General features: G+C 32.7%; 6 protein-coding genes across 8 annotated transcripts; 1 reads left to right on the top strand and 5 right to left on the bottom strand.

Annotated features, from left to right (window-relative positions):
- The first annotated feature begins 8,743 nt into the window (after positions 1–8,743).
- Positions 8,744–10,214, top strand: LOC133295952 (GATA transcription factor 12-like). Its single transcript, XM_061494890.1, has 2 exons — positions 8,744–9,043; positions 9,477–10,214. Exons 1-2 carry the CDS (start codon positions 8,744–8,746, stop codon positions 10,212–10,214), a joined length of 1,038 nt encoding a protein of 345 aa, XP_061350874.1.
- Positions 10,215–29,916: 19,702 nt separating this feature from the next.
- On the bottom strand, positions 29,917–30,375 carry LOC133295974 (indole-3-acetic acid-induced protein ARG7-like). Its single transcript, XM_061494916.1, has one exon. The coding sequence runs from the start codon at positions 30,373–30,375 to the stop codon at positions 29,917–29,919; it is 459 nt and encodes a 152-aa protein (XP_061350900.1).
- Positions 30,376–40,593: 10,218 nt separating this feature from the next.
- LOC133295958 (probable methyltransferase At1g29790) lies at positions 40,594–41,914 on the bottom strand. 2 transcript variants are annotated; one of them, XM_061494899.1, is made up of 2 exons: positions 41,206–41,914; positions 40,594–41,085 (listed from the first exon to the last, which is right to left on the bottom strand). In XM_061494899.1, the coding sequence occupies exons 1-2, from the start codon at positions 41,871–41,873 to the stop codon at positions 40,605–40,607; spliced, it is 1,149 nt and encodes a 382-aa protein (XP_061350883.1). In that variant the 5' UTR covers positions 41,874–41,914; the 3' UTR covers positions 40,594–40,604. The 2 variants fall into 2 exon arrangements, with proteins under 2 accessions (XP_061350883.1, XP_061350881.1); XM_061494897.1 differs by having other exon boundaries at positions 40,594–41,914.
- Positions 41,915–48,730: 6,816 nt separating this feature from the next.
- LOC133295944 (uncharacterized) lies at positions 48,731–50,280 on the bottom strand. Its single transcript, XM_061494881.1, has 2 exons — positions 49,717–50,280; positions 48,731–48,947 (listed from the first exon to the last, which is right to left on the bottom strand). Exons 1-2 carry the CDS (start codon positions 50,071–50,073, stop codon positions 48,918–48,920), a joined length of 387 nt encoding a protein of 128 aa, XP_061350865.1. The 5' UTR covers positions 50,074–50,280; the 3' UTR covers positions 48,731–48,917.
- Positions 50,281–54,350: 4,070 nt separating this feature from the next.
- On the bottom strand, positions 54,351–59,791 carry LOC133295899 (zinc finger CCCH domain-containing protein 6). Its single transcript, XM_061494804.1, has 4 exons — positions 59,527–59,791; positions 55,959–56,168; positions 55,680–55,804; positions 54,351–55,598 (listed from the first exon to the last, which is right to left on the bottom strand). The coding sequence occupies exons 1-4, from the start codon at positions 59,584–59,586 to the stop codon at positions 54,704–54,706; spliced, it is 1,290 nt and encodes a 429-aa protein (XP_061350788.1). The 5' UTR covers positions 59,587–59,791; the 3' UTR covers positions 54,351–54,703.
- A 3,341-nt stretch (positions 59,792–63,132) lies between these two features.
- On the bottom strand, positions 63,133–68,967 carry LOC133295929 (protein IQ-DOMAIN 32-like). 2 transcript variants are annotated; one of them, XM_061494859.1, is made up of 7 exons: positions 68,887–68,967; positions 67,126–67,455; positions 66,813–67,025; positions 66,297–66,377; positions 65,911–66,192; positions 64,530–65,829; positions 63,133–63,510 (listed from the first exon to the last, which is right to left on the bottom strand). In XM_061494859.1, exons 1-7 carry the CDS (start codon positions 68,965–68,967, stop codon positions 63,491–63,493), a joined length of 2,307 nt encoding a protein of 768 aa, XP_061350843.1. In that variant the 3' UTR covers positions 63,133–63,490. The 2 variants fall into 2 exon arrangements, with proteins under 2 accessions (XP_061350843.1, XP_061350842.1); XM_061494858.1 differs by having other exon boundaries at positions 64,530–66,192.
- Between the last annotated feature and the right edge of the window lie 3,122 nt (positions 68,968–72,089).

The raw sequence follows: 72,089 nt of genomic DNA, 5'->3' as shown, positions 1-72,089 counted from the left end.
CTGAATCAATTAATATAAGAAAATAAATAAACAAAACGACGTAGTTTTGAGGTGGCCGGATATAAACTTATCTCAAGCAGCATGAGAAATATTTTTCCCTATATATATATATATATATATATATATATATATATATATATAGGGGAAGGATATTGTAACAATCAAGTTGTGTTACTACCAAGTTACAACCAATCAATCTCACCGTTAGATCGATTATGTTGATCCAACAATTATATTTATTTTCATCTTTGTATGGTCATGATTTCCCAAATTTAATACTTTATATTTATTTTCACCTTTGTATGGTTATGATTTTTCATATTTAATGCTTTCACTTTAAATATGGGGAATCATAACCATACAAAGATGAAAATAAATATAACCATTGGATCAACATAATCGATCTAATAACGATGAGATTGATTGGTAGTAACATACAACTTGGATCCTTTCCCATATATATAGGAAAAAACTACTCTTATGCTACACACCCTTCGATAATTGTGTCACATTTTTCTTTTGTTTTCTTTTTATTTTTCAGATGGTGGAGCCCACAAATTTATCTTTATAACATGAGACAACTTATCTTCTTTAACATGAGATTAATAAAACCCATATATATATATATATATATATATATATGAAAAAATATTTCTCCGACTACTTTTAATTAATTAATATCTTATTTTTTAATAAATAATATTTTATTTTATTTTTAATACAATAATATCTTATTATTTTTTAATAAATTAATATATTATTATTTTTCAATAAAATAATATCTTCCTCTTACTCTCCCCATCAAAGTCAAAATTGAAACTTTATCTTGAAGAAGACGTTTATATATGTGATGAAAAATCTCATTTTTCCTTCAATGTCCTTGAATAGTGGAAGAACAATAGCTCAAAGTATAAAATTTTATCAAAGATGACAAGAGACATATATTAGTTGTTCCAATCTTTACAGTAACATTAGATTCAATATTTAATGTTGGAGGAAGAGTTATTGATGTTTATCGTTCTAGCTTAACTGAATAGACTAGGGTGTTAAAAGAGTCATGGACCTTTGGCTGGCCTGTGTAAGCCTGACCTGACCCGTCTATTTTGGTTGTTGGATACAGACTTGGACTTGTGTAAAGCTCATTTAATAAAAAAGTCTCAGGCTCCAGTTCAGAAGTCTAGCCTTAGAGCCTATTAGGGTGGCCTACTATACTAACTTTTATTTTATATTTTTTATACTACTCATTTATTAAACACAACTTAAACAAAAAGCATTAATTTATTTAATTGAAATTGTTTTATAACTTGTGATATTATAATTGAATGTCAAAAATAATTTGACTTTTTTTTTTTATGTAAGAGGAAGAAACAATATCGCAATATATTAAATTGTTGATACTAGTACATTAAGTTGTTTACGCAAAATTTGTAGTCTTTTGTTCTTTTGGATATGCAGAATTTTATACTACTTTAGTTTATTAGTTAAGTAGACTTTTTGAATGACTTTGTTCAATATTAAGTTGTTTGGATATACATTGAAATTATGAATCTCTGTGAAATTATTAGTTTTGTTGATCGTATATTTTGTTTGGATAAATTTTTGTTATCTTATTTTTTTTAACAGTTTAACAAGCTAAGTCAAGTTTTTATTTTTTGTAAATAAGTCAGGTCACAGACTGATAATTATATTTATAACATGTTACAGGCTAGGTTAGTTTAACATATTTAAATACAAGCTTAGTCTTTTAAGACCAATGCTCAGCCCAACCGATTCTATTAACACCACTAGAAGAGACAAATTCAAGCATTAATTTGTGGAGGAGATTGGTTACGCAATACATATAATTTAAAGAAAAAATAAAAGGTATAATTTAAATTATTTTTTAATTTGATGATTTTTTAATTAGATATTAATATGAATATAATATTATTTATTTCCTAGTAAGATGAGTCAATATTATATGATATCAATTTGATCTTGTGAATGTGCTTTAATTGATCTAGTTATACAAATTACAATTCTAATCCTATTGGTGGTGTGTATGAAGCAAAAAGGTCAACAAAATCTGAATATTTTAATAAAGTTTTGATGATGTTGTTGAATAATTTATTGTCTTTAACTTTTGGCTTTTGTAATCATCACAATTATCATTTTTGCTGAGTAGAAAATTTTACTACATGACTGAGTGAATATATTCCTTTTTTTAAATATTCTACTTCCTTGTCATTTTTTTTTGTTTTTGATTTATAGCAACATAGGGTGTGCATGACAACCTTCCCGGAATCAATTCTTTTTTAATTTCTGTTCCCGGGAACAGAAATGGATAGGAAACTCGTTTGGTAAAACCGTTTTATTTTTTTGTTCCCGGGATGAACCGGTTTAATTTTTGTGCTGGGGAACAGAAAAAAGAATCAAAAAATTTCTACTTTTTTGTTCCTGGGCACAAAACGAGAAACACTTATCCTTCTCAATCACTCTCCACCATCGTACCACTAGTGTCGTCGTCACCACCACGATGCCATCACCACCTCCACCTATCACCACCATAACTACCACCATCACCATCACCACCATAACTACCACCATCACCATCACCACCATCACAACTACCGCCGCCACCGCCGCCGCCACCACCACCATCACCACTACCGCCATCAACCACCACCACCATCATCGCAACCACCGTCGTCACCACCCCATCGCCATCACTACCACCACCACGATGCCACCACTACCTTCTCCACCACGTCACCAACCACCACTAGTATTGCCGCAGCCACTACCGTCACCACCACTGTCGTCGTTATCGTCGCCACCAACCACCACCACCATCACCATCGTCACAGCCATTACTATCGCCACCACCACCATTACACCACTTCCGCCACTACCATCACCACGCCATTGCCACCACTACCACCTCCGCCACCGCCGCAACCACTGCCACCACCACCACCACCACCAACATGATGCCTTCACAACCACCACCACCATGCCACTACTACCATTGTTGCCGCCATCAACCACCATACCCACCACCATTGTCGCAACTACTGTCGTCACCTCCACCACCACCATCCCCACCACTACCACCGTTGCCGCCACCATTACCACCGCCATCGTAGCATCCACTACCGTCACAACCACCACCACTATCTTCACCACGTCTTTGCCACCACCACTACCGTACCGCCGCCGCCACCACCACAACCACACCATGTTGAAAGGAAAGTGAAACACAATTCTCATTCTCGGAATAAAAATAGAACATGTTATCAAACACATTTTTTTCTCAGGAACTGTTCCATAGCACAGAAATAGAAAATAATTGTTTCTTTTCTGAAACAGTGCTAAGGAATATAATGATTGTCATGCACACCCATAGTTAAATTGTTAATATTTTGGGTTGTTAACTTGTGTGCATAGAAAATAAACATATTCCATCATATTAAGCATACAAAAGAAATAAAATAATCATAACATATATTTTACGAAGTGCTATATGACATTTCTGAAGGCTTGGTAGGCTAGACAAGGGAGTCCAAGCCTTATATTTTTGAAAAACAAGCCAAGCTAAACTTGTAATTTGGTTTATATAAGGCTAACAAGTCAAATCAAGCTTGAAATAAATTACACAAACCTAACTCATTTAGGTCAAAGTCTGACTTGAACCAGCTCATTTATACTCACAAATATATGTATAGTTCAATTCTACTTTACAGCTTTTTGTGTAAATATTTCCACTATAGTTGGGACGTTACAACAAATATGTGTATAATTAGAATTATATATTAAATATTATACTAAAATTAGAATGTTATGTATGTTATAAATGTGTGTAGATCTGTCAAAATGGGTCAGCCCGTCCCATTTGGCCCTAGCCTATGTGGGTTAGAGCTAAAAAGCCCACAGGGCCAAATGAACATCAATAATCAAGGTCCGCACGGGCCAAAAGCCCTATTGGTTAGGGTCAACCCACGTGCCATCCAAAATTATAATTTCACAAATTTTTTATCATATTCAATACATTAAAAAATATTTTAACAAATAAATTTTTAACACTTTCTTAACATATTTTATACAAATTATAAATTTTTATAATTTAATTTTTTAATAAAATAAGATTTGTACATAAATATACAAGTGAAAATGTAAACAAAATTTTAATATAAGTGAAAATATAGTTACTACTTTTACTAAATTCATTATTAAATGATGCCATCAAATAAATTTTTTTTCACCGGGAGTCATAACAGAATACAACAATTATAGTGGAAAACTAAAAGTAATGATAGAAAAATTATTTTAATACTAGTATTGAATAATCGCTCTTAGTATGTTACATATTTGAAAGTAAAATAATTGATTTTCTTTAACTACTACCGTTACAAAAAAAAGTTAGTTATTATTATCCACAAAATTACTAAAGTGCATTGTATACGATATGTTTCAATATAAATTTGGATGTATAACATGCTTAGATGTCAATAGAAAATTTTATTTTTATTGATGCGTAGATGAAAATATTTGTTAAAACATATCACTGCTGAAAAATTCATTTTTGTTGTAAAATATTATTGATGAACTTTCATGTGGTTCATAACATGTGACTCTTAGGTTTTCATGACCTTTGATATATTCTATAATCATCACTCTAATGGTGTGTTGAATTGTAGAATACATCCAAACGGATATTATAAAATATTGTGGATGACCTTTCACAAGGATTATTGATGACCTTTTACATGGATTATTGATGACATTTCACATTGATTATGGATTACCTTTCATGGATTATGAATGACCTTTCACATAGTTCATAACATGTGACTCTTTGTTTTTCATGACTTTCAAGTTTAAAAAAACATCTAAGATAGGTTTTTATATAAGACTTTTTGCTCATACTTATTCTTATTTTATTCTTTCTTTTATTTTATTTTTACACTTTATTTTCCTTTCTTTCGTATTTCGCTTTCTCTTATATTCTCCATCAAATTCACAATAATTTTTACTTATTTTTGATTAAAGAAAAAGTTTGGCCCGCGAGTCAACCCTAACCCAGCCCTGCTAAATTACAGAGCTTTGAAGATTAGGGCTAAAGAAGGCCCTACCACAAAAAAACCCTAATGGATTAGGGCCAAATATAATACTTTGCGGGCTGACCTGCGGGCTTTAACCCATTTTGACAGCTCTAAATGTGTGAGACTAACAACCTATTTGGATGAGTTTTTTCTCTCTGCAAAAACTATTTTTTTTAAGAAAAAAAAATTCTCGAAAAAAGTCAAATATTTTTCAAAAACCTGCTTTTTTTAGAAGCTAAAAATTTTAGCTTATAAAAAAAGCAGAAGTCAAAAGTCAAATATTTTTTTTTAAAAAAGTAAATAATTTTTTTAAAATTTAAATAGCTTTAACTTTTATAAAAATCACTTATAAAATAAAATGATGTATAATATTTTTTTTGGAAGCCCATCCAAACAGCCCGAAGTTGAAGAATTACTACTTTATATATTTTTTTATTTAGTGATAACATATTCATAAACGAACTTGTTTGGTACATTCTATAGTTAAAATAATTGAAAATTTTAAATACATTTTTTTTCTTCAAACAATAGACATCTTGAAAATCTTTGACTTCTAATAAAAGAAAGAAAGTGAGAACAATGTATTAATGATTAAAATTGTTCCATGTATATAATTTCATTTCAAAGGAGTCAATCAAATTTCTTTTAAGATAACGGAGATTTATCAGATTAAATGATTAAAATATTGTTAATTAACTTATTCTTCTCCCTAAGTTGTATTATTAAATATTATTCAATTGATTCATATATTTCTTTGAATAATGTGTAAGGGGGCGTTTGGTTGAGGGAAATTTTTTATGAATAATAGAGAAATAAGATTAGTGGGGAAATAGTTGAAAAGTGGATTTGGTAGGAAAAAATTTTACCGGGTAAATTAAGTAACTTTGGTAAAGTCTATGTTTGGGTTTTGATAAAATATAGATAGGAAAAAAATATGTTATGACAAAAATACCCTTATTTTAAAAAAAAAGGTATTCAGCCTTACCCATATACCCTTAGTCTAGTCAGAGTTCATTCACTCACTAATACTATCTTTGAGAGTGACACAAAATCTGTACCAATCACTAGAGTACCATCAGAATCAACATTTAATACTGGAGGAAGAGTTATTGATGCCTATCGTTTTAGCTTGGCTGAAGATAGCATCCAAGAATATTCGGCGGAGATTGGCTACGTAACAGGTATGACTTGAAGAAAAAACAAAAGGTATAAATTTAATCAATTGAAACTGTTTTAATAGAAATTTGACTTTATTTTTTATGTATGAGGAACCAACATCTCAGAATGTGAGATTGCCTGTATGAATCTATTAAAAGATTTTTTTGTTTCTTAATCTTTTTTTTTTGTTCTTTATTCTTGTTTTTTATTTTCTACATTTATAAATTGTTTGCCAACTTATGTAATCTTGGAATTGTTTTTGTAGGGGAGAAGATGAAGAGAAGTTTTTTGCTATTACAAGCATCATGATGTGTTTGTTGGATTCATATAGTTATTTTAATTTACATAGTATAAATTTGTTTGTTGGATCTGATAAAATATATGTTATTTAGTTTGAACATTTTGATTTTGAAAGTGACTTACATGTAGATTGTGATGAATTTTGTTATGATTCATGATTCTGTTGGGACGTTGAAATTGTAATTTTTGTTTTAGCAACAAAATTTGAGTGTAGTTGATTTATGTTTCTGCTTAAAAGTTAAAAATTATTAGGCTAAGAGATCGAGGCAGACCATTTTTTTATAAACTGATCAAGACAAGCTAACAGTTAAACTCTACTAGACTCGGGCTAGGCCAAATTAAAATTTTTCTTGAACTTTTCGAGGTAAAATTCGGCCTAACAAAACTCACTTTCACCCCTAATCATGCTTATAGGTGTTTATCTTGTTTTTTCCCCTCTTTGACGCACGCGGCTTTGGCCTTCTACCATGTGTATTTGGTTTTACTTGCGAGTTGCGAGAGCTGTTTTTTTATTGGGTTTTATTATTCTCCTTCAACATAAGATAAGTATCTTATGTTGTAGAGATAAAATAGGTGGGTCCCACCATTACAAAAAAAAAGAAAAAAGTGAGGTGCGGAAATCGAAGTGAGAGAGTAGGAGAAAAGTAATCTTATGTAAAAGGAGAGTAATATTTCCCTTTTTTATTTAATCTGAGCCATTAAAATGAGCCTTTACAAGTCAAATTTATTTTAACACCTGACTCGCTCGTAAATGTTAGCTGTCAACGCAAGGTGAAAAGTGAGAACCGAATTGGAAGGCACTCTGAATTCCGCCACACGTGTACTACATCCTCACCCTTCATCACTCCAGCTTCGTGCTTTAGTACACCCAATCCCAATGTTAACATTAAACTAAGTAACTAACCACTTATTTCAAATCAACCTTAGTAAATATTAAATAATCCAGTACTAAAAAAATATTAATATTAGTATTATAAGATAAAAAAGAAAGCCCAGCTCCCGAGAAACCAAATGTGAAAAAATAAATAATAAATAAAGCAGAGGAGGAATCGGGCATTAAACTTCGACGATTGATGCCTAATGCACTTCTCTCAGCGACAAAACTGTTTGATCGCTTCCTTCGGGATTGAATTTAATACATAATCACCCTTTTTTCCCCTGTTTAATTAATGCCTATACTTTAAAAACCTACCTATGGAATTTGAAATGGAAAATGAGTTTACGTTTTTAACCCTTGAACCTTTTGTAGTGCCCAGGTTGATATTCAAAGCAAGCTTTGGTACTTGATGGGTAAATTGAGCCAATTAACGAGAAAATGATTACGTTGCGTGCGTACATCGCCTCATCATTTCATTTTTTCTAGTTCGTACAACTCGCCTGATCATCATCACGTTCCACGTGCAACTATTTCTTTTTTCCGCATCAAGTGTGTCCATATTTTGATGTCATAAGATGTGTCTACCTTAAGCTATAGATGTAGGTACCTTAAGCATATGCCCAAAATAATTGAAGTGCGTGTGTATACTATGCACTTCTGATTCAATATTTTTCATTCCACTAGCTCCAAAATTGGATAGTGGCTGAGTACATTGGAGGTGGTGAAATTACTCGAATTTGAAAGACATTGGATTAATAAACCAAGCTTCAAAATATTACCACGTATATATAGCCGACTATATAAGATTTTATTACAACGAGGAGAAAACTGGTAAACAAAGTGTAAAGTGGTAGGAAAAGGGAAAAGGGAAAAGGGCATCAAAGTAACTTCAATCCCAAATTCCTTCTGTTTCTTTTAACTCAATTAAAGCCTCTACATCTATATTTTAGGCTCTTATTTTTTTTGAGTCAGAAGACTTTTTTCCTCTTCGTTTTAAAAAAGGAAAACGATAAGAAAATTTAAAAAAAAAAAAATTAAAAAAAGTCCTCTAATTTAGGTGTCTACTTGTCCCTTTCAAGCGCAAATAAACCCACTTCTCCTTCTCTCTCTCTCCAGTCTCCACTCAAAACCACAACTTCTCACACTTTGTGCCTCAAATAAATACCCTACACTTTCTCACTCACTAATTTTCTTCACTACCCTCGTCATCATCATCACCATCATCTTCTTCTTCTTCATTGTACCTCCTCACCCAGAACCTTAAAAATTTAGCTTCAACATCCAAACACACAGAAGATCAATTATTCTTAATTACATATTCGTAGCCATGGAAGCACCCAAGTTTTTCCAGAGCAGCTTTTGCCCACAATTCCCCTCCGACAACAAGAGCAATAATAACGCCAGCGCTACCGACCACTTCATCGTCGAGGACCTCCTCGACTTCTCCAACGACGACGCTATCATTACCGACACCACCTTCGACTCCGTGCCCGGCATCTCCACCGATTCTTCCACCGTAACCGCCGTTGATAGCTGCAACTCCTCCTCCTTCTCCCCCAACCTCGTCGCCGATATTGGTTGCCGGAATATCTCCGACGGAAATCTCTCCGGTGACCTCTGCGTTCCGGTATATTACATATATTACATTATTTCCACACAAAAATATCAATATTCAATAAAAAAAAAAGACCCCATGGGTAACGTGCAGGCCCTCCAACAACGTGAATACCATTTTCATATTTATCTATTTTTTTTTTTTTCAAATTTCTTCAAAATTGCTAAGCCATGTAAAAACATATATCACAATCAGTTTTGTCCTTTTTATATTCCAAACCGTTGTTCTGTTGCCAAGAATTTCAGGAAGAAAAAAAAAAAAGTGGGTATAAGTACAACAAAATTTTGCATATTTCCCGGTTTAAAAACTAATTTCCTTGCAATAATTCCTTCATTTAATACGAAATTTTAAAATGAAATATTTAGCTGAAGATAACATTATCCTGCAAGAAAATTAATAATGTTATGTAGAACTAATTGCTTGTGTGGTTGAAATTTGAAAGCAGTATGATGACCTAGCGGAGCTAGAATGGCTTTCAAATTTTGTGGAGGAATCGTTTTCAAGCGAGGACCTGCAGAAGCTGCAGTTGATATCAGGAATGAAGGCGCGACACGACGACGCATCAAAGGCCCGTGAGTTTCACTCCGAGCCCAACCGAAACAACCCGATATTCAACAACGAAGTGTCGGTTCCAGCTAAGGCCCGAAGCAAGAGAACCCGTGGGCCCCCATGCAACTGGACCTCACGATTACTCGTTCTGTCCCCAACGACGTCGTCTTGTTCTGATCCTGACTTCATAATTCCCACCCCTACTTCGCCCTCCGTTGCGGCTTCGCTCCCCTCGAAAAAACCGGCAAAGGTTGCTCCGAGGAAGAAGGAAGGCGGCGACGGCAGCGGCGGGGACGGACGCAAGTGTCTGCATTGCGCCACGGACAAGACGCCGCAGTGGCGGACTGGGCCCATGGGCCCAAAGACGCTGTGCAATGCTTGTGGCGTGAGGTATAAGTCGGGCCGGTTGGTGCCCGAGTACAGGCCCGCGGCGAGCCCGACGTTTGTGCTGACGAAGCACTCGAACTCGCACCGGAAAGTGCTGGAGCTGCGAAGGCAGAAGGAGATGGTGCGGGCCCAGCAGCAACAGTTCCTACAACATCATCATCATCAGAATATGATGTTTGATGTATCCAACGGTGACGATTACTTGATCCACCAACATGTGGGACCCGATTTCACGCAGCTGATCTAGTAGATTGCTAGTGTAGGACAGCTACGGTGGAGCCTCGGGTAATTTTTTATTTGTAGCGGAGAGTAATATGAGTTCATTAGAGAGAATTTCGTTTATTATTTCTTTTTTCTTTTTTTCATTCGAATTTTTGTTAGGGAATATTTCTTTTACTAATTCAAACTTTTTGAGTTTATGCACACTGGTCTAACGATGACTCTAATGTTTCTTGAAGTCGTTATTATTTAGGCCATAATACTCAAAAAATTTCATTTTTCGCGGTATTAATCTTTAGTGGTTTTCTTATTCTTTGTTGGTTTCCTTTTTTATTTAAAAAGGTTGACTGTATCTCTGTGCAAATAAGCAACCAAAAATAAAAATAAAAAATGGAGCGCTCAACTCAGTAAATCATGGTTTGCATGGAATTACTTCAAGGTTTTGCCAAGTCTTATTCCTTTTCTGGCAAAGTAACTACACGTAATTTATCCAAAAAGAAGAAGAAGAACGGTTTACGTAATGTTGTTAGTATACCCAAACAATTAAGGACTTGAGTTGAGGTACCAACGGGCATATTTGACAGAGAAGAAATTTCTTTTACTGAAAAAAATAATTTTTGAAAATATGATGAGAACTTTGTTTTTCTCGATAAGTTATTAAAATGTGTTTGGTAAGTCAATTTTTTTTCAAAAATAGTAAGTTAATTTCACTGATGTTGTATGTTACATGAGAAAAAACAATTTCACCCTTTCAATGATAATCTTCACCAACTATTTTACATAAAAAACAAATGATGGGAAAAAAAATTTCAACCATATTTTTACTTCACCACCTATTAAATATAGACAAATAATTTTCCCCAACTTATTTTTCTTGAATTTTTTTTTTCTCCTCCTACCAAACGGCAGTGAAAGCAAAAGATGAAGATATAAAAAAATATCATGTACGTGCATTAATTTCATCTTACCTCAAAATTAGTACATGAATGAGTGGGGGTATAACAAATATTCAAATAATATCTTATAATAATTGCATACGTAGGCATTTATTCGTGTCAAACTCATCATTGACGAAATGTACATACTAGCTGTGTCCTGGTGAGCTAATGTTTTTGGATTTTAGGTAAATGATACTTTCTCTTAGTGTGCAGAGATAACCATAGTTCCTAACAGGACCGCCGAAATTTAATATGAGGGGATCAGATCAAATATAAATAATATAAAGAAATTCTCAAGTTTTTATTTCTTTCATTTTCTTCTAATTTTGTATACGTAAATTTTGTCTGACAATACAAATTATATCATTTATATAAGTTTTTTTCATAACTAAAAAGATTCTATAAACAATTAATTTATTTGGTAGGTGCGAAAGACTAAAGTAAAGATAACAAAGTTAGGAGACAATGGCATACACTATTCTCCCTCCTTCAACCATTAATTCCCAATAATATAAAAATTCTTTTAATTATACTTGTTATAATATTTTTTGCATATATAAAAGATTAAATTTGGTCATTTTACATAATTTTACATATGATGCCCGGCTTCATGCATAAGGGTTGAATTACTAAATAAGAATAAGAATAATTCAAAATCTCCGAAATTCATCCTTTTAATAATTTTTTTAATTACGAAATAAAGAAAGCATCAAATATTTTTTATATTCCTAAGATTTTCCCTTCTTTTTTACCTAAAATATTTTCAAGGAATAAAAGAATCATGAAGAGAACGTTTTAGGAGAATATCACGAAACTCCGAGAAGAGAAACTAGGAATATCATGTAATTGTTTTATTTCTCGCAACAAAAATAACTCATAATAATAAGAAAGATATATATATATATATATATATATATATATGGGTTTTATGTTTATCATTTAACATAATATAACTTCACTTTCCTACACACACATTAAAGAGGTGGGGTTCACGTGTTTTTCTTTCTCTTTCATTATTCCACTTTCTCTCTCCCTTTTGATGTAAAAATTAAAAACAACACTTACATTATGTTACATAACACTAATAAAACCCTATATATATATATATATATATAAACCAGCAGCCCCAAATTAAAATTCCTAGATAGTGCTGCAGCCAGAGTACGTTAGTCGTATCATTTAGAAAGAATATGCATTGATCCCGAAATTGAATTTGGCAGAGTCATAATATGAATATAGATTAAGTTACAGGAAAAAAAAATCTGCATGAATTTCAGTGAAAACAAATTGTGCTTACTCCGATAGGGTGACAGGGAAAAGAATGTTATTATTAGCAGATTCATTGAAACAGATTTTTAATATATATGTATAGAGAAATATTACTTTCCTTTTACATGAGGTAACTTATCTCATTTTCTCTCATTTCTATTTTTGTACTCCACTTTTTTTTTTCTTGTAATAGTGGGACCCATCTATTTTCTCTCTACCACATAAGATAACTATCTTATGTGGAAGGAGATTAATAAAACTCATATGTATAACATCGTTTTCCGTTAGGTACTTAGAATATCTATACACAATAAACTGGTATTTTTTTTTTTTTTATTACTACGTATTATTATTTTATTTATTTTTAGCTACCCCTTCCATGGCTTGTGGTTCACCGATCTTAAAAGCACAAAACTCAATGGGTGTATCAGTGTATACGTACAAGTTAAGTTTCTTGTTCTTTTTCTTTTCTTTGAGTGTTTGAAGTTTTGTAGCTTGGTTTTTTATGCACGTGAAAGAATTATTCATGCTTCGCCAACCACGTTAACATTGCATGTGATTGGGGATAAGTTCTATGGAACTTTATATGGGGGGTCACGAGATTAAAAAGGGAAAATTCAAAGCCACTATAAATTCTTTTACCAGCTCCATGTGATTGTTGTATTTTGAACTAACGGAGTTATTCAAATGAATAATGCAAAATATAGTATACTCTGGGTGTGTGTAGGATCCCAGGCAACACAAATATTATTTAACAATCCAAGGTTTTCTCTAGTTAATTAATTACATTATCATAATCAAATTATTCATTTAATTATAACACCAAGTTTTTCTCTTTGCTCTAAATTGTATCTTGTGTGTCTTATTCAATCATATTATAAAAGTCCCAAAATGATATGTACGTGCAGGGAATAAATTAAACTGAAAAGAGGAAAACAAACAATTGTGTTTTAGCCAAAGTTCTTATTTATAAACGCTCAAGCATATTTATTAAATAATGATGAATTATTAGAGGGAGTAGGAAGTTGAGTTTGCGGTGGTCACATGACACTCTCATATGGACCAACGCTCATGCAGTTAGGTCAGGAGGGTTTTTTATGAATAAATGGCACACTACCACCGCCCACTATTATAAAGTGATACATTGATGAATTTAATTTTTATGAAATATGCAATGATTTTATTTATTTTTTGGTTTGTTAACATTATAGGATTTTTTTTAAAAAAAAAAAATCACTGGGGTAACACACAATGCATTATATAATGTGAAATTTAAATTGAATCAAAATTAATTGTATGGGAAAATGAATTTTCTATTCAAAGAATTAAATTAACTAATCCAAAATATGACAAAATAGTGTCAATAATATAAGCCCATTTCATATCTTATATAAATATGTCAACTCATTTGAAGAAATATTACCGATACATTAATTAAGTGAAAAAACTCTGTTTATAAATTAAAATTAAGTCCAGTAATATGATGATAAACAGAAAAGCCAATATAAATAACTTTGTTTTACACATCACATGTCCCTTACCCTTAGCCCATTGTAAAAAATATTCAAGATTCAAATTATATATCGTTTGAAAAATGCTTGTTTCGGCATTTAATTAATTAAAAATACTGAGATCTAGCTATGGGATTTTTTTTATTGAATGTAATTGACCAGACGTTCTGATTTCATTTTATTCTTTCCTACATTGCACTTCTTTACAAAGTTCTTTCCTTCTTTATTCTTTTCATTTTTTCTTTCTAATTTTTATTGTTGCCCCTTCTGTTTGATCGGGATATTCTTTGACCCATTTCGATCTTGATATAAATTTTTTAAACGATTATGAAATATTTTAAATTAAACAAAACATAAATACAACAATATCAAGCTGCTTCGAATTCTTACTTTTGAGAAGAGAGAGAAGAAGAAAAACTTTAGTCGTCAGTCGTCACCATATAATTAATATACTAGATAATAGCAAGTTCAGATAACTATTATTTGACAATAAATTTTTCTGAACAACCAAGTTAGCAATCGAAAGGAAACCAAATAAAACCTATCAACCTCGGACATTAACCGATAAAGAATGAGGAAAGATAGCGTAAATAAAAGTACTATAGACATTTGTTGCTAAAGAAAGAGAATAAAAAAAATTATCAAAATAACATATGGTATAGGAATAATTTATACCGGTGTATAAATAAGATGTTTTGCATTTGGTTTTAACTGTTGATCCCTAGTGTATATAATGACTTTAATTTATCAATTACGTACATAAGCGAAATGTATCTAGATCAACGACTAAGATTAAGAATATAACTTAAAATTATCCTAATAACTCTATGTATACTCACCAAGAAGTTATAATTGCTTTGATATATATATATATATATATATATATATATATATATTGAAAAAGATAAAATTTCTACTTAAATATTGGTGTCTCCATAAGCACTAGGTCATATCTTTGACCAAACCACAGAATCAAAAAGGAAATAACTTGAATCAGGAAATAACTTGAATCAGGAAATAACTTGAATCCATTCCAATTTCTGCAAATGATATAACGCCTTCAACCACTGGGAATTATATATTATGTATATAATTAAATGATCATGGCAACGTGTAATGGTATTTAATACGAAGGGCTCCTCATCAAGGAATTTTGACGAAATTATAAAATTCGGCTCTGGATAGGGTATGCAAGTGTTTTCCATGTTCATGAAAAGTTTATGTTACTTTTCATAACCACTCCTAACTTTGGCAGCGCTTTCTATAACGGTGAAAGAAACTTGTCCAAGTTGCCATAACATGATGATCAATGACCTTCTAATGAAACAACCTCCTCATAATTTATAGTAATTAATAGACCGGAGGTCACCGTAATTAATTTAACAAGAGTTTTACACTGTTTGTGTGATGGGACGCGGGAGCTAACAACATATGATTCTTTATTTTACAGAAAGCTTACGGTAATTAAGAAGAGGAAACCAAAGTTGCAACACTCGAGACATACATTTGGATAAAAAAAATAAAAATGGGAATGAGTTTATTTCTCTTAATTAAAAGTCTTGAATTTAAAATTTAGAAATGAAAAAGTTGATATTGGGAGAATATGTCCCAAGTGCATGTCAAACTAGATTAAATCGAATTCGATAAAAAATAATAATAGAGGGAAAAAGGACTGAATGCCACATGCTAGTGCATCGTTATCACGGAGACATAGGCACTTTTGTCAAAGCTGTTTTCAGAGAACTTGGAAACATTGTTGTCACTGCTCGTTTACCTCCCCACTTTCTCACGGACACAACACGTTGCTCAAACATAATATTCAATATAATTTGAATAACTATACTGGAAGTGGATACTTCCCTAGGTGGCATGATTCCTTCCCTCTAATGAAATATTTTCTTATTTATTAACGTGCATGTCTTATGCCTCACTCATGGAAAGATGAACAAAGAGAGTAAATGACTGATTCTATCCTAATATATTCAGGAACAAGATTAGATATGATAGCGAAGTGTATCAGCAATTTTTTTAAAAATTCAGTATAAGTGATATCACCTAAGTACATCGTCTTTTTCAAACAATTAATAATTTAATCATTAAACTTTTTCAATTATGTACCCGTCACACTTTACCCTCACGGAGTTCTAAAACAATTATCTGAAAGGCATCCCAGCTAACAGAAACATTATATATAAGCACTAGCTTACACAAGAGAAGTTTCTTTTTATTTATTTATTTATTTGAGGGTGGTGATATGCGTCTAACATATGGAGATTTCTAAATAAAAGAAGTAAGGAATTAATCATAAATGTGTGAAAATAAGCTCATAAATGCAAGAAATATTGATTACTCCTTCTCAATCATTCTCTCACTCAATTTATTCATTTTGATAGCAGGAAACACCAAAAAGAAGTGAAAGAGAGAAGTTAAAATTGCATAGTCTCGCGCAAAAAATGGCGCGATCCGCGCGGATTTGGCACTGATCGCGCAGGCGTCATGAATGCAGTCCTTGATTTGTGGAGTCGCGAATTTGGCACTGATGCGCGGGCGTCATGAATGCATTCCTTGATTTGTGGAGTTTGATTAAAAGTGAAATTTAATCAAATTGATTATCAAAAAAAAAAAAAAAAAAAATTTAATCAAATTAATGAGAGGATTATGACCTGATTGATTGATGGAATTATGAGAAAAATGGAAATTTAATCAGAATTAATTCCAGGATTATGACCTGATTGAGTAGCTGGCTATATAAAGGAAGCAGAAACTCTAAAACAACATCATCTTGGGCTGGAGAGAATTCTTGGAGGCTCACGCTGAAGATCATTCATCTTCTTTTTCTTTTTGTTTTTATGAATTCTTTTTATTTTAAACTGTCAGACATGATTATGTCTGGCTAGTCTTTTTATATTGTGGTAAGGGTCACAACCCTTGATGTGAACCCCTTGTATTTTGGTTAAGTTTATGGTTAATTATTCAATTAAATTTATTTTACTCTGTTTTTTCATTCCATAATTCTTTTAGAATTCGCGACTCTATTAGGATTGCGAGGGTTAGGGTTCACAATAAGGATATTGGGATTCTAATTCCTGACAAAGGGTAAGATAACTGTTCATGTATGCACTAGGGATAGGCTACATGAACTGCAAATGTGGAAAATTCACTGGGCTTAAAGATTAACTTGAAAAGAGATTTCTAAGGGATTAGGATTCTAATAGGGTTAATAAGGTTAAGATCACTAAGGGATTAGGGCTTAACTCATTAATTATAGATGGTGAATTATTTGGTCAATTGGGTAATTAAATATAAATATTAATTATTATTACAAGGTGGGGATTGGAAAGGTGTTGCGTCCTTTACTGCAATAGTTTTTCTTTTAATATTTTTCTCAAATCTCAATCTTTGTTTTTTTTAATTTCCTCAAATTTCTCTCTGAATTATTCACGAAATATTGAATAGTTCACAATTATTACAAATACCATTATTTTCAAACCAACCCTTGTTCATCCAATAAGAAAGGAATAGTTAAATTTAAATTTGGTGCCTCAATCCTCGTGGGACGATATCTTACTCACTTTTATTACTTGGTACGATCGGTGCACTTGCCGATTTTACGCAACAGGTGGAAATTTTCGCAACATCAAAGTTCGCGTAGCAAGACCGAGGGAACATAATAATTTATCCTTTTTTTATTTTTATTTCTTTATTATTTTCACAACTTTTATTCTATTAATTCTATCATAAAATAAAATGATAAGAAGCGAAAATGAAACGAATGACGGTTCCTTGGCATGGGTTGGAATCTCATTTAGAACTAGTTTTGAATGTGTTCTAAGCTATTTTTTTAGATTAATTAAGAGGAGGCATCAATGCACAATATTTCCACATAATATGGATGCTACATGAGATGACATTATCCCATTGGGTTCACTTGGTATTACATTTTAATTATCTTTTTCCCAACAAGCTCTCGCTCGCAGTGTTGTAATGGCAGAAGAGAGAGGTGGTGATTCGATATTATATTATTATGGATTAGAGAATATAGAGTTCAAATGCATTAGGGCCACACTTTAATGAATGGTCAATGGTGTTATAAAACTAACTTGGGCTAACAGACTAACATGCACAGTTCTAACAGACCAACACCAATTGGATTACAAATTTACTGGACCCATTTTTAAGTATTTTTTCTTTTTAACGGGTCATAACCTATATGACCCAAATGAGTACCTGCTCTTTATTGATTAAAAAATCAATGACCTAACTGTTAAGAAATGTTTACCTAATGTAATGGGGGTCCAACCCATATTGAGAGTCCAAGAATTTAACTGATAAAAAATGTATACTTACAATATTTTCCCAACATTCTTTCAGGCCCTAGAATCCACACTATCATTGTGTGTTGGAACTTGGAAGTTCTAACTTCTAACCTCATTCTCTATAATTGTCTTGCTGAAAGCATAGAAGCAAGAAAGGTGTTTCAAACTTCTGTATTCCTTTCTTCCTGTGTCCTTTTTCTTCTTCTTGTCCACAACCTTGTATTTCAAACACATATTTTAATAAAGAGTAAATATTTTTTTACGTCCTTAACAAAAAATACGGAACTCATTTTAATTTTTTAGAAAAAAAATCGATTTGTGGTCCCTCTGAAATTTCAGTTCTTTGAAATTGTGGTCCTTCAGAAATTCAAAAAAGACCCACATTAGCCCATAAAAAGGACTAATCTAGATACTTTTTTTCTTCTAATGGATTAAAACGAGTTTCATATTTTTTTTTAGGAAAAAATGTTTGTCCTTTTAAAGAATATAACTTTGTGTCATTTTAGATCCGAACCGTTGATTTCCGTCATTCAACGGTTAAGATTTATTGGATTTTATTGAGAATTAATAAGTTTAACTTAATAAATCATAACCGTTGATTGACGAAAATCAACTGTTAGGATCTAAAATGACACAAAGTTATATCCCTTAAAATTCTCTTTTTGTTAAGGAATCAAAGAGTATTTACTATTTAATAAATAAAACTCGCTCAAAATATCACAAACTTAAAGAGTAGAAATTGATAATTGACCGTTTATTTAACTTAAAATTAGGAAGTTGGGACTCATACAAGTTTTGTTCATAAAAAAAAATTCCTTTTTTTAATAGAAAAAAATATTTATGCTTTTACTGTAAATTTTTTTTTTTTTTTGCCATACTCACGTAATAGTGAGTGAGTCCCATTATACAAAAATAAAGACAAAAATTAGTGGGACCCACTCACTTTTATATGAGTGTGACAAAGAAGTTTTTTCTGCAGCAAAAATAAAAATATTAAACTCTTTTTAATATATTCCAAAAGTAAAAATATTTGTGTTCAGAAGTAAATATAATTTGTTTGGAAATTTCAAACCGTGCCTTTTATTTTTAAATGTAATTTCATCTTTTTAAATAATTTTATCCTAAATGCACTCAAATATAATAAAAATACTAAGAAATAAGTAATAATTTCATCTGTTTGTCATGCGATGCGATATTGTTCTCCCATCAACCAGCTTTGGAGATGTTTGATCTAGCAAGAATGGCATAATACTTTCTTTGGTGCTAACCAGCAAACTTGGATTGAATTTATGATATGTTGGAATTTGTATATATATATATATAAATTGTGTAGACACTCTATTGGTTATGAATAAGAAGTTTGGTAATGAAATGGTGTGTCTTTTCGTCGACAAACAGATGTATCTTTTCATCCTAAAGGATGTGTTGTTTCATCTGAACGGATGTGTTGTTTCATTTGAACGGATGTGTTGTTTCATCCGAACAGATGTGTTGTTTCATCCTAACAGACATGTTGTTTCATCCTAACAAACATGTTGTTTCATCCTTGAATGGGTGCCTTTTCGTGTGGAACGAATGTGTCTTTTCGTGTCCAACGGATGTGTTGTTTCGTCGTCGAATAGGTGCCTTTTGAAACGTGACCGGTTAGTGTCTATAAATAGACACTGACACCTTCATAAAATGTATCCAATTTTCTGCACTGAAACTCTGCCGGAATTTTTCTCCTTCCGGTTTTGCATATTCCTTTTCATACTCCGGTGTGACTTCCTCTGGCATATTGTTGTGTTCGTTTGAGCTGTTGATTGGTAGTGCCACCATTCTTCAGACGAAATCCGTTCTATCCTGGGAGACAAGTGTCCATCAACCTTGGGCATCAGTGAGGGGGCAAATTGTCTTAAGGAGACACGTTCTGTGGGCTCGGATTTTATTTCTCTAATACTGCATTTTTCATTCCTTTCATTCTGTCTGTTTCATCATTCTGCCACTGACAAGTAAGTCTGTTCTTTAATCTAATATTTATAATTGCACAGTGATAATTCTGATCATCTTCCTCCTCTGCTTCTATACATGGGTTCAACGTTTTTAGTGATAAAATATCACCCACTGTCTTCTATAACAATCTTAAGACAATTTGGTGTTTTGAACCTGTGATCAGTATATTTTATATTTTATACTGTTTTCATTTATTGAATAATTAAAAGATTAATTTGTGTGATTGATTGGAGTTTCTGTTTGTGTAATAGAAATTCGATTTCTAATCTGTGTTGAAAAAAAAATTCTTAATTTTATATATTATTTCCTTCTCGATAATCGTGCATTGATATTGCCATTCAATGTATTCATGAGTTCCTGTATCGATAATTGTTTTTCGATTTTTGTGTTGGAAATAATAATTTTGTTTGGATAAAAATAAAAATTAATACTAATAATACGATGCACGTATGCTGATTAGTTTGTGTACTATGTCTATGTAAAGGCTGTTACTTAAAAGTAACATTGGTTTGAATTTATGGCTAATAGTAACCATTGCAACATACTATTTTGTTTGGTTTTGCAATTGGAAAACGTCAAAATCTCGGTAGTTGTGCATAGAAAGTTTATATGAACCTGTCTCATCAATTGCTTGATGTTTTTCATTTGAGGAAAATGGTTATGAGGCTTCTATGGTATTTTGAATTCACGGTTACTGAGGAGTGTAGAATTGTTTGTGATATATGATACAATATTCTTTTATATGAAAGCCGAACCTAGAATAAATTCAATGATGAAAGCCACCCCAAGCCATGCTTTCTTTTATATTCATTGCAAAAGTACCCATGCATTTATTATTGTGTGCCTAATACATAGTGGCATTTTTTTTAATGCGTGCAAACACAAACATCACTGTGACACATTAACAATTCATGTATTGTGTTTGATTTGTTTTTGAGAAAAGTACAATCCATGTAGTGTAGTTTGGTATCGTGAAATAGATTGCGTCTTTGCAAGTCTGATTTCAACAGTTGCAAACATCTATCTTAGAAACGGTTTCTTGTTTTTTTATATAACTCTTAGCGGTTATTTTATTGAATTTTTTCTATTAAAAAAAATACCCAGATTGGTTTGGGTTTTATTCCAATGAATGTCATTGGGCTTTGAATATATATATTTAAGTAATGCCATCGTTTGAATAGAATGAGATTTTATGCAATGTCATATGATGAGTTTTTTGTAATGTTATATGTGAATATGGTTACTTTACATCTCGGTTTTTGTGTGATGAACACAAACCAAATGTTACTTTGCATCTCGTGTGATACATATTGCTTTTGAATATCACTTTTGTGCTGGCCGATTGTGTGTTAATGAATTGTGGCTCTCTTATAATCTACATGCTTTGAAGTTTGAGCACGAATGCACATATCGGTTTTTGTTTTGGTCTTCGTGTTTCAATTTTTTATGTTCAAACACATATTTCTATTGAGTAACCATATCCATGATCTGATGCAATGGTACATGATCGACTTGGGGAATTATATGGCATTTTATATTGAATATGTGACTAATATAAATGTGCGTTTTTGAGAATATGTATTGTTTGTATATTGTATTCAATACATGATAGTTATGTTTTGCATGGAAGAAAAATAACTTTGAGAATGCAAAATGTTAAATCTTAAAATTTTGTGTGTTTGCAAAATATTTGCATTTTGGAATTAAAGTATGATAAATTTCTTGATGACCAAAGTGGTCAAATATTTGAGTTGATTTAATTCCAAATTATATGTTTTATTTCAAATATCATAAATGATGTGATGATTGTGTATCATTTTAAAGGTTAAATTGAAATTTATTATTCGATATATGTGTTATAGTCGAATAATGTTAATTCGAAAGTTTAAAGGTATTAAGGAGCAATCCAGGGGGAGATTATGATGACTCTTTTGAGGAATTTGTTTAGAGTTTGAAACTTTACACAAAACGATGGCTCCTTATGCTCCACAATCCAATGGGATTGTTGAGAGAAATGATGTCCTTTTTGAGGAATTTTGTTTAGAGTTTGGTACTATATATCAAACGATTGCTCCTTATGGTGCTGCAATTTAATGTGATTGCGTATAAAGAACCATATATTAAATAAAATGATGTTGATGATGTCTGGGTTATGGGGGAAAGTCATTTAATGACAAATTATATAATCAGTAAAGTACCCCACAAAAAAATTAAGAACATCCCCTATGTAATATGGAAAGGTAGGGAGCCTACCTTAAATTATCTTGAAATGTGGGGGTGTTTGACAAAGAGCATACCATACGATATATGGAAAAGAAAGAAGCCATCCCTGAAATACTTTAGAGTGTGGGGGTGCTTGGCTAAGGTTGCGGTTCCTAAACCTAAAAGGTTAAAAATCGGACCTAAAACCGTGGATTGTGTATTCAATGGTTATGCACTTAATAGTAGTGCTTATCAGTTTCTAGTTTATAAATATGATGTTTCAGATATACACGTTAATACGGTTATTGAGTCAAGGGAAGTTACTTTCTTTGAAGACGTATTTCCGTATAATAAAGTACATGAATCAAGTGGTAATAATGATGACCACATTATGATACCTTGGGATGCTACAACTAATATTGGTTCTGTAGAGGATGTAGAAGATGAACCTAGACGTAGCAAGAGGCAAAGGACAGCAACATCCTTTGGACCTGATTTTATGATATATTTACTAGAAAATGAGCCTCGGACGTATGAGGAAGTTATATCGTCCCCGGAAGGACCATTCTGGGAAGAGGCTATCAATAGTGAGATAGAGTCTATCATGTCCAACCACACCTGGAAATTGATAAACCTTCCTCCTGGTAATAAGCCTTTAAGGAAGTAATTGGGTGTTCAAAAGAAAAATGAAAGAAAATGGCATTGTTGATAAATATAAAGCTAGGCTTGTGGTAAAAGGCTACAGGCAACGTGAAGGTCTCGACTATTTCGATACATATTCACATGTTACAAGGATCACATTCATTAGGATGTTGATCACGATAGCTGCATTGAATGGATTAGAAATACATCAAATGGATGTTAAGACCGCCTTCTTAAACGGCGACTTAAAAGAAGAGATATATTTAGAACAACCTGAAGGTTTCGTTGTTCCAGGACAAGAACAGGAAGTTTGTCGCTTAATAAAATCCCTTTACGGGTAGCAACAAGCTCCAAAACAATGGCATGCGAAATTTGACAAAGTTATGTTATCAAATGGATTTCGAATTAATGAATGTGACAAATGTGTCTATGTTCGAAATACTGAAAAAGAATTTGCCATTGTCTGTCTTTTTGTAGACGACATGTTGATCATGGGTAGTAATAATCAAATGATTAAAGCTACAAAACAGTTACTTAAGAATAAGTTTGATGTGAAAGATATGGGGATAGCAGACATTATCCTAGGTATTAAAATCCATAGGACATCTGCAGGGTTGGCCTTATCACAGGCTCACTATATAGCTAAGGTTCTTGAGAAATTCAAGAGTTTGAATATAACTCCTGTGAGGAACCCTGTAGATTCTAATATTAGTTTATTAAAGAACACTGGTAAAACTACAACACAAAAGCTATATGCTCAAGTGTTGGGAAGCCTTATGTATGTTATGAACTGCACCAGACCAGATATTGCTTATGCAGTAAGTCTGTTAAGTCATTTTACCAGTAATCCAAATGAGAATCATTGGAAAGCTATGGTAAGAGTTTTGGGATACCTGAAGTATACTCAATATTTTGCTTTGCATTACGAGAAATACCCCTATGTTATAGAAAGGTATTGCGATGCAAATTGGATCACCGGCTCTAACGACACTAGATCCACAAGTGGATATGTGTTCACCCTTGGTGGAGGTGCTGTGTCTTGAAAATCGTCCAAGCAGACCTGCATTGCAAGGTCAACCATGGAAGCAGAATTTATTGCTTTAGATAAAGCCGGTGAAGAAGCTGAATGGCTTCGTAATTTTATTGAGGATGTTCCTAATTGGCCAAGACCGGTCCCAGCCGTATGCATACATTGTGATAGCCAAGCAGCTATTGGAAGGGCCAAGAACGTCATGTATAACGGTAAGTCTAGACACATACGTCGTAGACATGATACCGTAAGACAACTACTCTCGAATGGAATCATTTCAATTGACTATGTTAAGTCTAAGGAGGACATAGCGGATCCGTTAACCAAAGGGATTCCTAGAGAGTTGGTCGAAAATTTGTCGAAAGGAATGGGTTTAAGGCCTATCAATTGTTGAGCATTGCGGTAACTCTACCTAGAAGAGTGGAGATCCCATGAACTAGGTTCAAAGAGACAACTAAGTGATGGTCGACTGTTCAAACACTGTGGAGTTTTTAAACTCATACTCATTCCTAAGACAAGGCAGTGTATTTATGAGGGTAAGCACTTAGGCTTTTAATGATTTCTTAATCTGTTGTGTTCAGATGATGTATAGTGAGTTACATCACAAGAAATCACCTATGTGAGTGTGAAGTGAGGGTCGCTTCTATGAGAGTTTTACAAAGCCCGATTCTCTAAAACACTCGCAGAACCAGGCAGGTGTCCCACGGCCAAAATGGGCGCAACAAAGGACCATCAATGCTAGAGAAGCAATTGTGTGACTCCTATTGTCTAGGTATACACTAAAGGTTAACGGTTCAAGTCGACCTAGACTACCGATTGACCGAGTATATCCGATAGGTTTTCACTAGAGAAGGTTCAAAGGTAACTCCACCTGTCTCGATGCAGTTGTTTCTCGTTGAGGAAATTACACTTTGCATTTATACTCTTGTGCATTTTTTGTCATGATGATTTGACTTCTTATCCATGTGGGGGATTGTTGGAATTTATATATATATATATATATATATATATATATATATATATATATATATAAATATTGTATAGACAATCTATTGGTTATGAATAAGAAGTTTGGTAGTGAAAATGTGTGCCTTTTCGTCGACAAACAGATGTATCTTTTCATCCTAAAGGATGTGTTGTTTCATCCTAACGGACATGTTGTTTCATCCTAACGGACATGTTGTTTCATCCTTGAATGGGTGTCTTTTCGTGTTGAGCGAATGTGTCTTTTCGTGTCGAACGAATGTGTCTTTTCGTGTCCAACAGATGTGTTGTTTCGTCGTCGAATAGGTGCCTTTTGGAACGTGACTTTACGTTGTCTATAAATAGACACTGACACCTTCAGAAAATGGATCCAATTTTTCCTGCACTGAAACTCTGCCGGAGTTTTTCTCCTTCCGGTTTGCATATTCTTGTTCATACTCCGGTGTGATTTCCTCTGGCATTTTGTTGTGTTCGTTTGGGCTGTTAACTGGTAGTGCCGCCACTCTTCAGACGAAATCCGTTCTATCCTGGGAGACAAGTGTCCATCAACCTTTGGCATCAATGAGGGGGCAAATTGTCTTAAGGAGACACGTTCTGTGGGCTCGGATTTAATTCCTCTGATACTGCATTTTTCATTCTTCTGATTCTGTCTGCTTCATACATATCTAATAAGTCTGTTTTTAATATTTTTAATTGCACAGTGATAATTCTGATCATCTACTCCCTTCTGATTTATTCATGGGTTCAAGCCTCTTAGTGATTTAATATCACCCACTGTCTTCAATAACAACACCTCCTACAAGAAATGCATCTAAAGAAGAAAACGCCATTGCTCACTTTAGGCTTTCTTCGTATGTAACTAAACTCTGGGCCTCACCATTAGTGCTCCATAGTGTGGGCTTTTTTTTTTGGAAACATTTGTGTTGGGTTTTTTTTAAAATATAGAATAATATTATGTCGGACCTACCCAAACACTTGACGAGAACATTCTTGCATCAGAGTTATAATGTCCACGACCCAAAAGAAAACAATGTCAGTGTTTTTGGACAAAATAAATAATAATAAATAATTGAAAGAATGATAATCGGTATTTGACAAACCATAAAAAAAAATACTCTTAAGTTCAAAACTCCATCGACCACTTGAAAAGGGCAAGGATTTTTTTTTTTTAATTTTAACATTACACACAAAATTTAAAGACTTCAAGCTATCCTAAAAATTGCAAATTGTTAGAAACCAACATGTGTCTGAAGAATGTTGGTACTCCTTAAGTAAGGTTTCAAGTTGGTATCTTATAATTTTTTTATTTTTTTTAAAAAGTCTTTGAGAGAACTTTGCCTCCCCAAATAAGTCTACTCTTCTCAACTTGAATTAATTAGTGCTTGAAGTGATTATCAATGTATTAAAAAAAAGTGATTATCAAATTCCAAAGATCAATGGAAAAAATTTTGAGCAATTTTAAGTAGGCAAGTGAGAGTTGATAAAGTAGTTATTTAAAAAAAATGTTTTTAATTTTTGATATAAAAAAATAAAATAAATTGCAAAGACCTAATATAACTTAAAATTAGCCTAAGTACGTATACAATGTAAGCTATGTTTTCCTCCTAGAAATCATGAAATTTTGAGATGGTGCACATGACTTTGTCCGGACACTATCTTACAAGATACAATGCATTTTTTCTCTCCTGTTTGTGTCACGTGTGAGGTCTGGTAATCAAACTCTGCATTTGGTAAATGAAAGCTCCTATTCAAGTTAATGGCGAGAAGAAAGCACAACCAAGGTGAACTTTCGCCAAATTTAAAAGAAATGTGTTGATGAGTGGAGTGGTGACTCTTCAAGATATTCCCTCGTTAAAACTGCAGCAAAAAGCGCCTTTGTTCCATCATTTCCAGCTCGAAAATGGGTTGAAAACGATATTGTCCATATTATCTGTATAAAGAATCAATTCAATTCAAAAATATAAGTTGTTGGTTAGAGTTATATTAACGATTTTATATAACTTTAACATGCCTACTCACAAGAAAGTCTATCAAACTTAAATGGTGGATGAGGTTCAGCCTAGCTGTGTTAAAAAATTCTATAAGTCTACATTATGAATTTAAATAGTGGGCACATATTATATGCAGCTATTTTTGTACAAAAAAAGTTAAACATTTATGTGATATAATCACTTAATCTTTTACTCAGACTATTTTTTTTCATGGAGTTGTTGATTTCAAATTAATTAAACGGTAAGCAACCATGTAATAAGACAAAAGTGATGTAAATATAATCTCATCCTTAAAAAATATAATATAAAATTATTTATAAGCCTTCACTTAATAATTTAAGTTTTTGAGTTGAAATGAAATTTCTTAACATAAATAAATTTAATTTATTGTCCACTATTCAAATTCAACGAATCCTTGTGTAAAGGATATAATATAAAATTCTTGATGCATCTTCACTTAATAATTTAAGTTTTTACGTTTAAATTGTTCTTTATACATAAAGATATAAATCACTTTTTAAAAAGAATTTTTTTAAAAAGTGATTTGTCTTTAAATTAAACAAACATGTATTCATCCTTTGTTAAATTTATATAAAATATATTTTGATCTCAGGCTATTATCTAAAATTCGATATGTTTTTATTCGCTCACTTTTGAGACATTTTCACTCTACAGAAACATTGTCTAGTTTTTTAACCCACACCATCACACAAAACATTCTTGCATTGGGGGGAAGTTATCAAGTAAATTATGTTTACAGTCAAATTAGTTACGACATGTTATGGACGGGTCACACAAACTCGATCCGTTGGGTCGGCCACTAAAGTCCAAATAAGAAATTATATTCCTAAAATAAGATAAATGTTATGTTTTCCCATTGAATCTCATTACTCAAGGTTTTTGGTCAAAAAATTGCAAATTTCAAAAAAATTCACCTGTTTAGTTTATTGATTAAACATTTTACCGAACTAATGCAGGAAGATATGTTTCAGGTGATTACGCTTTTAGTCGCACACCTGACACATGTGCGTTTCTGACAAATCTGAACACTTCTATACCAGGTATATGTCTGAACACGTCTGTACCAGGTGCGCGTTTCTGACAGTGACGGGACATGCGTGCCTGAATATGACATCTTGGTATTGTGCTCGTCATACTTGTCAGAAACACGCACCTAGTACAGACGTGTTTAGACTCGTACGTACCTGATACAGACGTGTACAGATTTGTCAGAAACGCGCATGTGTCAGGAGGATTAGTCTGGTAAAACGCGTAACCACCTGAAACGCGTCTTTCTGCATTAGTCTAGTAAAACGTTTGGTAAACGAACTAAACAGGTGAATTTTTTTAAAATTTACATTTTTTTGTCAAAACCCCCCATTACTCAAGTACATATTTATTCTTTTAAAAGATAATTATTTTAGTTAAAATTAATATTTTTTATTTAAATATTTTTTTAAAAAATATCCTACTTTCTCTACTTATAATTTTTATTATACATATATTTTTATTTAAAATGACATAATTTAATATTTTTTTTTAAAAATAAACACCAATCCTTTTAATGGACGTGTCTAGTCTAGGCATCAAGGCTCTTAATTGTACAGAGTCATGTTCACTTTTTCTTTTCTTTTTTGTTTGGACATGACGTTAGCGTTTTTTTTTTTTAAAAAAAAATATATATATTCTGTCTTACAGCCTAATCAAGTGATTTGATTATTATTATTATATGAAGCAAGGTTATATTTGTTGTCAATTAAATTTATCATTTTTTATCATTAAATTTAAATCGTTGATTTCTGTTAATTTAATGTGATAATTATGATTATTAAAAATTAGTAATTAATTAATAAGTATTGTCTAATAAATTATAATTATTAAATTAACAAAATTTAATGATTAAAATTTGTTGGTAAGAAATGATAAATTTAATTTATGTTAAATATAACATTTTTCTATAAACTAATAACAAATAAATTTAAATCTTTCCATTTTCATGAATAAAAGAAGGGTATGATATTTTTAATCTTCTATTTATATGAAAATAAGAAAGAGAAACAACAATATAAAATTCTCATATTTTTATGTATGTATCTCCTACAATATAAACAATATTAAACTCATAAAAGAACATGTCCATCCTAAATAGAAATACAAATTCATAAAAAAATATTCCAGCTAAGGGTTGTGAAGTGGGACACAGAACAGAGGTAAGCAACCCTAATATCATGTTAAGTCATCAGTCATCAGTCAGGTTGGTCGATTATCATCTTCGATATTTAATTTTTTTTTTTAATCTTTCTATAAAATCTCAAACAAAAATTTATTTCAGACGAAAAATAATAATAATTAATTCGTGAGTTCAATTGCCTGAAAAACATCAAAATACATGATTGTTTAAGTTGCGACTTGGGACAAACTGGAATCAAGGGAAACACCGAATCAGAGCAAATGGGAGAAGAAACTTAGCTTTGGTTTCACTCATGTGGGTCGGTTGATGCCATAATAACTCCAACGGGGACCATGGTTGCATCGTCCCCGCAAACAAACGCACAGAGAATCCACAATAATTGACAAGTGTGGTGGAGTTTCAAATTTCTCTACAATTCCTTTTCAATTTATATTATTATTCAACAACTAGCATCATCAATAAAAAATAATACACGACAATTTACAAAAATAGTTGCCTAATACACATCTCGAAAACCATCATCATCACTAGACTAGACCGCCTCCACTCGGATTCGAACCCGGGACGACTCGGTGGAACACTCTCTCCCTCCTTTTTGCCGTCTCCGAAGCATTGCAGCAATTGTTATGTTCACTGCAAACCATGTTGTGGTCTGGTCCGACAGCTACCAAACGGCTTTGTCAGTTAAGCCATGAAGTAGCGGTCGAGATTCGGGCCAGAAGTCCATATTGTTCCTGATGCCAGCGTGGCAGTACCTGTGAAAGTCCTCAATGTTTATGAACCGGGTCGAGTGGAGAGACTCGGACCGTGAAATAAACCGGAGGACCTCTTCGAATAGGACTTCGTCGCAGGGAATGACCAGGGGACCATTGTTACAGAATCCGTACTCTTCCTCCGCCTGAACCAGTAGCTTCTTGAAGACGGGGTGGTTCAGGTGCGTCGCGCGCACCACAAATCTCCTGTAGTTGGTGCCCACGCAGATCGCCACGTGTCCCGCAGGTACATCTGACGGTGTTCGATGTGCTGACATGCGGGCCTTGTTCCGCCACCGCCGCAGCATTTGCCTTAGCCTCACGATGTGGCGGATTTTGCTGCATTTTCCCAGTCCCCCTGACACTGACATCTTCCCCCACACTCTGTTTCTGTTGTTGTTGTTGTGTTTTAGAAGGGAAAATGAGAACAATCGGGGGAATTGCAAATGTTGGAGGCCTAACGGTTTTATAATGGCAAGGTCCAGAACGTGCCCTTGGTCTTCCTCGTAATTACGACCTAGGCCTAACTGTTTTCGTCTTTTCGCACCATATTCAACGGCAGTGATTTGATGACTATATAGTATATACCCATCATTAAATGCATCCATAATAAAATAATTTTTTTATCATCAAATATTTGGATTAATTGATGTTATATTATTTCAGTTTAATAAATGATTAAAGAATTTTGTTGTCCATGTTTGATCACATTTGTTAAAGGGAAATACTATTCTCATTTTACATGAAATAGTTATCTCATGTTCTCTCATTTAAAAAATCATCTCTCTTTTTTAATGGAAGGTATCACTTGGATTCTCTCTATAGCATTAGCATGAGAGAAGTACTCTAATGTAACATAAGAGTAATATCCTATTTGTTAAATATATATAAAATTATTAATGTAGCCTTATCTAATATGTTAAGTTTTTGAGTTGAATTAGTTTTTTATAGGTTTGATTCTTGTCACCCCTATTTTTTTTTGTAAAATTTCTTAGCACAGGTAGGTTGTGCCTATGTATCATACACCTTTCAAGCCCAATGCATGTTAGAGATATATAAAATTATGTAATCTCACCCAATAATGTAAACTTTTGGGTTGAATTGATTCTTTACAACATTTGTTGAGATATATAGTCTCACATTTGTTATATGTGCAACTAATGTGGAGTTTATAAAGCCTTGGACACTCCCACCCTTTGAGTTAGCTTTTGAGATGGTTTATCCCAAGGTTCTTTACAAGATTAATAGATGAATCATTTGAAAAAATCTCTATTTTTTTTAAATCACCTATTAATATTGGGGGAAAAAATGACCCAACTAAATTATGGAAAAAATAAAAGTGATGATCATTTTCAAAGTTGAACAACTTGCATTTACAGGAAGAGGAAAAACTGGCAAAATGAACGGCTTAATGTGCATTTTAACAACATAGTAAAGTGATCACATTCTACTAAGATGATTGTGTTTTTCCTTTTTATATAGATAACTGCTTATTTTTTTATTTTTTTTGTTTCACCAAATGTGGTAATACGATTTTTTGTTTTATGCTGACAAATGAACAACGAAACGCGAGTTTGGGCACTCAAGACAATAATTTATAGCATTCGAAAACACTTCTTACGAATCGAAATGTGTATTTGTATATGGGTTTTATAATTCTCATTTAACATGAGAATTTAAATTTTTCTACACACCTTTCGATTTCCGTGCTGAAATAGGTTTTACATATAATTTTTTATAACACTTGGGTCTCACATGTTTTTTATCTCTACAACATCAGAATTGAATTCTCATTTAACATAAAAAAATCAAACCCCTTTCTATCCATGCATACTTGGTACGAGTTTGGAAGCCGGGCTTAATTTTGATGTTAGCTTACTTTTTGAGATAGCAGTTGCAATTGACAGGAAATTGGAAAAGCGAGTCATGAAGCAGAATGAAATAAAAGTACGACAAAAGTGGGGAAATAGAGAAAACAATATCATATATGTCGATCACATGCCTAACAAATAGATAGGCTCATGCCCCCCCTAAAAAAGATAGGCTAACCACGTAGGTTGGTAAATGTAACAGACACAAATTAACTCAAAGATCTGTTCTTAAAGCCTGAAACTGCTCGATCAAGTTGAAGTCAATAACATGAGTGGACGGACAGCTTGAACTGGTGTTGATATAAAATAAACTTTTCGATTTATCTCAAGTGATTGAAAAGTGTGTACCTTTCAATTTTTCCAGTGATTATGCAAAGACTCTTGACGTGATCACTAAGTTAATTCTGAAAGGGTTACATAACAAAAACAATCCCCTTAAACTGAAAAGGAACCCTTTCAAACATCAAATTGGAAGAATATCGAATTGAGGAAAATGATCAGAAAAAAGTCTTAAGATATAGGACACAGTAAAATTAAAAAAATACAAAAGGTTTCGAGGAGGTCAATAACATTAGACAGATACAAAATTTGATTTCGAATGTGAAAAAGTTTAAATTTGAAGATGATAATTTATTGGAAGTTGAGTATGCAAGAAAAGCATTACAGATGCCATTATCAGAAAAGGACAGCTATCCAACATAGATATTTGACAAATTCTTCTTGTTATTACCATTATTTTTCTTGCTAATAAAAATGGGATACAATATTCTATTTATTTATTTTTTTCTTACCTTACTTATTCATCTCCAATTTCACTGGATCATTATCTTGTTTTTTATCTCTTCTCTTGAGATTATAATCCAATAATATTAAAAATTAGTAGATAATATATGTAAAAAAAAAATATAGATAAAATAATTCATTCCATAAATAATTAAGGGGTGTAAGCCTAATGAGGTTGAAAAATAAAGACTTACGCATTTTCAGTTTCTTGGTACGTCTTTGTATATACCAGATTTCTTGAATTAGATAAGTAGATCTTCCTTTCCCTTACTTCATGTGATCTTTATATGAAATTTCTTGATTTAGTTAATTACGTCTTCCCTTTGCCTTATTTCATGTGCTTTGTTAAAAGACCATTAGTAAATTTCTTTTCTCGCGCAGTCATTAATTAACAGTAAAATACTACAAATAGCTAAAAAAAAAAAACTACAAATAGCAATTTGGTGAGACGCCTGTACAGCTGGTACAATAGGAAAAATACTTTTTTTTTTTTGGATACGATAGGAAAAATACTTTGATACTATGGGAGTACTCATGTGAATATTCTTTTTCTTTCACATTTGAAAAAAAAAAGTTATCACTTCTTAAAAAAAAAATCCCACCACATTTTTTTTTTATAAATGTGAAAAAGGGAATATCCACACCCACTTATGTACTTATGTGGTACCAAAGTTTTGTTGGTACATCAGGCATTCTTTTAGTTTTTTTTTTTCGCGTACGAAATTAAAGTTCGAAGGAGTGGAAGTTGCCGTCACGCTAAGAGTAGGAAAGGGAACCAAGTAGCATAGGGTCTTTGCTTTGCCACTTAGGCTAGGCTGGCCAACTAGTAAAAGATACTTTTAGTTAAGCGCTCTTGTTTCTTTTTCAAAAAAAAAAAAAAAAAAAATTACAATATTGGTAATAACAAGTTAACAACAACAAAAATCTTAAAAACGAAGCTCTGCAAGGAACCGTTTTACGCTCTCCAAACCTGACAATAGCTCATGTGAGTGGATGCCCCATCTCTACCTTTCTTTATAATTCCCAAAAGAAACTGCCAAAAGCACCCTCCTAATCCCTCTGGTGCCCATATTTTGAGCATCTTACCCAACCAGATTTTAGCATAATCAATTTTTATTTTATGATTATTACAAACATAGAACGACGACGTATGGCACTTAAGTGACCATTAAGATTAAATTTTTTCTTAATATCCTTATTCTTGATCTTCTATAAAAATCTTACAAAGATTGCAAAACTGGGTGCCTGCAGGAGAATAGAGTTTAAGTGCCAATATGTGCAGATTATGATTTATGGGTCCACTTTGCATGTTTTGCTAAGCAGGGTACATCCCCCCCTAAGTTTCCCATTTGCATAATTTGAGAATAGAACCCCACTTGTTAAGATTTAAGGGTCATGGCATTTATTTGCCAGGTTCAATGTTTTATAACAAAACGCATATCTTGGCAAATCTCCAAATTACGTTAAGAAAACATGAAAAGACAACAAAATTGAATAATGTCATTTGTAGCTCCCAAGTTATGTAATATCCTAGTACTTTGTTGTTTCCCATCTGGGCGTTCAGAAAAAATGATTTAATTGGTTGGTGCTCGGACAAAATAGGAAGATACGAAGAAATTTTTAGAGTAAATTTCATTTTTGGTTTCTAACAAAAAAAAATACGATCCTCACTTTAGTTCCTGACAAAAATAAATTAGTCAGTTAGTTCCTAACAAATTCAAAGTGGATCCATTTTAGTCCTTTTAAGGAATTAATATGGGTCTTTTTGAATTTGTGAGAATCACGATTTTAACTAAATGGGTTCACTTTGAATTTGTTAGGAACTAACTGACTAATTTATTTTTATAAGGGATTAAAGTAGAGACCGTATTTTTTATTAGGAACTAAAAAAAGCTATTTACTTAAATTCTTAAGTATTCCTTTTCTTTAAAACACAAAAGAAATTCGATGCGGGTGGAAAGAAATTTTTGAGCATTCCATTCTTTTATAAAAAAAACAAAAGGTACAGTAGACATTCGATGTGGCAATTTCGAACGACAACAGGTCATTGTCCGGGTATAGCATACTTTTTTTTTTGTAGTATTTGCAAAGTCAATTTCAACGGAGAAGATCCGTAATGGATTTTTTAATTAATAAATTTAATATGACCTCTATATATGTGTGTGTTTATTTCCATATATAGTTGTAAATATTGAGCGAGTTTCACCTATTTAATATTATGATATTTCAACTTCTAATGATAATTCCAAAACCTACATATTTGTCTAATTTTGTATATTTTTTAAAAAGTAATGCTGATATAATAAAAATGAAAAATGTGAATATTGTCGTTATTAAGACTAATATGTCAAAATATAAATACAGTAAACAGAAATCCACATGACACTTTAAAAATATGTAATTCTTATATCAAAAACATTTATCAGCACTTTTTTAGTTCGAAAGAAAGAAGGAGATAGTAGTAAATGCACAAGCAACCATTGTAAGATAAATATAGAGAGCACAATTTTAAGCAAGGTAAGAGGGTTTTTATATGTTTAAATTACCTGATAAAGAAGATAAGATAGGATAACTTATTATATTATACTTTTATCTCTTGTTTGGTGGGTCAATTGGATATTATTAGTTTATCCTATTATCTCATTTCATCCTATCCAATACATGATTTCTTATCTTACGGGGAGAGCTGGTTTAGGATTCAACAAGATAGGATACCAGTATTGGATACCCAATATATCCTCACGCTACCCAATATATTTGTATTTATTGCATTATATTTTGTTTTTTCTTTCTCCTTTCTCCTTCTACATAATCTTATCAGATTGCTAATCAAGTGCTCATCAAACACAATACATGATATAGGATTATCAGCACCATATCATATCTACTCTTATCAGCCTCATATCATATCCTACCCTTATCTAGGGATTTTTTGAAAAATCGAACCGAATTTGCTTAAATGGTTTGGTTCGAAAGTGGTTCAGTTCGGAACCGGTTCGGGTCGACCCTTTTTTGAAAAGAAAAAAAATTTAAAATTTAAAAAATAAAGTTATAAAAATCAATTTTGTTCGGTTTGAAATCGGTTCGATTCGGAAACGATTCGATTCTTAAACCGGTTCTAAAAATCGATTCGGTTCTTAAACCGGTTCGGTTCATGAACTGGTTCTTTAAAAACTGATTCGGTTCATGAACTGGTTCTTTAAAAACCGGTTCGGTTCATGAATTGGTTTTTAAAAACCGGTTATTTTAAGGAGCGATTTGATTCGATTCGATTCATGATTCGGTTCAGTTTTTTTGTTATTTTGCACATCCTTACCTTTATCCTATCCTATTCATCAAATGAAACCCCTTAAAATTTAAACTTCTATTACCTTTAAATGAGGTAGCCAATAAAAGAGATGCGTTGGTAAGCACGACCTTACCACAACGAACAAAATTTTAGTGCATCCGGGGATTTTCTTTTTTTCAAATATGAAAAAAAATTGGGATATAAATAAAAGAAAGAAGTAGAGTAGAAATTTTTGTTCCACATTTGAAAAAAGGGAGCCGGTTCACTAAAGTTTTGTTCTACCACAGCACCACGCGAAGAAATATGCGACAGTTTCTTACAGCAGAGAATCCACTATTCAAATAAAGGTTTTAATGTTTGTTTTATCATAGAAAATAAAATTATTTTTTACATACACATAAAAATATGGGGTTTTAGTTTATTTTTTAACATGACACAAATTTTTTTTCTACTTACAATATTTTGTAAGGCCTGCACTTTTTAAAACAAAATAAAATAAAAATTAAAGCACGCAAAACGAATCTCTATAACATTACACAATTACTTTTCCTACAACATAACTCTTATAAAACTCTAAAAATATATAAAGTTCATATGAAAAATATATATAAATCTCACGTATTTTTATATATATTTAAAAAATAATTTTATTTTATAACATAAGAAATATTAAACCTTTAAATAACAATTAAACAAAGGGACAGACATTACTGTTTATTAATCCTTTACAAGCATCGACTCCACCGCACGAGTTAATGTGGGCTTTTTCTCGAGATGATGTCAATGCACGCTTCGGCCTAACGCAATCATACACTGTTGTAAATAATGTTGCTAAATTAGTGGGACTCTTTTGGTAGACATTACATGATTGCTTTGCTCCTTAATTTTTAAGGGAAAAAAATAAAATTTTAGTTCAATTTAATTAGGGGTGTAAATGAGTTAGGCCGGCCTACAAGAGCCAATGACCTAGTCTATATTAAATCAGATTTGACCTATTACAAATAGTAAAAAAGAACTGGCCTAGACTTTTAAAAATATTTATTTAGAAAATAGGCCATAGATTTTTTTGTACATATAGAGCCTATAAGCCTACAAGCCGGCCTATATCATATTATTTATTTTAAATAAAATAAATAAAATTATTATTTTAATAATTTTGAATAATAAAATAATATTATTTTAGTTATTCTTTTAATTATTGAATGTTTAATAGGCTTAAACAGGCTAACAGACCAAGACTTTTATTTTTTAAATATAGGCCAAATAAAATTGTAATATGTGGTCTACACAAGCTAGAAGGCTAGGATAAACACAATGTTATTTATATAGGTTTAGCCTATTTAAGTTAAAGTTTACTCTAACCCAGTCTATTTACACCTTTAAAATTAATTAGTTACACACCGAACCCAAAACAAAAGCTTCGTCGGTCTCTAACAGCTTTTCAGAGCCCTAATCTGGAAAATAAACAGCGTATGACCACATAAAAATTGTACTTAGTTATATAATCATTTGGGTAGATTACAATGATTAAAAAAAGCACACATATTTCTTAAACTGGCTTTTACATGGATACAAACAGAATTATACACGCTTCTACTTTTTATTTTAAAATAATTAAAAAAATGTTATATAAAAAAAAAATTAAAGTAAATTTTAGCTTAAACTAAGATACAAATAAAGGGGAGTGAATCCTCTCATGTGTTAATTAACATGACTATGTCATGTGGGGCAATCATAACCATATATGGGTGGGTTAATGGTGATAAGGGAGGAGAGAAAAAAAAATGAAGATAGAAAGTTACACAATCATCTCTGTTGATTTAATTATTAATGATTATAATTGTCCCACATGTCCCACATGACATGATCATATTAAATTACACATGAGAAGATCCTTTTCCAAATTAAAGGTATCATGAGCAGGGGCAGACATAACGGAGGGGGCCATGATTGGCAGGTTGATGTCCTTTGTGGTAGTAGACTTCTAGTCATGTTCGCATACCCGGGTTCTACGGGAGACTTTTGTTATTTGTGATATTAAACAAGAAGGCTTCACATGGGGTTGGATGCAATCGAGAATAATGTTTTACCAAACCCCAAATCCCTAGTCCTCTCTTTTGCTAGGCTAATCATTCATATGCATATACATATTTTATATATTAATAGTACTTTTTAGCATTCTCCGAATGGGGTGCTTTTGATAGATGCCCCAGCCCCACAACTGAAGCTGATGATAAAAGCGATACAAAAAATGGATTTGAGATTATTCCTGAAACTCTTTGGGCTTGTGAGGGCTATGTATCCTCCAAACTGAATAGCACTTAGCGTTAATATACTAACGGATACCCCACACTACAGGCCCAATTTAGCCTTGACTCATTGACTGGCCTAGATTAGGAACTCATTCTGTCTCCAAAAATATTTTTCGCATGCATATTTAAAATTTGATAAGGGCCCGAGCTGGCAATGGTGGACCTTAGGTCCAACTTGACCCACAGCCATGATGGAAATGAGGATATTGGGCTTTGCTTCATTTATGGATTTATCCTTGTAAATTAGCTCTGCTTAGACGGTATTAACTTTCACAAAAACAAAACAGATTTTTGGGCAAAAGAATGCTTAGAGCTACCTCGGGTCAACCCAAGGCCTGTGTACGAGAATGTTTCGCAAAATTTTTAGTACACCTATTAATAGCTGGCTTTGCTTTAATCATGGGCTTACCCTGATAAAGACTATAGTACGATTAGATATTGACCAAAAACCTCGAACATATGAGAAAAAATAAAATTAGAATTACATGAAATTCTAAACTTATTTGTTAAACACTTTGTTTTTGGTATCTCAATAAATTGTCGTGTTTGCTCAATATTTTTACAAGGTTTAAAATATTAGAATTTTTCTCTGCAGTTCACATGTTTCCTGTTTACAACTATTGATGAGACAAATTGTTAAGTAACTGTTTTAAATATAAAAATACTTTAACCAAACTTATTAACTATAGTCTCATTTCCATTATGGGTCTATAGATAAAATTTATATTATTACCCACACTAATCAATATTACATATATCTAAATCCAAATATTAGACTTATATTATTACCTACACTAATCAATCGAGCCCCTTATAATTTTTTTTATAAATAGTTACCATCCACAATAATTATAAATTTTTTAAGAGAAGTAAGAATTTTGAGATTATGACAAATCGAAGGTTATAAGATATTCCCATGAATCAAGGGTCACATACTTCAATATATGACATTGTTGCTGGCAGAAAATTAGCTTATTTCTTAGTCTGACTTAAATATTTATTTAAAGGTTTTGAATATAATACTAGAAAGAATCGATCCCAATAGCTTCTTTTTTTTTTTTTTTAAATGATCCCAATAGCTTTTGTTGATACTGTTTCTTCCTACCAAATCGAGTCAAGGAAAATTGAGTCAACTCCTTAACGCATAGCGTATTTAATTATATTAGTTTAAAAAATGTAATACCAAAAAAACAAAAAAAAATTAGAGCCACAAATTATGATTACGACCCAAGCTGCAACTATAAATATCTGCAATTAAATTACACGTCAGTTTGTGCAAATATCGACGTGACTGTACATATCCAAAGATAATGTCATACAAAGTGTAACATGACGAGGTATTTAGATTGTGTTTTCAATTCTCATTTGTATAATATAAAAAAAAAAAAAAAAAAAAAGATAATGTAAAACTACAAAAAGAAGTATGAAAAAAAAAAAAAGTGTATATAAGGGGACTCACTCATCAACGTTTCCAGCTCCAACATGAACTCTGGACCAGTTATTAGGATCAATAGAGTAACGAAGCAAAATGACGGGGCTATTAATTAAAAGGGAAGAAAAAAAAGGTAATAGTACCTACCTACCATCATAAAATCTGTTTTCACAAAAGACATGGTCAAATAAACTTTTTAAGTCAGTTTTCTCAGCTGCACTTCATAATGACGTTGACTTACCCTACTTCACAATTGATCATTATTTTAGTAATTCACCAACACATCGGATAATGCATTCCAACTTCCCATGCGATCTAGCATCTGCCATGGACGTTCAACCCTTGAATAGACTACATATTCTGGATGGAGCAGACGGGACTTGAGCAGAACAATGAAGTGAAAGAGACAGACAGAGCAATTTCATGGAAAATCAAAATCCTACTAGAAAGTATATAGCAAAAATCAGGATTGCCCATGTCTTTCAGCAATTATGTAACTCAAGGATTTTGACAAAAATATTTATCAGATGAAGGCCTCAGTATTAATATGTTTAATAGCATGAGAAATTAAAATAGGACATGCATATAGGCTGCACAACTTATTCAGCTTATGAATGAGGAGTCTATGGCAATCAATAAAAGGAAAATTCTAATTATAAAATTAAAATCTAAAGACTTAAGTTTATAACTTAAAAAATGCAATTCTTAAAAGTTATCAACTACAAAATTACTAGCATTCGAATAAAATATAAAACATTACTTAAAATATAGCCATTTATGCACTTATTCCACACTATTGATGGGATCTGATGATGTTAGAAGCAATTCGTTCATTCAAATTGTGTGAAGAAGAGAGAGCAAGCAGAAGCAATTGCATTCTTACCTTTTGGCTTGCCCTTTGTTGTATGAAGCTTTAAACCCTTACAGGCTTCTGAAGGACAGCAGATAAGACAACTTCAGATTTGCCTGATTCAAGACTATTTGTCTTTTCTCCCACAACCCATTTCAACTTTTTATATCCAAACCGTTCAATCAACCGAGTCAATGCCTTTTTCTTCTCTTCATCGGCACAATAGAAGTTATCAAGCCAAAACAAACCACCAGCCCTCAAAATGCGATCAATGTCAAACATTAAAAACTCCAACTTCTCTGGCTTCCCTCCAACATCCAAGGCACTTGCAGCATGAACCAAATCAAACACATTGTCATAGAATGGGAACCTATGATCTAAGCTTAAGAAAAGAGGAAAAAGCCCTCTTGCAGCAATGAATTCACTGAATGGGGCATCGATATTCAGAGTGTTGGAAATCACTGTGACATTCCTATCAGCCATTATAGCAGCAAAGGATCCACCAGAACCACCTCCAACATCAAGCCCTATTCTAATTCCACCACTTCCCAAGGCTAACACATCATCAATGAGAAAATCATTCTTGCTCCTAGACTTGATAAACCTCTGATTATCGTACCCATTAACCAAATCAAAGCAACCAATGCAATCTCTTGTTAAAAACTTCTTGCCATTCAAACATTCAAAATTCTTACAACTGAGACCACTCCAATTAACAGTCTTATTTGCAACAGGTTTCCAAAGTGAGGTGGGAAAAGGGTTAAGGCCTACCTTAGAAATAGACTTAGCAAAACACCTCCTTCTTGGCAAAGGCTCACAACCTCGCAAGATCAGTTTCTGTGCTACAATCCAATCATCTTGGCAGGGTCCATAAACTTTGTAATTCATGTACTGAGACAACAAGTCAGCAGATTTCTCACAGGAATGGCCAACAGATGCCACCATTTCAGTGATTCCAGTTTTGGAATCTTTGCCCAGAGGGAGCTGGTGGCGTTGGAGAAAGAGTTTGAGTTCATTAGCAATATTGGGTCTGGAAAGATCAATGCTTTCATAGCCAAGAAGCTTTTTTTCTATCTGGGCCAATTTCTTCTGAGATAAATCAATCTCTCTCAGTATAAGCGAGACCTGCTCTGAGATGAGAGAGAAGTTCTTTTGGGCATTGTGAAGTAGCTGGGTGTGATGGTCTTTAGGGGAAGCAGTGAAAGCATAAAGAGCGAAAAGATTGGTGGTGATAATGGAGCATATCATGAGAATGTTAACTGCTGAAGAACACAGAGTTGCTCTTTTGAATCTGGCTGTTCCATCCCCTATTTTCAGAGAAACAGAACCCATCTTGCTCCAACTCTTGTCTTGTCCTCACAGAGGGAGAGAAGGAATCAATGAGAGTGATAGCAAAACGTGACCTTAATTAAGAACAACACAAGATTGATTTAGAGTGAAGTAGAGTTTCAAACACTGCACGAAGAAGTGTAACATTGTCGGTTGCGCTTGTTGCGTTCCTTGGGAGCTTTTATTCCTCTTTGCTGTCATGTCACTGCTTCAATACAGTGAACGCCTGAACGCATCCAGAAAAACCGCAGTGTCTCTCTGCCTTCCTAGAGAAATTAATAAATCTGCACAAAATTACGTTTCATAAGTTTTGGAACTTCGTTAGAAGTTATTTAAATAAAACCGCCGATTTATCTCTGTAAACCATGATTGATTTACACTAGTCAATCACTTCATGACTAATTTTTTAATTTTTGATGATTTTTTATTTTTAAGTTTTAAGAGTATTGAATCAATCGAACATGACTTTGAATAAAGGGAAAAATTATTCTTATGTTACATAAGATACATTTTTTTTTCTACACACCTTTCGATAACTGTGTCACTTTTTTCTTTTCTTTTATCTTATTTTTTCAGGTGGTGGAGCCCACAAACTTATCTCTATGACATGAGATAACTATCTCATTTAACATGAGATTAATAAAACTCTTGAATAAAATATGTGAAACGTGTGTATAATTTTAAAGATGTAAAGTTGTGTTATTTTATGTGAGAGAAAAAATAGATAAAAGAGAAGAGAGTGGACAAAAAAATATAAAGATGTGGGTCTCACATTTTTGTGAGAGTGAAATAATATAAGTTGTGTTATTTAAAAGGATAAACATTTTTCATATAAAATATTTATATTGAAACAAAAATGATATTATTTTGGTGCGAAAATTAAGATATTAATTATAATTTGTTTTTATGTTATAATAATTCTTATGATTATAATTTTTTAACTAAAATAATATTATTTTAAAAGTAAATATAAATAATTTATTTATATTCATTTTAGAGACGGTAAAACCATCGTTTGTCGTGGTATGTATGGATTATTATTTAAATATTCTATATCCTGAGTTTCCAAGACACGTGAAAATAATATATACTTAATTAGATTACCAATATATATGGGGAAAACTTTTCTTGTTTTACATGAATTAAAAACTTATCTTCTACTTAAATAAAATGGTGGGACCATTGGGGAGAGTGACCATTTTGTCACGTTTGGACAAAAAAATTACCAGACTGCCACGCCAACAGTAAATTTTGTCAAAATACCACGCAGCATAATTCGCTACACAGTGTAGCGAAATATGCCACGTCAGAGCAAAAAATGCCACATGTCAAATTTTGCAAAATTCGCTACCCTATGTAGCGAAATTTGCAAATTTTGACACGTGGCATTTTTGGTTCTGGGCGTTCTGACATGTGACATAGGGTAGCGAATTTTGCAAAATTTGACATGTGGCATTTTTTGCTCTGACGTGGCATATTTCGCTACACTGTGTAGCGAATTACTTGCATACATAATTCGCTACACTGTGTAGCGAATTATGCCGTGACATTTTGGCAAAATTTACTGTTGGCGTGGCAGTCTGGTAAATTTTTTGTCCAAACGTGGCACTTTGGTCAGTCTTCCGGACCATTGTTTAAAATAAAAATAAAAAATAAAAACAAATTTGATACACAACTCAATGCATATGCAGAAAAGAAATCTTCTCAATGGAGAAAATTATTACCTTATATATATATAATTACTTAGATGTTTGTAAAATTAATATATTTAGTTATTTAGTATGGTTTTCTCCTTTATTCTTTTTTTAATTTTTTTTTTAAATATTTCAATCGATTTATTATTTTACAATAAATTCAATTTGGGACAGATTTAGGATTAAAATTTTAAATTTCTTCTAAAATGATATTGAAAAGAATCAAACACATTCTCTTATCCCATCTATTTAGTTCTCATGCACCAACTTAATTACGATTATTTTCTTTTCTTCAACTTTTTCTTTGAATCTTTCTAACACGAGAGATCATTTTTTGTACATCTGTAGTAGGTACATCTGACATTCAACAAGTGACACTTGGATAAAAAAAATATTTTTCTCTTCTTTCCATACAAGATGACAGTTATTCCTCTTTTTTTATTGAATAAATATACTGAATTAATGGTACAGCAGTAGTACCATAGATATTTTCTTAACACGACACAGGAAGCGGCAATGGAAATAATAATGAGACTAAAACGACAAAAGCTGTGTTAAATACGATAATAAATACCTCGGTAAAGAGCACCTCTTATGTTAACATATAATTTTCAAAAGGAAAAACTATTGAGCGGTAATATTTGGCTACGGTGCACAGTGCACACTAATTAACACACATGTGAATACCCATGATATAAAAAACAACATCGTGTTTGGGAAAATTTTCTTCTAAATAATTTTAGATTTCAACAAATGCAAATTATAATATAGCATAACCTAATTTAGGATAAATAATTATCTATTTATTTTTAAATTACGTTTATGTATATAGCTAATATTAAATTGTCTTAGTAAATCTTTTTAATATATTAATGCTTGGCCAGTCTGTTTGCACATAAATTTCCTTGGCCACTCTCTGATCTTCTATAGCTACATGTTTCCAGTATGTATTTGACATGATCAAAGTGCATAGTCAAAGTAGAATTCCTTAACCTGGCATATGCTGGATGAAAGTGTCTTTATATATCAGCAATCAATTTCAAAACCAAGATACTTATTTATCAGAAAATAAAGGTCAATCCCAGTAAAAAATAAAATAAAAGTCCCTTGTGAAATTTCGTGACAGATGATAAAGTGTCTTTATATATCAGCAATCAATTTCTGCAGTTAAGCAACAACGGGTGTTTTGTTACATCTTACGAAGGAAAACAAGAAAGATGATAAATATTATCACGTGATTGTGATAACAAAAAAGCACAATTAAACCAAAGGCACGATGCCCTCTAATGTTATAAGACATAAAATTATGTAAAATTATCTCTTATATTATTATACATATGTGAAACTCATATTTTTTTTTTCTTTTCTTTTCACATGACCCCATATAGATATTACACTTTTTTTATGTATTTATAGGGATATATTATTCTACCTACTTTTTTTTTACCTAACTTTGCCTACCATCCTTCAATACCATTAGATCAGAATCTCAATAGGAGAGAGAAATAAAAATGTAATTGGAATTCTGATCTAACGATGTTGAAGGGTAGTAGACAAAGGTATCCAGAAAAAATAATAAGTAGAATAACATATACCATATTTATAAGATGAAGATATTTTCAATATTATAGGATCACACCACTGAATACTCATTACACTATTTATTAGAGGTTTTAATGTTTCTACGGTGAATGTAGATAACATTCTCAAAATGACGTCATTTTTAGTTGAAAAATTAAAAAATTATAATGAAAAATATTATTATAACTCTGAAATAAATTATAATTATAAAAAAACTTTGATTTCCACCTCAAAACGACGTTATTTTGTACTCAATATAGATAACACTTTCACACTATCCTCACCTTTATAGTTATTTCCACTCCTATCCCTTATTTTTTCTATTAATTAATCAAGATGATGGGAAAAAAAGTCCTAATCTATCCATGCGGACAATTGCAAAATTTAATCGGCAACGGACCTCATTAGTTATGAACCTTAGCTACAGCTTACAGCTTTCTTGTGAGACTTTGCCCTTGCCTGGTAACCACAAAGATAAACACAGTGATCATCATAAATGTATATCAATCATGCCTAACAAAAACCGTTGGATTTAATCTTTTTTCTTTCTAAATGGCTAAAAGGGGATCTACACACAGGCATGAATGCATGATACAGTTATTGTGAGAATGCTTAAAATATGTAGGATAAGATATTTAACATGATCATGTCATATGGAAGAATCTTAATCATTAATAATTAAATTAATAGTGATGATTGTATAACTTCCTATCCTTATATTTTTTTTCTCTCTTTCCTTACCACCATTAACTCACTCATGTATGGTTATGATTGTCCTACATGACATGATCATGTTAATTAGCACATGAGAAAATCCAGTCACATTCTTTATAGAGAGTGCCACAGGGGAAACTTGGCGTAAAAATGCACATCGAATAATGGTGTAAGTTTCATATTTTGCTTGAAATTTCAATTTATATCTTATTGGAAACGCATAAGAAAATGACCAAGAATATCCTCTGCTTTCTTCCTAAAAGGTAAAAGGGGGTAATTAGATCTAATAGTAATTAGCATTAAGAGTGTGCTTGGTTTGTTGAGTAGGTTGAAATCACTTTACAATAGTTGGTATACATAAAAACACAGAAAATGGAAAATAAAATGTACTTCATTTTCATTAAGCCCCTACACTAATTTTCTCCTTAGTACTATGCACCTACTCAACTAAACACAACCTAGGTTATGAAAACGGAACCAAGCTCTTTCAAAGCTCCACAAAGAGGCAACGATGAAAGAAAAATATTACGTAGCCATGATAAAGATAAAACTAAATAAATTCTTCACTTTCTAATGATTTTGCAAATATTCTAGAAACCAGGACATATAAACATTGATTCAGATTTCCCAATGTGAAACTTAGATAAAAAAATTAAGACACTAGCATATATAATTTGCAAGAAAATAATACATTCATGATGTTAAGCTTGACACCGCTATAGATGAGGCTGAAAGAGAAAGCGGAAGCACGGGCTATCTGTTGAGGAGAAAATTTTCAATGCACCGAAAGTATTGAATTCGTTCTCCATTTTATTAAAAGGAATTTTTTTTTTTAGAAATTAAAGAGATATATAAAAAAAATGAATAAAAAGAATTTTTTTTTCTTTTTAATATAAAGGAGCACCAAGTTCGGTGTCTCTATGAATCGAAGTTTTTCTCCCTGTCGTGACGATAAATCAGCACCAAAAAAACGTTAGATTCGACATATGAATTGTGTCATTGATTCAGTGTTCCCATCAAATAAAACATCGTATCATACGAGGGCGAGTGTGCTTTTGCCACAGTAAGGGCTTGGTTGTGTCGTCATTTCTTGGGAAGACAGTGAACCCCTGGTTTTCTTTGGTACCATTTATTTTTACTAGAGTCTTTATTTGATTTCTGAGTTATTTATTTCAATTTGTACCAGCACCCCTCTCGCTCGGAACAGTGATCAAAATATCACCAACTTTTTTATCTAAATGTCACGCGAACAGTGTTATTTTCCAATCTGACACGGGGGCAAGTTCGCTTCCAGGTGTAGCGAACTCGGTTTGCTGACGTGTCACGTTTCTAGTGGACATCAACTTGATTTTAACCAAGTTCGCCTACATGTAGGCAACCTTCATTTTTTTTATTTTTTTTTTTAAATTTGATACTTGTTATCCACTAAAAATATGACACGTCAGCAAACCGAGTTCGCTACACCGGGAAGCGAACTTGCCCCAGTGGCAGATTGAAAAACAACACTGTTCGCGTGACATTTAAATAAAAAAATTGGTAAACAGTGACATTTTCATCAGTATCCCCTCTCACTCTCAGAACACGCACTAGATTCCTCGAATTCTGAAACCTAAACATAGTTTCTGCGTGCCATCTTCAAGGAAAACAATGCATCTTAATTGTGGGCCTATGTTACCTTGCGATGTTTAAATTTGCTAGAAACTTTGATTCATGAGGGGAAAATTGTACTTGCCAAGTGCTCACACTTAATAATATTTCCCAGCACGGTACGCTTCACAATGTGAGGCGTTTCAATTTGTCATTGATCAATTGCAAAGTATACTAAAGATAAAGAAATGTATCTAGCAAAAAAAAAAAAAACAGATAAAGAAATCTCGTAAGCACAAACATCCCACACATAACACGCAATGATAACCTCCTTTAAAGATACATACCACCCATTTTTTGTAACTTTATTTTATTTGAATAATCTAGTCCACTATCGCAGACCCAAATTATCAAAATTTTATTCGTCGTGCCAGCAATAAACCTCCCAATTCTTCACAATTCTCTCAATCACCTAAGCTCTCCAACTAAAATTCGAAATAGGAAAACGTCATGAATGAAAGATGCTGAACGATCAAGCCTGAGTTAGGGTAATATAAGCCCAAAGGAAAATTAAAGCACCATTCTAATTTTGAATAAAATTCTATTTTAGTCCATTAAAATATACATTAAATTAATTTAGTCCCGTACGTAATCATTTAATTAATTTAGTCCCGTACGTAATCATTTGTTCAAATCCTCTATTTTTCATTCCCTCCATCAAGTTTAATTCACACATCATTCACCACTGTTTACATGAAATACAAAAGATAGAAGAGAACAAAAAGTCCACTTATCCCAATTAATACCCACCAAACCAATTTTAGCTAAATTGATTTTCAAACCACAAACAACCTCAGAGTTGGCGTACGCAGAGAAATTTCGCAAAATTATCACTTAAAAAGAATAGGAAAAATGATTTCCGAGATTTATCCATTTTGGACTTTCGGTCATAGTTGTGCTTAAGTTTAGATTTTAAATAGCACTCACGCCACAGGATCATCATGTAGCTGCTTTGCAGTAGCAGACACAAAAACGAGAATTGTAGGAAAATTGTAATCGGGTCAGTAAGGAAACCCTACCAAAGAATGCACACAAGCATTGTATGCCAACAGTTATCACCCTCTGAAATATAAAAATACTGCAAGCCAAACTTCAAAGGCATTTTGAAGTTGTAAGTTGTACTTTTGAATCAATAATCAAATATCATTTGATAGCTTTGTGCAAAGATATTTTGAAGTTGAAAAAGCTACATTAGTAACTATCAACCACAAACAAAACTCTGGAATTCAGAGACATCAATTATTATGCAAATCAAATATAATTATGTACTCAATAATTTAGTCCTCAAATACAACAAGGCATGCAGCAGCAGCAGTGATCAGATGCCATATTCTTTACCAAAAATAAATAAGAGAAAATGTGACAAAATCCAGAACAATTGTTGGCAGTTACTACGCTCAACAAATATTACCTACTGCTTCTTCTCTTCTGCTTTCCTTGGCTGAAAGAAGGGGCACATAAAACACACAAAAATCAATTAAAAGTTAAAACTGTTATAGTTGTAGACCATATTCAGTTTCCACAAACAGGTGTGCTATTGAAGATAGTTAATAAAAGCCATACTAAACCCGAAACCATATCACTTAGTTATTGAAACAGAAATCGTAAAACCATGCAGATACATTGAAATTGTACAAGCATAAGTAACCACATAAAGATATATCACTACCAATTACTATTTATGAATCTGCAAAACAATTATCATATAGCATGATAACAATTAAGTCCATTGTATCACCCACAAAAATACCACTAATTGCCTTATAGGAAAACTCAGGAGTCCACCAAAAAATACTTTTGTTAATATGGCTGGTTTTCTTCTTGCGGGATTCCACAACTTATTACGCACGCACTCACCCATAACCAAAACTAAAAAGAGAAAAATCAATGAACCCAAAGAACAATATTGTGAAAACCTCAACCTATCTTAAAATTATCACTTCCCTTCCATCTGATACAAAAACATAGACATGAAATGCTTTCAAAGTACACAATGTATCACTGACTGGGAAAAATGAAAATCATCATACTTGCTGCTCCTAGGAATGCAGATATCATGCTTAGTAAGATTAAATGCCATATCTGCTATTCAAATTTGATTCCTTCAATGTAATGATGCCTTCATGGCAATAAAGGTAATTCAAGATGTATAATTAAAAACAACGAAATAGATAAAAATAAAGAAAGGAAAAAGGAAAAAGAAAACGCACTTTGGTACCGGGTGCAGGCTGAGACAGCTCCTCCTCGGGGATGATAACAGGCCAGGGTTCCCCTGCTTCTCGGAACATCTGTTCGGTCTCGAGGAGCTGACCCTTTTCGAGAATCATGTTCCTTATGTTCTGGGCAGGTGTCAATGTTGCATCGAACATTTCTTCAACCCCATTCACGAATGTCACCGTTATCTGCGGCGGGTGGTCGACGATTCCACGCTTCACCTCCACTTCACACGCAGGGTTTGATTCTTTCGCCTTTCGTGAGTTGCATTGTGCCAGAAACTCCATACACGATGCTGTTCGCGGGTCCAAGGCATTGTACTCGATCCTCACTCTTGATAGGAACTTCAACATTTTCACGATCTCTCTCTCTCTCTGTCTGACTCTCTCACGGAAGGGGCTAATTTTGTGTAATCGGAGAAACCCAGACGGATAAACCCAGAAAGCTTAATCAAGATGATGAAGAAATCAGACGGCGAACAAGTTTATCGGAATAATGGGTTTAGGGTTTCGTTTTCTGAAAATTGGGGAAAATAATCTCCGTCGTTAGATAACAAAAACAACAAAATGACCAAGACATAACATTATTTTTTGTCACAAGAGAAATAATAAACCTTTATTTTTTGATAAAAAAAATCTAATACTATTTTACATAATTTTTTTTAATATTCATTGAAACAACATTATTTTGAGTTGAAAAATTAAAAAATTAGAATGATAAAAATTATTATAAATCTGAAATAAATTATAATTATAAATATGCAATGATTTTCACACCAAAATGACATTATTTTGATAAACATTAGACAAAATTATTTAAAATAGCTTTAGAAAAAATAAACTTTTATTTTTAATCCTAAACCTCAAAATGATGTTATTTTAGAGTTATAGGAATAACTTTATTTCTTATAATAGAAGACATATTTTTCCCTATAAACAATCTTTAGGGCCGTTTGGTATAGAGATAAATTTTAGATTCCAGAAACTCATATTGGAAATCGTAGTTACGGATGTTTGATAATAAGAAACTCATGTAATAATATCATCGGGTGAGTGATATTATCGTATTCCTACTTGGTGGAAAATTTTTACATATTTTACCGGACACTTTCTTGTTCTTGTTAAAGCCCTGCCATGATATCCTGCTTCACAAAATTGTGAGTTCCTCTTTTCCCTTCCACAATGCCTTTATTGGCTTCCTCTCTGCTTCGCGTCGTTTCACTCCGATGACCCCAACTCCACCATCATCTGATTACGATGTTGAATCAACAGCCACAATCTTTGTTTCGCGCTGCTTCCCTTTCATGTTCGCTTGGCTCCGGTGAGTTCTCTTGCCTTTGTGGCATATCAGATTTTTTTTTTAAAATATTCATCAAATGTTAATTTTGTGAAGGGAAAACTTCAAAACAAACCTATGAGTTTTCTCAATTATCACGTATCCCTCACAATTTTTTTGAATCATTTACACTTTTAATTAAATTTTTTATTACTTATCCCTTACTTAAAGTTTCTTTATCATATGGGTTAAGTGATAAAAAAACTTTAAGTCAAGGGGGGTAAATGATTCAAAATTTTGGGGAGAGGATAAATGATTATGAGGAAAGTTATAGGGTTTTTTTTTTTAAGGTTTCCCTTTTGTAAAATCAGCTACATTCTCAATCAAACAAACATAGAATCCGAAAACTTGAGTCAACATTCCTGTGAATATTTTGGCCTGTTAAATAACTTTTTCGTAATATTCATGAGAAATTCACTTTTCTAACATTTTTGCAAGAATTGTGATTCCTATAAATAAAATTTTTTTTCCTCTACCAAATGTTCACTCTAAGACTGTTTGGTACGAGGAATCTTATAAGATTGTTGGGAAAGTGAGATAGATAAAATATTTTAACCATGTTTGGTATTTCCTCAAATATCAAAATACCGGTATATTATGTCTCCCATGCATTTTGTTCTCAACGGGGCAATGGACAAAAATTATGCGATTTCTAGTGTGGTATTTTTTTTATCCAACTAACGGAGAAACTCATTTTATGATTTATGGACAAAAATGCCCTGAAAAAAAGTATATGTGGGGTACAACTTCTCTGAACAAGACAGAAGTGATTAAAAATGTGTGGCTTAAACACGACATCATGAGATCTACTTTGGAGTAGAGCTTGTCTTCGTCTTCGTCCGCATCGTCTGCATCGTGTGGTTTGTTCTTCCCCATAATACCTGTTGATAGCTTTGTACGGGTAGGGTCCCAGAAGAACCACCATAGTAACATGTCATGTTAAACAAAGAACCACCATAGACTACAACTCCTTTCATTGTGACAGCCAATATCAGCTGCATTACTGTTGATACACACCCCATTTGCAGAACCAAATACACCCAAATGCATATTCAACAGCAACCTGTGCCAGAGAGATGAAGGGGGGTTTCAACAAAATTTTCTGAAGCAAAATTTCAAAACTACAATTAAGTGCTAAAACGTACGTTTATTACCGAAATTGATTATAATATTTTAACATTTTGGGGTAATTTCTTAATTTCATAACACATCCCCATTCATATTTCACCATCAACCAAATGTAGCATTAGTAAAAATTACTCAACTTTCCTGGCAACAAACGTAGCATTAGTAAAAATTACTCAACTTTCCTGGCAAATTTTTTGCTTACCAAACACCTTTTCATAACTTACCCAAGCAAAAAAATTATCCATCATATTCTGAGATTTTTGTCTTCAGAAATAAAAAACTTCTCTAGTACCAAACGCTCCCTAAGAGTGGCAGACGTTTGGAAGTTTGGGTTCATTTTTGTCAAAAACTAGTTATTATTCCCCATGATTTTTTTTATTAAAAGATTAATATGTATTTAAGGTAACTAATATAAATTATAGTAATTGTTTATTCAACAGTGCTTATGTGATATCTAATTTTATTTTAAATTACCAATATTTTCTTTAAAAAATAAGATTTGAAAACAGATAAAAATAAGAGTTAATAGAAAATAAATAATAAATGAAAATAAAAAAAAGAAAGGGGGATGCGATATATATATTTTTTTTTTTGGTAAATAAAAGGGCTAAAGCCCAAAACAAACAAGAAACTAAACAACAACTACAGCACGATCTCTTCCCACAGAAGAGAGATCCGCTAAATACAGCCAAGAAACACCAGTAGGAGGAGCCTCACAAGAAACAATATTAACACCCTCTTTAGCATTCAGAATATAGTTAGTCATCCAATCTGCACAAGTATTACCCTCTCTATAAATATGGCTCAACTTTATTCTCCAATTTTTTTATAACCATGTCCGTATTCGAGTAATCAGATGACCCTCACGGACTGCTGCACCATCCTTGGTGAGCACAGAGATAGCACTCTTTGAATCACTCTCAACTTCAATATTACGAAATCCTTCACGCCACGCAATCTCTAAACCCCGAAGGATTTCCCACAATTCGGCTTTGAAAGCTGAGCAGACACCAAGTTTACAAGCAAACCCATGTAACCATCGGCCAGATGAGCAGAAGGGGGATGCGATATTTAACTAAAAGTACATGCCATATAAAAAAGAGAATACATTAAGGAGAGATGTTGTATTTATAATCTCTTTTTTCTCATTATTATTGGATTATAATCAAGTCAATAATTTTTATTTGATGTTATTTATTGGGTTTTATAAGAGTTATGTTGTAGGAAAAATGATTCTGTAACGTTATAGAGATTCGTTTTGCGTGCCGTAATTTTTTTTTCTTCAAAAAGTGTGGGCCCCACAAAATGTTGTGTGTGTAGGAAAGTTTGTTGTGTCATGTTAAATGACAAATGCAAACCCCTTATTTATTTGATTTTGATTTAATGATAATAAAATAATTATAAAATATTGTAAGGAAAAAATATTTTAAATATAGTCTCTCCCGAGTTACCTCACTCTAAAACATGAGAAATCTATTTTATTATGTAGGAGGTGAATTATTCTCAATATTTCAAAATATTCATCATTAAATTTTGAAAAAAAGAGAGAGTAAGAAAATCAATGAATAATCTCAATTATAAGAAAAATAATAATTATATTTAATTCAATTATCATCTATTAAAGTACTTAATTATCTTATCATTTCATTGTAGACAGGACAAGTTAAAAGACAGGATCCACAAACAGAAAATGGAATCGGCAAGTTAAAAGAACTAGTCCAAGAAAATACTAATATAAAAATAAAAAATTCGCTAGATCCCAGATTGGCATGTTCATACATTTTTTCCAGGACCCTCGGAGCCAGGTTCACCCAAAAGACAAAGCGAGGGTTTGGCAAAGAAAAAGAAGATAAACTAAATCCATGGAAACTAGAGCAAAATTTTCAGAGAAATGTGTTTCTCTGCCAAGGTGTTAAAAACAATAATCATTTGGTTAATGAGCTTTCTTTATGTGCCGTAGTGTGTCGGAGAGAGAGAGATCGAAGAAGAAAATGTAGCAAAGGTTAATAAAAATGCATAAGTTGTGCTTTCGTGACATTTGTTGATTGGTGTAACTTCTTGCCTCAAAATGACTATCATTTCAAGGATCCAAATACTTTAGCACCCGCAATGAGCAAAAATTGAACGTTTTTCTTTCCATTATTGCCAATATTAACATCAAAACATATTGAAATGTACAAAAATCCAAAGTATATCGTCACAGTACATAAAAAGAAAATCAATACATCATCAAGCTTATGGAACCTGCAATTAGTTGTAACATCAAGGCTCATTCTGAAATACAATCATGAATGAAGATAGATCATGAAAAACAGAAATTTTTGCAGATTTCAATCAAGGAAAGAAAATGAAGTGGAGCCTTCCATTCAAAAATGATAAATGTAAGATTAAAAACTAGTAGTAAATTAGGCTCACAAATCACTTATAAAATGCTAACTTGACCATATCAAGAAGTATGACATTCAGTCCGCCTCATCAAAATGTATGGCAACCAACACCACCAGCCAATTGAAAGTTCAATTAACTGCTAATCTCATTATCCATTTTCATTCTCTTTGAATTTTGTAACCCTGTCACAGAACCACCTCTTGGCTGGAATGATGCATCATGCTGGTATGCACAATTAGCTCCATTCCGACATCCTCTAGAACTGTTAAAGAAGATACATGGCTTCATTATCTTTGGTTTTGACACCTTTGTTCTACGATGGTATGCTGTTTCATAGTTTGTTATTGGCTGCTGGGTCGTATGATTACTGGAGTATGCAAGTGTTTCTTGTTTATCTCCTCCATGTTGTTGAATTAAGCTCTTATAGTAGTTAGCATCCTTTGTTGAAGGGACCTCAACGGGAGAAGAAACAATAACTGAACTCACTGCAGGCCTAGGAAGCCATTGGGTAGAAACAGGTCCCACCTGACCTACAGTTGGGGGAGTATAGGAAGAAGTAGCTGAAAAAGCAACTGATGAAGGTGTAGTGGTTTCACCTTGATTAATAGGAATAGGAGGATGTGAAAAAGCCACCGAAGACGAAATTGACCCCACATTATGTACATATTGTGAATTGTTAGTAACTCCATAATCTCTAACCAACTTCTCAATCACTTCTGGATTGTTGAGAATATTATTAAGTAATTCATGGTCAATCAAATTTCCATGTTCATTGCTCTTCACTATGTTAGTTAAAGCAACAGATGCAGCAGCTACATCTGATACTAGACCACGAGCTAACTGCATATTTGTAGCAGAATTTGAACCCTTCAATATGCCAGGGGTTAATTCACGAGACTGTGAAACATCTAAGGAATCAGATAATGCATCTGCCGCCGCATCTTCATCTTCAATAGGCGTAATTGGTATCAAAGCGGTTTGATCATCAATGAAATGGGAATCTTCAACATCCATTGAAACAGAGGGGCTACATGCAAGAAAAAATAAAAATACCCGTTAGATCACAAAACATGAAAATTTATTGCACAGGGCAAGAGAAGATTCATACTTTGGAGGAATGGAAGATACGCGAGGATAAATAGCTTCAAGAACTCTCATCTCCCTCTTATGTTGATCCTCCACCTCTTTGCTTTCTTCCCCAGCCACCACTTGCCATGTGAGATTTAGCACAATCTGGGAGAATTATAAAACTAAGCATTATATTGAAGCCAAACTCATGCATTTTACCTTCGTTTTGCTCTTACTTTCTTCCAGCCATTTTCAAATATTGATAATAGTGAAAACTACTAACTAAACTGTTTAGCATAGAATTAAGAAACAAAACTACCTTTGGCGGATTAATCCACTTAATAACAGGTATTTGGGACAGTGTAATCTCGAACTGACTGGAAGCATGAGTTCCCTCAAAGCCAGGAGGCAGAATGTCATCAGAACCTGCTCCGCCCGCATGCAACAGCAATGATGTCTTCGCTTGAAGGTGATCTTGAGAATTTATCCCCACTTGTGAAGGAGATTCCTCTGACAAGAATAACTTAACCTGTTTAACAAAAGAGCATTAGTCTTTTCCCAGTTAGCTCTCTTCTATCATTTATTCATAACCAATATTTAAGCAGCATTTTTTAAAATGATTAATTATTGATTCTGTCTACTCATTACAACATCAAGTACCGGAACGGAGATAACACGCATTCACAGAATAGAGAAAATCATCTTGTCCCTAAAGGGGCTATATATAGTCAAATGACACAAGCTCATTGTGTACAAACCACAAATACATGGAGAAAAGACAAATACCACTCATAAAAATATGATACTGGTGCACAAAATGAATTCACATCCTCGACTGTACCATCATGATAACTTTCACTTGTCACATTTGAAAGAAAAATTAATATTATTCAATACAATACTTAACAAATTCAAGAAGAATGTGAACTGTTGTCATTAGAACACAACACAACAAGACTTAGCCAAAATAATTTAGCACATTCTGATCAAACATAGAAACAAAGGCATTCAGAGTGATTGTATCCATATCAAAAGCCCCTACTCAATCAAATTTGTAGGGGACATTCTAAAGAACTTAAAGGTTCTAAATTTGCCATCCATAAGTTTCATCTAATAGATACCTAAAAGGCCAGGAACCAATATCTTCTGTTCCTCAATATTTTTTGAGATTTTCACATCCTGGTATAGGACTCAGAAAAACTACATCCAGAACCTCCCCTACCTAGATAGGAACAGTATTTAATAACAACAAAGATTACAAACTTGACCAGCTACTACACAAGATATTGATTCCTCTCATTAAAACTGGACATATCATGAAAGATTTGCCCACAAGTGAGTCTGGTCTTCTTTCAATGACTCTGCACAGAAACTTGGTGTAACCCCAAGTTAAGATCCTTGTTGAGAAGCTAAAACAGATTCTTAAATCCAAACTGCAAGCTGTTTCAAAATGTCTCTGATCGGATCCTGCCACCTCCACCTCTTTATCCCAGTGTCATACCTCAAAGACCCCATACAACTTATATTCAATTACACTCTGAAAGGTGATGTCTGAGTTAATAGGCTGGTCAACCAAGAATTTTTGCCACCTGTTCCTCCTATACTTCTGCATGCACTAGCGGTACATCTCCAGAAAATATAACTATGACTTGCCCTCCCATGTTGGAAGTGGCTGAGGTCTTGAAATTAGTCTCCTTTCAAACAGAAAAGAACAAAATTTTAGAGTTAAAGACAACAAAGACTTCTTAGTTGCAGAACTCTACCGATTCAGCTTCGACCAAAAAACATCCCTTAGTAATAGCAATGAAATACAAAATGTCAACTTATTTTTTAACCTTTCACATACCCAAGGACACACATGCAACCACATTAATATTGGTATGACATATGAGCAACAAAATTCATTCAACCAGAACAAGGAAAGGAAGTGAAAACTACAGACATTAGGGATATGAAGAAGACTAGTGTTTTTCTTCTTCTTTTTTAAGAAAAAAGAACAGCAGCTCCAAAAATTCTTAAAAAGAGGGGAAAAGTGCAACTGAAGTTGGACAGGGCAATGCATGACTTCAAAATTAATGTTATTTTTTAATAAAAAAAATATTGCAAATAAGAAAATCATAGTCAACTATTTGAACAACAAAAGTCAGATGAAGCAATTAATCCATATACACAGTCTCATAAGCAGACTACTTAACTGTTAGCAACTTCCAAAATAGGAAAATATATGCTAGAATAATAAGAAGCATGTAGGCCAGGGAATTGACAGATTTAGGAGGCTATCTTTTAGTCAGTTTAGAGCAGAGGGCCAGAGAATTCTTTCTCGGGATTTAGAGGGACAGGGAGCATTCTCAATAACATTTTGGTTCTTTCTCTTAAAAAAAAAAAGAGCCTCCTCAATCCATCAATTCCCTCCTTTATATAGTGTTAGTGTCCTGACTAAATCACTAACTGTCTAACTAAATTTTACAATTCACTTACAAGTCAATTGGGATAGTCCCAACTACTAACAGGCCACATGCTTCTAATTTCTTCTAAGATATATTTTCCTAATTAGGGGGTTGCTAACATTAACAACCACAAGCACACATTTGAAGAAATAACAAATACAGTTACTGATGGCCCTTTTTTAACTAATGTCCAATCACAAAAGACTAACATATGACTCTTAACAAATTTCAAAGTAACTTTCTCAAATGGAAACTTGAGATAAGTTTGGAATGAGCATTAAGACCTATTCAGAAAATAAGCCACTAAAGGGTGACAGAAGCAATCTAATATCCACATTTCTGCATGCAAAAGGCTTTCAGACTAAAGCTAACATTAGTTTCAATAATTACTGGAAATATAATCTGCAAGATCAGTAGCACATACAATTAGAACATTCATTCAAATTTAAAACAATGAAAACAATTCAGATCTAGTCCATCAAAGGAAAATTTTCCTTTTTCTGGAGCCACCCAAAACATGTGGAAAGCAGAAAGGCACAATTAGAATGCATAGGATAATAGCAACATCTTGAAAAAGTACGATTCTGACATTAGAACAAACACTGCTAAACATCCATATCAATGCAGGCTACAAGATTGCAATCTGCAGCCATGGTCAAAGAGGGACTTATATTTTGGACCACCGCCTGACTTTTCTTCTTGTGTTTTTCCATCATTCAAAGCCTATTTTATAAGCATCTTAATTTAGAGCCAGTTAACAGTTTGATATTTTAGAATTTTCAAAACAAGTAAGGAAGTCTCCGATAGTTTATAACATCAATTAAGGCCATTCCGTCCCTTGTCAAGACTAAAACTCCAACTGGACTAACTCGTGAATAGATCATCTCAATGTATCATTTAACATAACCAGGTGATGTGAAATGATCTTAATTATTCATAAACAAATTAGCAGCTATCCTTCGTACTAATGTTCTTTCTCTTTATCTTCTCTCATCACATTTAATTTATCAGTGACTGAGATAAGAGAGAGAAAGAACATAGAATGAAGAAAGGATAACCGATAATTTGTCCGATCGTTTCACATGTCCTGCTTAATTTAAACTAGACATGAGAGCATCCACTCCAATACTAACAAGGGTTTTGAAATAAGAACTTTCTCGAAGGTAATAACCTCAATTCAAAGGCAAAGGCAAAGGCAAAAAAAAAAAAAAAGGACTGATCAGATTGTAATCGGTGGTATTCAACAAAAATTGACCCAAGAAGATGACGGAGTATCAAACAAGACAAGGTCCTCAAAATTACAGACAGATATAGCAAAGAGGGCTTAATAGAAGACAGAATACAAAATGATTAGGGTTCAGAAGAAAAACTTTCATTTGGATGTTGATCATATGAATGAATTGATCGATTTCGTTTTCGGAACAGAAACATAATTTTTACCTGACAAAGATCTAAATCGGAAGCCCATGAAACTCTTTTGGATTTTTGTAATCCACGCATATTTAGAAAATCAATCGATTAACGTCTTCAGTAAGTTGTGTGTATAGAAAAAAGATTGAAGAGTGTCTGAAAGAGAGAGTAAACCCTAGTCAGACACCTATTTATAAGTTTAATTACACACACCACACCGTCACGCACACGCACACGCACACCCCTATCTATCTCAGTTCTTCGCTGTTCACATGCTTAGAATCCAATTACACTATGTTTTCCCTGGTTGTCCTTTTGACAGGGTTTTGTTTTCATCTTAAAGCTCTCAAGCCGAAATTATCACCATTCATATGGAAATTCTGAAAATTGACAACTTGCAAAATTGGAATACCAAGCCCAAATTATCACCACTCACTTTTTCTTTTTAATTTATATATTATAATGTTGCTTCTTTAAAAAAGTTTGAAAATATTTTTTTATTTTATAAACAGTTTGAAAATATTTTCTATAATGTGGTGACACATTTTTATTTAGAGAATAAAGTATCTAATGTTACTTTAGACAGCTTTACCTAATGTTTATCAAAACGACGTCGTTTTGAGGTTGAAAAATTAAAAAATTAGAATGATAAAGACTATTATAATCCTAAAATAAATTAAAATTACAAAAATATCATGATTTTCACCCCAAAACGACGTCGTTTTGATAAACATTAGATAAAATTATCTAAAATAACTTTTTAAAAATAAACCATTTTATTTATTGATAATACATATAAATTAGAAGGAAAAAAAATAGTGAGTGGCTATACTTTTGGCTTGATATTCCAATTTGCAAGTTGTCAATTTTTAGATTTTCCGTATGAATAACAATAATTTGGCCTCCACGATAGTTTCAATTTACCAAACATTAATATATTTTTTAAAAAAAAAACACATTAAATTTATCAAAAAATCTGATTCTTCTCGGTCAAAAATCTTGATTCTTTTTTGTCCGGCCAAAAATTATTTATCTAACATGATTTTTCATAACCCTTATAAATAAAAAATTGTTAAATTTATTGTAAATCATAATATCTGGTAATTAAAATATTTTCTTTCCCTTTTACAGGAAAATTTCAAATATTTAATAATATTTAAGTTAATAATTGATATGGTATCGCATAATTGCTGAATGTTAAAATTACTCGTAAACATTGTAATTATTACAAAAGGATTCTAAACTCATTTTGACGTGGTATCATACCATTATTATTGATAATAAATTTAAAAAATTTAAATTTATAAGGATTCTAATTGTTTCTGACAAATAACGATATTAATTATGCAAAATGGATATATTTAGAGCCTCACATGACTATGATTATATTATAGTGATAATTTTATTTTCACCCCACATGGTTACATAGTTGATCACTTGATCTTATGTGCTTTTAAATTTATCACTTAGATTTATTGTGATTACAAAAATATACAATTTAACTCCTTGTGATTTTAAAATATCATATATATTCATTGTGCTTATAAAAATATATCTCTTAGACCCCTTGTATTTTTTACATATATACGCACGCACGTGCACCCGCCCACGCGTGCGCATACAGACACATAAGATGATACACATTTAAATCTTGTGGTCTTATATTTTTATGGTAAGAAAACAATTAGTCAAATATTATTTTATTTTATTTGATATTGTTATAATATTTTTAAAAATTTAACTAATACATCTTCAATTTATCTTGAATAATATTCTTAATTTTAAATATGTATATATATATTTTTTGGTAAGCAAATATATATTTTTACATAACTCAAAAAATTGTAAGATGATTTTTAAAATAATTTCAAAATAAATAACTTTAGATATTTTTTAAATTTTAATCATTAATAATTAATTTTATTAAAAGTTTATTTGATCATATCATAATTATATAAAATAAAAGTTAGAAAAAATAATTATTTATAAGACCATTAGAGTCTAAGTGATATATTTTTGCTATCCCCATAGGTGTAATTGAATGTTTGAGATCACGGGAGATTAAATAGTAAATTTATTTAACCACAAATGAGTATGAATGATAAATTTAAAATCACAAAGGATTAAGTGATACACCATTAAATCACAAGAGGTGAAAATAAAAATTTTCCTATATTATATGACACGATGTAATAAATTACACACGGAATTGCACATTTCCGCAACTAACTAAATGTTAAATAATAATAAGTTTGAAATTTGCATTACAATATATTTTGTTGGAAGATGACATCAGGACAATCATTAAATAATTTTTCATTATACAAATTCAATTGAGTTTATGCATTAATCAAAATTATAGGAATTAATGAAATACGTTGGATGAAGGTTCAACCCTATATTGTGAAATGTGAACACATGTAGCATATCTCATTAACCATTAGATCAAATGTTGTTATATTTCTGTTATGTCAGTTGGTTCAATATCTGATTGGATTATCATACTCTTTACTTTTTCTTCCACGATTATCTCATTGACCATCTCTTGGTTTTATCTAAGATCTATGTAATAATCATTGAATCTCTTCTATAATCATCTCTTTGATATTACTTATTATTCTGGATATTTATCCAGCTTAGGGCCACTAATTTGTGGGTCTAATAACTAAAAAAAATAAAAAAATCCTAAATCTCTCCGGGAGTAGTTGATAGTCACTGCATATGAGAGAGGCCTTCACCTCACTCATCAATAGTGAGATAAGATATTATATCTATGGTTAATATTGACTTTAAGTGTCAGAGTTTCACCAAAACACAAAAGCAATATCTTACCACCACCACCAAACAACTTCATAGAAGCTCAAACATAACCAACCACATTTTATGACCAACTACAGACATCAGTTAGCCTAGAATCTTTGTGACGATCTTGGCAATGGAATATTTTCTCTTTCCACAGCGATTATTCCCTGCTATGCCTCTTGACTTCACACTCTCCGGTCTCCACTCTTATATTGATTTTAACCCTTATTGACCAAGATATTAACCCTTATTGAGCAAGATAGTTAAAAATGATATTTTACACAAAATCCTAAGGTTGATAAAAAATCATAAAATATAAAAAAATCTTAAAAACATAAAAACCCTTAAAATATTGGTAACAATATTTTGATAAAAAAAACCGTAAAAAAATAAAATAGCAACAATAAATCAATATCTTTAACTACTATGCTCTTGACGTAGCACCAGCTTGTTATAATTTAATTATAGTGAGTCTAAATAATCCATGAGCAAATTATTATGTTATAACAAAAAATTTCATTAACAATAAATTAAAATTTAAAATAAAGTTTAGTATTTGTCATTTTAAATGACATAAATTATGTCATTTTAAGAGAGAGATAGACACAAAAAATGAAAATCATAGAAAAAAAAATGGATGATTTTTTTTTAATTTAAATTTTAAATAAAAAATATTTTCTTGTATCTATCTCTCTTTTAAAATAACATAACTTTATATCAATTAAAATGACAAATATTTTTTCCTTTATATTTTTTCAAAATAGCGCTGAGGTCAAAATAAAAATTTTCAGCTTATTACAATAAATCGAGGCAATGACTTTTAAAAATCTGTAGTTTTCTCAATCAAGCAAAATATCTATAACAAACATTAAGATATCTCATATGCAACTCTGAAACTTACATATCGCGCCCCCACTGGGTATGACACTAATAATAATAATGACGAGCAATAATGTACATAAGCCTCACTCACTTTTACATATTTATGTATGTTCCCATACGAACTCTACTGTCACACGTCACAACCAAACGTGGCACCTTCAACTTTGGAGAAGCAGAGAGGGGAGGCAAAGAATACAAAGAGTCAAGAAATAAAAAAAAATAAAAAAATGAAATCAGAAATTCTAAATTGCCACTCCACGGCTGATCATCAAATATTGTAGAAGCATGTCAGCATCCTTCAGCTGTCAATTCACCTCACCCATTTTCTCTCTGAAAGAAGCAGAAGGTCAAGTGGTAACTGGTAAGTACTACAACACATAAAGCAGAACCATTATTTTCTTTTCTCATTACTATTTACAAAGTGTAGGTTTTCCTCTAGAAAGTGTGGACATGCATGTATGTGCACCAATGATTTAAGCTGAAAATCAACAACCCACACCATTCTAATTTTATACAACAAGGAGGAGAGACAGGGAAAGTGCAACTATACACACACAAAAAAAAAATATATATCTTGATGGTAGAGGAGCATTGATATATTGACAAGGATGCTGACCTAAGAAAAAAGTTAAGCAGCAAGTTCGAAAATATTAATGCTCAAAGGACCAAAACTTACGCATAAAAAATCAGTACAGAGAAAGTTTCCAACATTTTTTCATTAACATGGAAATTATGCTTAAGATCAGCCTACTCATGCCTCCCTTGCCATCCACTTGAACCCCGATTAATTGGTATTTCAAACATTATTTTTTACCTTGTATGATGATCATAAGATGATATTTTTAAGAACAAAGAAATTTCCCGAAAACAAGCTGTTCAAAAAAAAAGGTCATTCACATTATAGTCTTTTCCCCCTAAATACAATGACATATCATCAGAATTCCAGACGTTATTTGTAAACATATTGTCAGAATTGTTGAGCAGCATACTGGCTTGATCAATGGTGTCCTTCCCGGCTCAACCAGCCCCATAAAAAAACAGTTTCCATTACTGGCATGACAAACAATGACAACAATGCAGACAGACTATAGACAACCAAAACAAGGACTTGTCAATTAGTCCTAATTTTACTACCAACAACCCTTACAAATACACACACAAAAGAACTTAATTCATAGAAAACACTATAAAATGAACGCAAAAATTGTCAAAGGCAAAACTGATACTTCTTTCAGACCGTGGCTCACAAGAGAGTTAATGTTAGAAAATAAAAAAAATTAATCAAACTCCATCACACATAAGACTTCCAAATCGTAGCGCAAAGAAGATTCCTTATACTTTAGAATTACCTTGAGGAGAATGTACACTGTTTCCCTTAGCATTCTGCTGCGCCTGAGAAATTGAATGTTGGATGCGTGGAGAAACCTGCCTACCAGTGGCACCAGGTAAGGAGTGTCTCTTCTTTACTTGGATGTCTCGTTCATGCACATCTGGAATTGATTTTGGAGAGTTATTTGCATTGATCTTGGCCTTAGCAGATTCTGTAGCTTGCATGAAACGGGGAAGAGAATTATTGTTACTACTATCATCTCTAGGTTCTTGATCAATGTGATCAGGCTTTACTGAGCCAAATGAATTGCGCCTCTTCCCACTCCGCTGACCTTTAGGCAGTTGCTCCCTACTGCCTCTTGAGCCTGAATCGTGATTTGTATTAGCAGGTGATTTACTGCCCACTGATAGGGCACCACGTTTATTGCGGGATCCAGTCTTGTTCATTTTGCTGTCTTTAGGTTTTGTAGATACCTGACTTGAAGGTGTTCCTTGTGATTCAGGGATAGTTATATGGCTTCTGGGAGAAGCTTCTGGAGATGATCTTAAATCTTGCAGAACAGCCTCTGCCTGCTCTCTATGTTGGTCAGATGCATTTTTCTCAGTCTCAATAACAGGTTCTTCAGAGTCCACAGCTACCACTGAGTGAATCATATTTCCACTGATCTCATCAACAATCTCAGACTGATCCAAAACAGAGGTAGACAGGTTAGAGGCTGGAATGGCACATGGAACATTGGCCTCACCGTTATGGATTATTGTGTTCTCAAGATTACCATTCCCTTCTACTAAATCTTTGGCATATCGCTCATTTTCCATTGCGCCAACCTCTGATATGTCAGGTGAATCAAGAGTAGAAGAAATAGAAAGTTCAGTACCACATTCAGAACCACCAACCTTAGAAAGATTGGGAGCAGGATTCTCACAGGAGAACTCTTTTGATCTATATGCAGTACCTGTGCCAACAGAAGAGGTATCTCCATGTGATTCAACTGCTGCATCTTGATGGGACAAACTGCTTGTCCTACCTGAATTCTCCATTGAACTCAGTTCTTCAAATTTGGACTGTGCAGCAATAAATGCAGGATTACTGACCTTTCTTGATCCATTTACAGATTTCTTTCCTTCTGCCTCTAGTTGGTCTGAGGCAAATCTTTTCAAAGATCGTTTGCGCTGCTCACCATCAATTTCAGGCTTCTGATGAGAAGAATTAAGCTCTGGTGGGGCACTTGCATCTGATGCTGCTTTGTCATTTTGGAAGGAATCAGTTTCTGCTGATGCTACTTTAGCATCATATGCAATTGTCTTTTCAGGAGGAACCTGATCCAAGTCATCTTTTACAATAGATGATGAGGAGCAGCTTGCTTGAAACTTGAAGTTATTAGCATCATAAGTAATCACCTTCTCTTCATCCTCAGAAAGCAGAGGCGAATCCCCAACAGTGGGCTTTGAGTTAGTTGACTCGAGAAAAACTTCAGATGGAATACCTGTTTCAAATTGAAACACAGAAGTTCTGTCTTTGCTTTCATCTGATTGCTCTGCCAGAGAACTAGTTTTCTTGTCCTCTGCAATATCTTTAGATGATACAGACATCCACCTCTCCAACCATTTCCAAGCAGAATCAGCTTTAGAAGGATCGCACTTGAAATGGATAAGTTTGTTCTTTGGTGTTGATTCCAACAGCTTGAATGTACCAAAAAGTGGGGAGGGAATTTAGTGGGGGAAAAATAGAGGGTACATGATGTAAATGCAAAATGGGCAACAAAAGCAAACCGTATTTACCATACCTGACGAGCAAAACTATTGCTAAGCAGCTTCTCAATGGAAGTGTGCCTCAGATTTGATTTGATCATGTGATTTTCATTCCCCTAAACCAAGGTAAAAATAAATGGCCACACTTAGAGAAGGGTTTCCAGTATATTAATTGGCCACAATACACGTCTTATAATGCTCTTCCCAATGAATTTTTTTATCTCAGGCAAGAGTCAATAAACAACAACTATTAAACAACAAAACAGAGATCCTAGTTTCAAGTAGTGGCAACGAATGCTCAATGTATTAGTTAAGAAGGGAGGAAAAAGGATCTGAGAGTGAGGAATAAACTAATACTTCCAGACCTCAAGCAAAATTATCGGTTCTGTTCAACAAACATATTGAGTATCTACTGAGGTATTATCAAGATAGTACCCACCCCCAAAAAAAAAAAAAGGAAAATTCAACAGAGTAACAATTAAGCAAGAACCGTTGAACTTATTACACAGTGAGCAAAGCATTTAGTAATCAGTAATTCTAAGCAACAATACCAAAGCTTCTGAGGAATCATTTTTGCCATCCTTGGAATTTAAATGATTTTCCGGACGCAACTGCTGAGCACGGCGAGCTCTTAAAAGGACCTGCATTTTCATGATGGCCTGAACACAACGCAGAGTTCCTATGGCTTGCCTCCGGACCAAGTGCCCACGAACAGCAGATTGCAACTTCACTACATTCTGAAGCAGTAGCAGTTCTCTCTGAGCCTGAAAGAAACAATAAGAGAACAAGATATACATAAAAAGTATGTTACAGTTGTTCCTTCTAGCAAGGTTCTGATCAGCAAACCTCAAAAGGAAAACATACCAATAACCCTCTGATGGCAGCCTGGATGATGATAACAGTAGACTCTGGTGGACTGACATCCACCTTACTCTCAGTTTCAATGACATGTATTTCAGAAATTTGTGAGCTTTCAAAGGAGGATAACTGGGGCTTCGCATCAGAGCAATTTGTTGTGTAAATCTTCTCGACAACATTAGGCTCGGGAAGTGGTTGAAAATTAAAACTAGTACATTCTGAAGTCTCCTTATTTGCAGAAGATGGAACCTTTGCTATAACAGTATTGCTAAGCACACGGTTCCTTGCAGATTTCTTGCGGAAACTCCAGCCACATTTATCATTGGAATCATTGATCTGGAATAACATTTAAAAGGAAAAAAAAAAATCATCTGTGAAAAACAAACTTGAAGCCATTCGTGAAATATAAACATGTTTGAAGCAAACATCCTATTCAAGACAATTTAAGAGCATTTACTGTATTCCATCATGACTCAAACGTAGGAAGACAGGAAGTAGAAGGATGAATTCATTCCTAGCTCCATTATGCACAGATGATTATTCCTATGTTTAGTACTAAAAGAGATTGAAACTGATGATGGTTACATTCCAGGTATTGATTTCTCACAGTAGAATCAACAATCCTAATTGAAGGGTGGGATTGATGATTCTAGGCAAGCTAGAATAAGTATAATTTTTGTTTTTTCCTCCAATTCATTTCTACACTGATTCTATGTCTCAAATGTAAGAATGAAATGGAATGCTGTTTCAATCCTAGCAGAACCATTTCATTCATAATGCAGCCAAACACTAACTCTTCCAATTTGCAAAAGTAAATTCTGCATACCAAACATGCTTTTACAATATTTCCAGCTTTTAATAATTTTACCATGTGAAATTACAGAGATTTTTTTCCACATGTCGCAAGAGATATCATTACAGAAGACTAGAGACAGATATAAAATGAACCCCAAAAGAAAAAAGAAAAAAAATTCCTAAATGAATTATGTTTCTTTCGACGATCATATGATAGGCAAAGGCATTTCGATGAATCTTTCACTTATCTAATGAAATTTACTATAGTGCAACGTGCCACTATTTGAGTTCACGTGGGCAAAATTTATCCAATGAAAAAGCAGTGCAACCTAATAGCATAGATCTGAAAATCTAGCAGATATATATTTACAACTTTATATTCACAAGACATGAAGTAAAAGCATGGTCCAACATTGTTCAACAAGCGTCAAATATCATAATCCTAAGGAAGTTCGAAGATCCCAGATTTAAAAATTAGTTAATGTTTATGAATTTACAGTCAAAAAAGCAATTCATATTAGTCAGATTAGGGGTCATTTGTGAGCATGATAATTATCAATATCAATAGGGAGCGTGAACAGCTCCCCAACATCCATTGTTATTCATGAAATTAAGGATCACGCGAACGAAAAATGGGGGAGGGGGGGAATGCAGTATACTTCTTTTGAAACTGAAACACGATGAGGAAAATTGCATTACATTCCAATTCTAAAGTTCAAGCTATCCAAAAAAACAGAGCCATAGGTCATTCACATGTAGTCTGGAATAGATGAATCCGAAAAACAAGAACCAAATCCAACATGAACATACTAATTCACAAATGCAGGAAGCAGAAGAAGCGCAAGTTCGTTAATTTTCCACAACAAGACAAATTACCTCGGACCACACATGCACACATACATCAAATGTTGTAAAAACATAGTATGAGTATTCTGAACTCAAGTTAACCTCTGAATCAGTGGGATACCTCACCTCAGATACTTGGTAATCATCCTTCTCCGCCGCATCACCGCCGCATGTGATTAGTTTGAAGCATGAGGTAGATTTACCCATGGCTCTTCCCCTCTCTCTCTAGTCTCACACTTCACTCTCTTCCTCGGAAAGAAAAAGAAACAAAACAAGACCACCTTTGCGGTTTACCGTATTGGAAATTGAAACAATGTTAAGTTTAAAACATACGGACCTCAACACACTCCTTAAATCCACCTTATTGTTTTTGCATTGGAGTCCGCGTTCCGTTCGTATAAGCTCATCCCCGTTGTCAATCACGCTCGCTCCGTTATTTTTCTTTTTATCGACTAATGAATGGTGCGTCACTTTACTGACCTAACTCCGAATATCTTCATTTGTTACCCGCTCGTCTTTTTAAAATTTTAATCTATTGAGAATAGAGGTAATATCTTATTCCACCTATTATATATAATCAAATAAAATAAATTTAAATTTTTTAAATAATTTATTTAGACAGTACGTCATAAACTTTATTTTAACTTTCAAGTTTATGGCTTATATTATATTGTTTATTTTAAATTAAATTAAATAATATTATTTATAGTAGTACTAATATCAAGTAGTGATAGTTTAATTGATACATGTGAGCTGAATAGTGATAAAAGGACCTAAGTTTGATTCCCTACCAATATTATTTTTGTAAGTGACATATGATCTGTACTAATTTTTACAGTACCATCAGAATCAATATTTAGTGCTAGAGGAAGAGTTATTGATACATATCATTCTAGCTTGGCTAAAGATACCATTCAAGCTTTAATATATGGTAGAAATTGACTACGTAATAAGTATGGCTTGAAGAAAAAATAAAAGATATGAAAAGATTTTTAATTTTTATTTTTATTTTTTCTTTATATTCCTTAATTTTTTTTTCTTTTCTATATTACAAATTGTTAAACAACTTAGGTAACTTTGGAATTGTATTTGTGAAGGAAAGAAGACGATGAGAAGTTTTTGGCTATTACAAGTATCATGATGCATTTGTTTGATTCATTCAATTATTTTAATTTATATAGTATGAATTGATTTGTTAGATCTGATAAAATATATGTTATTTAGTTTGAAAATCTTCCTTCTAAAAATAACTTAAATGCAGATTATGATAAATTGTTATTATGATTCATGGTTTTGTTTGAATGTTAAAATTATGATTTTTGTTTTAAGAACAAAATTTAAATATTTTATGAAATTGATTCGTGTTTTATTTGAAAGACTAATAATTAGACTCATGCTATGTTATTGCGTCATGTCATTAAATTTTTTTGATATATGCTTAAGTTTTTTGGGATAAAGGCTCGACCCTAACCCATTTTTATTCCCCATTTTTATTCCTAGTTAACGACATCACAACAGAGTAGCCACTCGCGACAAATTAGTACGATGCCGAAATGAAATTCTCGTGGTGACGATCTTTGTCTTCTTATTTTACTTGCTCCTTTTTATTTGAGGGTGCAATTGCTTTCGTTTGCATCAGGACCATTACCACTTTGCAGTACGGTCTAAAGTCACGTGGTCCCTTTGCTTCTTCTAGTAAAGTAATTCTTGGGTTCTTTTTTATTTTTTATTTTAAGAGATGTTTGATAAAGGAAATTTTTTTTTTATCAAGAAAAAGTAATTTATGAGAATATGGTGGAATTTATTTTTGGATAAATTATTAAAAGATGTTTGATGGGCCAAAATTTTTCTGAAAATGTTGAGTTAATTTTAATGATATTGTGTGTTAACTTTTTTCACCACATTAGAAAAAAATAATTTCACTCCTTCAATAGTAATCTTCTCCAACTATTTTACATATAAAAACAAATAATGGGAAAAGAAATTTCTCAGCCATATTTTTATTTCACCTTCTACTAAATATAGGTAAATAATTTTTCTATCCCATTTTCTTAGGAAACTTTTTTTCACCTCCTACAAAGACTCTCGTTTGGTATGATGATTGTTTTAGAAATCATGAAAAAATGGGGTGAGGCAAATTATTTTCCAACGTTTGATATGAGAAAACTGAAAATATTCTTAGGAAATATTTTTTTCCATTATTTTAGTATTAACTACAGAATATTAAACGAAAATATCATCTGATACATTTTATTTTTATTTTCCCACGGAATTAGTATAATTAACCAACATTCCCCCAAAAAAATTATACCTACCAAACACCTTTTCGTAACTTATCAGGAAAAAAAAACTCCCCGCTATAGTTTTAGAAATCTTTTTTTCTCCGTAAAAAAAAATATTTCCCCTGTCAAAATATCTCCCGAAAATCTTCTTTTCCCGATAATCCTTAATTCTCAGAGTTTCTTTTCATTGTGTATTTTTCTTACGTTTTCAACCATTAGCGAGAACCATTACCATTTCATATTTAACCCTGACGCGGAATGATTGTTCCATAAAATATTTTAAGATAAGTATTCCTTGGATTTGATTTAATATGACTGAAGTCCGTGTAGATAGTTCATGAGGGTCGCGGAGATCATCGACATCTCAGCACAAAGTAGCTCATTTTTTGGTGTTTATTCTAAGCTTATGAGAAGAGTTTATTTCTAAAAAAATAATAAAAGAATTAACCTATTAAAACGAAAAGCTTCATAAAAAGTAAAAAAAACATGTTGAAATATTATTTTTATTTAATTATATAATAAACATATAAAGTGGTGTAATATTTTGTAGGGAAATAACATTATCCAGTAATAATAAGTTGGAGATATGTCAAGGCATTCTGCTTCTATGATTCTAATGTCGACTTTAATGTATTCACGAGCAATTAATTCATCGATAGCTATTTTGTCCTCGCTTGCGACGTGGCTTGACTTTTGGGACACCACATAAGAGCACATGGGTGCTCTACCTCGACGTATATTCTATCCCAGCTGATCATAAATTCATAATCATTATTGTGTGATATGATTTGTCCGCAATATAGCATACAGTGCTAATACTACCCCACGAAGGCACATGTTTCTGTAACAATAATTCATTTTCATTTTCATCTTTGTGCCATAGAATTGTGGGAAATTATTCCTGTACATACAATTTTTTTTTTTTTTTCAAAAACAAAATAGTTCATTGATGTAGAGAATAGTAAGAGGGAGAGAAACAAAAGGGAAAAAAAATTATGAATTTTTTTTGAGTAAGTTCCCTTTTGGTCTTGGTCTTTTAAAAATTAG

Source organism: Gastrolobium bilobum, unplaced genomic scaffold, assembly GCF_033153095.1.
Source record: "Gastrolobium bilobum isolate Gb01-03AN ecotype WA unplaced genomic scaffold, APGP_CSIRO_Gbil_v1 utg2195, whole genome shotgun sequence".
Taxonomy (NCBI): domain Eukaryota; kingdom Viridiplantae; phylum Streptophyta; class Magnoliopsida; order Fabales; family Fabaceae; genus Gastrolobium; species Gastrolobium bilobum.
Note: the sequence above shows the minus strand (reverse complement) of the source record. Positions and strands in the feature narration are given on the sequence as shown.

Coding starts and splice junctions, on each gene's coding strand:
- LOC133295952 (XM_061494890.1), top strand. CDS start 8,744: ATGGAAGCACCCAAGTTTTTCCAGAGCAGCTTTTGCCCACAATTCCCC. Junction 9,044..9,476: donor CCGGTGACCTCTGCGTTCCG/GTATATTACATA, acceptor ATTTGAAAGCAG/TATGATGACCTAGCGGAGCT.
- LOC133295974 (XM_061494916.1), bottom strand. CDS start 30,375: ATGTCAGTGTCAGGGGGACTGGGAAAATGCAGCAAAATCCGCCACATC.
- LOC133295958 (XM_061494897.1), bottom strand. CDS start 41,873: ATGGGTTCTGTTTCTCTGAAAATAGGGGATGGAACAGCCAGATTCAAA.
- LOC133295944 (XM_061494881.1), bottom strand. CDS start 50,073: ATGTTGAAGTTCCTATCAAGAGTGAGGATCGAGTACAATGCCTTGGAC. Junction 48,948..49,716: donor AGCCTGCACCCGGTACCAAA/GTGCGTTTTCTT, acceptor CCCTTCTTTCAG/CCAAGGAAAGCAGAAGAGAA.
- LOC133295899 (XM_061494804.1), bottom strand. CDS start 59,586: ATGCGTGGATTACAAAAATCCAAAAGAGTTTCATGGGCTTCCGATTTA. Junction 56,169..59,526: donor CCGATTTAGATCTTTGTCAG/GTAAAAATTATG, acceptor TTTGTTAAACAG/GTTAAGTTATTCTTGTCAGA. Junction 55,805..55,958: donor AGTGGATTAATCCGCCAAAG/GTAGTTTTGTTT, acceptor TAATTCTCCCAG/ATTGTGCTAAATCTCACATG.
- LOC133295929 (XM_061494858.1), bottom strand. CDS start 68,967: ATGGGTAAATCTACCTCATGCTTCAAACTAATCACATGCGGCGGTGAT. Junction 66,193..66,296: donor GCAATAGTTTTGCTCGTCAG/GTATGGTAAATA, acceptor GGTACATTCAAG/CTGTTGGAATCAACACCAAA. Junction 63,511..64,529: donor CAGTGTACATTCTCCTCAAG/GTAATTCTAAAG, acceptor TGCTTCTTTCAG/AGAGAAAATGGGTGAGGTGA.